General features: G+C 47.1%; 4 protein-coding genes and 1 pseudogene across 4 annotated transcripts; 3 read left to right on the forward strand and 2 right to left on the reverse strand.

Annotated features, from left to right (window-relative positions):
* The window catches only part of LOC108348740 (60S acidic ribosomal protein P0 pseudogene), a 1,446-nt pseudogene extending 452 nt beyond the window's left edge, over positions 1-994 (forward strand).
* A 1,809-nt stretch (positions 995-2,803) lies between these two features.
* Positions 2,804-12,405, reverse strand: Rbfa (ribosome binding factor A). Its single transcript, NM_001398654.1, is given in 6 exon segments — positions 2,804-3,552; positions 3,925-3,992; positions 5,978-6,062; positions 8,684-8,796; positions 9,301-9,520; positions 12,134-12,405. Coding segments are annotated over 6 exon segments (1,038 nt in total). The 5' UTR covers positions 12,298-12,405; the 3' UTR covers positions 2,804-3,164.
* Positions 12,406-22,576: 10,171 nt separating this feature from the next.
* Positions 22,577-38,237, forward strand: Txnl4a (thioredoxin-like 4A). Its single transcript, NM_001309168.1, is given in 4 exon segments — positions 22,577-22,664; positions 22,943-23,132; positions 34,842-34,945; positions 37,888-38,237. Coding segments are annotated over 3 exon segments (429 nt in total). The 5' UTR covers positions 22,577-22,664; positions 22,943-22,979; the 3' UTR covers positions 38,060-38,237.
* On the forward strand, positions 22,607-29,012 carry Naa12 (N(alpha)-acetyltransferase 12, NatA catalytic subunit). Its single transcript, NM_001077676.1, is given in 4 exon segments — positions 22,607-22,664; positions 22,943-23,132; positions 25,936-26,004; positions 27,661-29,012. A coding segment is annotated over 1 exon segment (663 nt). The 5' UTR covers positions 22,607-22,664; positions 22,943-23,132; positions 25,936-26,004; positions 27,661-27,739; the 3' UTR covers positions 28,403-29,012.
* Positions 38,238-45,632: 7,395 nt separating the features above from the next.
* Hsbp1l1 (heat shock factor binding protein 1-like 1) lies at positions 45,633-52,153 on the reverse strand. Its single transcript, NM_001136183.1, has 4 exons — positions 52,009-52,153; positions 50,737-50,803; positions 48,109-48,203; positions 45,633-45,723 (listed from the first exon to the last, which is right to left on the reverse strand). Exons 1-4 carry the CDS (start codon positions 52,057-52,059, stop codon positions 45,718-45,720), a joined length of 219 nt encoding a protein of 72 aa, NP_001129655.1. The 5' UTR covers positions 52,060-52,153; the 3' UTR covers positions 45,633-45,717.
* Positions 52,154-55,280: the final 3,127 nt, after the last annotated feature.

Consider the following 55,280-nt stretch of genomic DNA (forward strand, 5'->3'; position numbering starts at 1 on the left):
ACCTCTTTCTTCCAAGCTTTGGGCATCACCACTAAAATCTCCAGGAATTCTGAGTGTTGTGCAGCTGATAAAGACTGGAGACAAGGTAGGAGTCGGTGAAGCCACACTGCTGAACATCTCCCCCTCCTCCGTTAGGCTGATCATCCAGCAGGTGTTCGACAACGGCAACATTTATGACCCTGAGGTGCTGGGCATCACGGAGCAGGCCCCGCACTCTCGCTCAGGGTATAGTCTTGAGGCTGCATGTAACAATTTAAACCGTGCTACAGTGTATAACTAGAGTCTAGGTGAGAGTGTTATGGGTGGGCCTGACAGGTACACACCTCCTCACAGCCTGAAGCTTTCCTGTTGTCTTTGTTTTGTTTTTGAGATAGTTTTGCTGTCAACCCAGGCTGTCAACTCAATTCTCCTGCCTTTGCCTCCCACACACTAAGACCATGGGTCTGTGTTACCATGGCTGGCTTGGAGCTGTTTTAAACAAGAAAACTACTACTACTAGCTGTGCCAAGATGTGACTGAGGTAAAAGTCCGTGAAAAGGACACTTATTTGAGGGTTAGCGGCAGACGGATACAGAATGTTCTCTTACTCCATTTCAGCTGGAGTCCACGTTGAGTTATGAGTCAAATTCTCTGTGTGGGTCTCGGAACAGCTGAAGGTGTAATGACAAGCAGCTGACTTCCTGCGCACAGAATCCGGAGGTAACAAGGAGCCATTGTTTTGCCATCAACCTAAGAGATGTTTACAGATGCTGACTTGATAAAAACTTGAAAAAGACATTTGTTCTGGAAGACAGACAGCAGCCTGCCAGCTCTGACTGCTGGTGGCTGAATGTCGCTGGCTGTCATTGGGAGTGAGCAGAGGTCACTGTGGCACCTGGAGCTATCTGAACGAAAGCAGAGGGAGGGATCCAAGTCCCACTCAACAGCGCCCCATGCACACAGTCTGTAATCTTGTTTCAGCTCACTGGGAATTAATGATCTTTCTGCAGTCCAAGTACCATGGTTTTCACGTTTTTCATGCTGTTGAGCCTTTTGTCTCGGCTCTGCTGTTTAAAACAAACCAGAGGGGGGCTGGGGATTTAGCTCAGTGGTAGAGCGCTTACCTAGGAAGCGCAAGGCCCTGGGTTCGGTCCCCAGCTCCGAAAAAAAGAACCAAAACAAAACAAAACAAAACAAAAACCAGAGGATAATTTACAAGATGCAGCATCAACAAGTAGTGAATTGAGCCTCTGCCTTGGAGCTCATACAAACGACTCAGCGAGACGAGAGCAGTGCGTAGCTTGTGACCAAGAGCCACAGACTCCCTAGGTGGCGAAGAGCAGGTCAGCTGGCACGGGACGCATTTTAGAAAATACACGAGGAAGAGGGGGTCAGAAGCACAGAGCTCTGTCACTGTAGAGTAATCATATCTGGGTAACTTGGGCAGCCCTTCGCCCTGTGATTCACTCTGCTCCGTTACAGTCTCCACACAAAGCTGTTTTTCCTGCTTTTGGGACCCTATTCTTCCTGTTGGGTTGCCTCATCCAGCCTCAATGCGGGTGGGGCCGCCATTCCCTAGTCGTATTACAACTCGATGTGCCATAGCTGTTTGACATCCTGGTAGGCCTGCCCTTTTCTGAAGGGAAACATAGGAGGTATGGATTTTGGGAGAGGAGATATGTGGGGGAGGGACTGGGAGGAGAGGAGGGAAGAAATACCGCTGTTGGGGTGTATTATATGAGAATTAAAAAAAGAAAAAAAAAAGCCTTCAGGTTGTTGGTCAAGGGGGCCTCTGGAGACACTTCCCCACAGAAACACTCCCTTAACTATTCAACAAATTTTGATGGTAACACCCTATTGCTGGTCACAGGACATGGGTATTCAAGTGGGTGTGGGACCTGGATACTTTGTCCCTGCTGGCTGGCTAGCTTTGATAGTACTAGATGCTGGGCAGGCTGCCGAAAGGGGGAAGTCATCAGACACCTTACCTAGCTGTGGACCTGTGAACCATATAACGATGGCCACCCTGGTAAGATATCCAGAGAGGCATGAGCGTTATGGCAGTAAGCAGGTAGTTCCTGATGGGATTTAAGGTCCGCTTACAGACGGGAACTCGTGCCTGGTACTGTAACCTTGGTCAAGAACCCAAAGCCGGGGGGGGGGGGGGTCACAGGCCCTGGAGAACTTGCTTCTATCACTGTGCTAGATGGACATAGAATCGAACTGCCTTCTAGACACTTCTCTTTCTACCCACAGATTAGTGTAGTCAGATTCTCCATCAGAGAAGCAGGTGGCGGGGCTCAGAGACACATGACTGGTCAAAGCGCCTGGAGTCCAGGAGTCACTGTAGCCCTCAATGGGGTCTATCTACATCACACCCTCTCTCCCTCAAACCTCCCGGAGTGATTTTCAGGAGAGGGAGAGGTCAGGAAGCAGGGTTGCCCAGCAGTCTCCTGGACATGACAGTTCACTGCGGCTCTGAGCTGAGAGCAGCTGGCTGCCTGCACAGGATCAAGCCAGTCACTATTTCAGCGAGGGCTGAAGTGGGCTCAGATGCCTCAGCTCCAGGTTAGGACCTACTGGCAGCTGGTGGCTGCTGGGGGAGGAAGAGTCTGTTTTCTTTGGGGGCCGCAGAGGTGTAAGCCCCTCCTGGGTGGTCTGTGCTCCAGTGACAGCCCCGTTCCCATGTTACAAACGGGTAGCACGGGTTAGATTGAGTGACGCGTGCAGCTGGGAGGGAGACTTAGGGAACGGGAACCCGACAATAGTTAAAAGGGAGAGAAGCGAATATGTTAAAAATACATTGTGCATATACACAAAATTCTCCAAGAGTAAAGAGAAAATAGTTTATTTGAAGAGAAGTCATCAGGAACCAGGGTCTTCACTGTGGAGATCTGCAGATGCAGTCCTATGGGGTCTGTGCTCAGCCTCTGTGAGTGACTGAGAGTCACTCCGTGACGAGATTCCGTTTTAGTTATGCATGAACGCTGGAGGAAAACCAGTGAGTCCAGACAGGTGATGGGGTGTACCGACGGCTGGAAAGATGACTGACAAACAGCAGGACGGCCTGCACCAGGAGCTCCGCCTCCATCTCCTGACCCGGAAGTAAACTCTCCCCTCTGCTCAAAGGCTCTGTCCCCAGTCTGACCCACTGGCAGGGGCGGGCAGCTCTGAGGCCCCACCCCTTACCCCTGCTCTCTTTTGCCACCGAGCCCCTGCTGGACGCCCTCACCTCCACCCTCTGCTTCCCACTCGTCCTCAGCCTCCTGGGCGTGGCATTCCCACTCTGTGCTGCTGTCCTCATCCTCATCCTCCTCACCCAAAAGGAAGCTTCTGGGGGAAGCATCCTGGTGCTGGCGGGATCGGGCCTTCTTTCTCTTTCGGAGCAAATGAGCGGGATCAGGCGCCTGCTCCTGCCCTGATGGTGGCGCCAGGCTCACACACTGGAGCCCTCGCTCCTTCTTGCGTTTGTACTCCATTATTTGCTTATTCAGTGCCTCGTGGTCAATCCCACACAGATTTGGGTGTGTGGTTGGTTCTGGGGAGTCATGTGGTGCCTGGGCATCGGGGCTCCTGTGGGGAGAGAGAAGCCTTCACACAGAGTCCAGACCGAGCTCCAAAGCACGAAGCAAAGCATCTGCATAGGACCCGGGCTACATCCTCCCACTTCCGACCTTGTCTGAGGGTGACCGGGATGTAGAAAAGCAATCCTGGTCTAGGTTCTTCAGAGTCAGAGACAGTGGCTTGTTTGGACCATGTGTGCATCCCCAGGTTTCCTCATCTGAGCTGGGAGGTATACAGGCAGCCACCCAGAACTATGCAGACCTGTGCTGGGTCCAGGGGCAGGTGCCAGGGGACAATGTGGGCGAGCAGAGGCACAGACTGAGCGGCTGCCGTGGCTTAAGCATGGGCCACAGGTAACAGGAAGATGTTTGCATGCCTTACCTCAAACCATCCAAGTCATCCCTTTCATCTGGGGGTCCAAAGTCAGCCACAGCCAGTAACCGATCTACCTGAAAGGAAGGTATGGGATGGTCGGCCACAGGTCCAGGGTCCAGCAGCCCTGCACACTGCCCAGCACAAGTCTGCTGGCTTCAGTTAACACCAGTGCAGGTGCCTTCTCAATGCAGAGATTCACACCCTCGCTGTCCCATTAATTTGTCCCAAGTTCCCTGACAACAACTGAGGCTCCCTGCATTTGTAACATTAGGCAAGTCTAGGAGGAAAAGAAACACTGGTTGAATTACATAACTAAAGTTTACTGATTTCTAAGGTGCTTTTGCAAAATAACTCCACTTGGCAACAGAATTTTGAGTGTTTACGGACAGGAAGCCCTAGCACAGCAAGAACAGATGTGAGATCACCACAGTCTCAGCCAAAGGAGCCCATTGTGGAGTCAAGAGGCCTGAGACAAAAGTAGCAGCACTTGGGAGTCAGAGGCAGGGGGATCTCTGTGAGTTCAAGGAATGTCTGGTCTACATAGCAAGTTCTAGGCCAGCCAGGGCTATACATTGAGACTCTCAAAAATAAAGGAAAGTAAACCAACAAAACATGAAAATTTACCCAGTGAAGCTCAATGAGTATAGAAAAGTATAAAAGTAAAGTATAAAAAGCTAATTATTTGGGCAAAGGAGATGGTTCAGTGCGAAGGCCCTTGTAGCCAAGCCTGGTGACCTTGAGAGGTCCAAAAACCTTGGGAATAAAAAATTCAATCCAGGGAAGCATACTGGGCTCCTGGGAGCCACTGACAATGGGTCACTGATGGGTGATGGCCCCAGGTCGTTAATCAGTGATGGCCGTGGCCCTAGGTCATTGATCAGTGATGACCCTGGCCCCAGGTCATTGATCAGTGTCTGGGGCTGAGTCAGCTCCTGGGACACCTAGCTGGAGGAGACAAGGCTAGAAGTGAGCTGGTCTCTGATACTCTCCAAGGTCTCCCAAATACAATGGAACTAACATAGTGACCAATCAAAATTGTACTAATGCTGCTGCTGTTCTTCTAGCCAATTGTATTAGAGGTTTTCTAACACTTCTGGAAAATTCCCCCAGCCCTACATAAAAGGGGACCTGCGAGCTACTCTGGTGGTCATCATTTTGAGGAATGGTTGACCCCTGAATGCTGGTAATTTCTGCAGAATAACCACTCTGCCTTTGCATACTATTTGAGATTCGGGTCTCCCTTCAGCGATTCTCTGGCCCTAACAACCTGGGCAGGGTCTTCAGAACAGACATGGTAGAATGGTGTCCTCTGACCTCAACACCCACTGTGCTGACTAGTCTTATACCAATCTGACATAAGCTAGAGACACCTGGGAAGAAGAAACTTCAACTGAGAAAATGTCCCTGTGGCCTGGACACCTTCTGGCCTATGGGCAAGCATGTAGAGCATTTCCTTAAGTAGGAAATTGATGTGGGGACGCCTAGCCCATTGTGGTAGCACTACCCCTGGGTTGGTGGCCCTCAGGTGTATAAGGGAGCTAGCTATGAGGAAGAAGGTGACAAGCAAACTCCTACATGAGCCCTGCCTCCAGGTTACTGTCCTGTTCCTACCCTGACTTCCCTCAGCGAGGGACTGTGATATACAACTAAGCTGAGATAAGCTCTTCCCTCCCCGGTTACTTATAGTCATAGTGTTTTACCATAGCCATAGAAACCCTAACTAAGACACACATGCGCGCACACACACGCGCACACACACACAGGTGAACACACACAGGAATGGAGTGAAGACTTGGTGGTTTGGAACACTGGCTGCTCTTCCAGAGGATCTGGGTTCAATTCCCAGCACCCACACACTGGTTCCTGGGATCAAGTGCCCTTTTCTGGCCTCGGAGGGCAATATATGCATGTGGTACAGACAGACAGACATGCAGGTAAAACACCCATATTCATAAAGTTTCTAAACTAATAAGTCAGCAGATAAACACACACATAAATAAAAGCTCATTCTGGTGTACGCGAGATTTTTTTAAAAGGGCCAATTATTGTAAAAGCTCACCTCAGCCAGGACTATGTCTCTCTTGTCTTGAACAAACACTATGGGTGGAACATTTCTCAGGGTTTGCTGAGATATCAGAAGATGCCTGAGGAATGAGAACATGGCATTTAGTGAAGAGGAGCCAAACCCAAACTACATCAAACTCACAAATTTACCAGGAATAAGGGAGACGTGCTCATTATGGAGCAGGGGGCGGAGCAAAGGAGGGCGGGGCAGAGCTTAGGCGAAACCTTTTCTATACTGCCTCATCATACAGGATGCACTATACCACCGCTGGTCTTCACTCTTCCGAGGCGACGGAGGCCTAATGAACAAGTTGTTTGGACTGGACTCACTGCATCCTGTACTCACTGGTCCTCCCTGCGAGGACTCCAACCTGACATCCCTGCATGCTAGACATGAAGGGTTTTGGTACAGCTCGGTAATGTGATACAGACCGGACAGTGAGACCAGACACTGAGGTCTAGGCCCTGCAATCCGTTCAAGCTCTGACACCAAGTTTTGGGCAATCACAATAGTCTAAAGATGTGCTCTGCTAACTTTCTTCTGATCCTTCTTTGATGGTTGCAGACACTCGCTATGGAAGTGGATGCCCAGCGACCCTCATACGGAACATGAGACAAACAGTACACAGCCGGACAAACAGGCATGCTAGACGAATCCCACACATGGGTTCCCAATACAGTCTTCTTCCTGGAGTCTGTGGGAGGCATCTGGCTCTGAGATGGTAAGATGCATGACCAGCTGGATTTCTGCCTTTATGTATGAATGTATGAATATATGTATGTATGTATGAATATATGTATGTATGTATGAATGTATGAATATATGTATGTATGAATGTATGTATGAATGAGTGTATGAATGAATGTATGTATGTATGAATGTATGAATATATGTATGTATGTATGAATGTATGTATGTATGTATGAATATATGTATGAATGTATGTATGTATGAATGTATGTATGTATTTTCAACTGAATAAACTGAGTGTACTGGCTGGCTTTGTGTCAACATTGACACAATGTAGAGTCATCAAAGAGGAAGGAGCCTCAGTTTATGAAATGCCTCCATGAGGTCCAGCTGTAGGGCATTTTCTCAATTAGTGGTCAGTGGGAGAGGGCCCAGCCCACTGTGGGTGGGGCCATCCTGGGCTGAGTCCTGGTTCTATAAGAAAGCAGGTTGAGCAAGCCATGTGGAGCTAGCCCGCAAGCAGCACCCTCCATGGCCTCTGCATCACCTCCTGCCCCCAGGTTCCTGCCCTGCTTGAGTTCCTGCCCTGACTCCTTCCATGATGAACAGCGATGTGGAAGTGTAATTCCTCCCCACTTGATTTTTGGTCATGAGTTTCACCCAGCAACAGAACCCTGGCTAAGATGCTGGGTAGCTTCACTATGTCCGAGCAGCTCATCCCCTCCCAACATCTGGGTCTCAGGACCTTCACGACTGCAACAGCCACCGAGAGTGACAACAACTTTGTTTACGTTGTTCTGTGGATGTCACTCCACTGGAAATTAAATCTGAGAAACTTAAAAGTGACATTTTAAAAGTCATTAAAACAGTAAGCCTACTAAGTGCGGACACACATACTTTTCATGGAAAACTGACTTTTTAAAGAGGGGCTGAGAGCAGTGGCCTTGTCTGTGTTCGCACTGGAGGGACAGCCAGCCAGTGCTTCACTTGGCACCTCCTGTCGCTATTCTTGCAGATACGCACGAAACTGTGGCCTTACACAGATAAGGAACCGAGGGAGGGGAAACGTATGAACCGTCCTTTGGAAAGGATGGGTCGTTTTTTTTGAGCCTCTGTGCAACGCAACGCAATCCAGTATCACATTAGGATGCACCAGGGTCTGTCAGGTTGGCCAACCTTCTCCCCGTGTGTGGTCTTATAACCTTGTATGTCGGTCAAGTGGTGGACATTAGGTCGAAACCCTGCACAGTACTGTGTGGCACTTGTGAAGTTATGATCCCACGAGAACCGACTTAAAGCTCTTCAGGTTATCAAGTTCACACATATCAAGCCTAACTCGAATTCTGCGAGGGTAAATTTTGCTGCTAGCATTGGGCATGACCAGCTGTCTGCTCCGTAGTGGTTCACTTGTCTGTTCTTCAGAGATGTCTGCCAAAACCCTACACCTGAGCAGCTGCAGGCACTCTCTCACCTCGGGGTGCCCTGGGGGAGCCTCAGCAGCCATTAGAGACCTGCCTGTGCTTCCTGCCATGCACCGACATTTACAGTGGTGTGTGTTTACTCTTTTCTTTGGTCATCCGGGATGCTTTCGGGAAAATGAGGCCCTGTGTGTCTCAGTAAGCTTGGGCAGCAGTGGAACAAAGAGACAACTTTAAAGCAGCCAAAATAGGGGATGGGGATTTAGCTCAGTGGTAGAGCGCTTGCCTAGCAAGCGCAAGGCCCTGGGTTCGGTCCCCAGCCCGGGGGTGGGGGGGTGGGGGAGCAGCCAAAATAGTTCTTGCCTCACAGACCTGAAAGGACCTGTGGAGCCCCACAAAACCTGTGAGAAATCTGACTAGATTAGGTCTTATAGGAAAATGCAATCTATACTCTAAGAATCAAGGAGATGCTTCTGAGATTTTCCTTAAAAGCAAAAAATCTTCAATGAGAAATTGTCAAGTTTACCTACAAACGGCCAAGGCACTTAGGGTTCGGGGAGAAGGCGTTACTCGGGGAAGCAAACTCCATCACCTCATGTAGGCAGCGCTCCTCTGCAGGACGGCCTCCGTGTGCCTGTTCTGCTCTGCAGAGACACCTGTCTTCCAGTACACTCGGCAGGCTGAGAAGTCTGGAGTCACAGAGACCTGAAATGCCCCCCAGCTGCACGTCACTGAGGGTTCAGACTGCACAGCTCACACAGTATGTGAGGTAACAGCCTCAGCTTCCTCCGCCTCTAGCAACCTATTCTGGTGATGCCAGCCAGAGAGCACAGCACTCACAGAGGGTAAGTAGGGTCACAGACACCCAAGTTCACATCCCTTCTCTCGGCTCAGCCCCATGTACCTCACAGCACGGCTCACAGCCCCTTCCAGGAAAGATGAGGGCCCCTCACTATCTTTATAAAGACAACGGCCGTGTGGAAACCCCACGACATTCCTAAGTACTTCTAATGCTTCATCTCATCCCCTGGCTGACAAGGGGTTGTCACAGGTCCCTCACCTGGGTACAGAAAAGCTCTACCTGTGCACCTTGACCCCCTATTTAAACCAGATTTGACACCTGCAGCCCCAAGCCAAGACCGAAGGTTCCAGGGCTTCAGGCAAAACTAAGCTTGTGCCCTCCTGCCCCAAACCCTGACCTCTGCTCACCTTGGAGAGCTCGACATTCAGGTCATACACCTCTTGGCTCACTTCAGGAGTGCACAGCAGCTCTGTCAATGACTTGTGGAGAAGGCCGTTCAGGACCCTTAGGCGTATAGTGTCCTCCTTCCTAGTCTTCTTTAACGTGTTCTTCGTGAGGAACTCATACTTGGATGGCTTGTGAGTCAAGTGAGACCCCAGGGATGGAGCTTCATACCAAAACTTCTTTCTGTGTCAAGCAAACAGAAATTAGGTTGGGAGGGGGAGGCTGGAGAAACAGCTCAGGAGTTAACGACACTAGTTAGTCTTTCAGGGGACCTGGGTTCAGTTCCAGCATTTGCATGGTGTCTCACAATGTTCCAGGGAATCTGAAAGATGCTTCAGACCTCCACAGATACCAGGCTTGCACACAATGCATGTAACATACATGCAGGCAAAATACTCACATAACATACATGCAGGCAAAATACTCACAGAAATAGATCCTTTTCTGTTTGTTTGTTTTTCTGGCCTTGAATTCAAGAGATGTTGCCTTTGCCTCCGAGTGTTTGGGTTAAAGACATGCGCCACCACCACTCAGGTACGAGGTCGAGTGTTGGCATTGGACACCTTTAAATCCAGCACCCAAGATGGAGAGCCAAGTGGATCTCTGTGAGTCAGAGGCCAGCCTGGTCTACAGAGTAAGTCCCAAGACAGTCAGAGCTGCCTGTTACACAGAGAAACTGTCTTGAAAAACCACACACACACACACACACACACACACACACACACACACACACACAGAGAGAGAGAGAGAGAGAGAGAGAGAGAGAGAGAGAGAGAAACGCATATGCATAAAAAACATCCTTAAAAAGAGATGGGGGCTCCTTTTTAAATAAATTACATGAGATAGCTATGACAAGTTAAAAGAAGTTTTGCATAAACTACATCAAAAGGCTGTGACGCTTCAAGTATAGGTGCTTTCATTGGACACAGGGGTGTGTTAATGGGACCCTAACAACTACTGAAGTTTAGTAGACAACAACATGGCTATGGGGGATGGGACAGAAGACACTTTGCCCTGTAATTTTGACTTGTGTCTATCTACAGGGGAAGGACAGACAGACAGGCCGTTAAGATTTTATCTCCAAACTTCACGAAAGCGCTGTGCCTCGTTGGTCATTCATGAAGATGAAGATTGATGGTTCTGGTGTGCTGCACTGAACCCTTAGGGAATTGAGGGAAGCCTCACTTCTCACTACTAGAACAGGAGCGAGTTCCAGGAGAGTAGGGAAAGGGGGCAAATGCCCAGACAAGTACAAAATGCTGGTAAGTAGAGGGACCAAAGGCCAGATGTAACAGTAAAAGTGAGCGTACCGCTCCCAGACCATGTTTTCCAGAACCTTCCAGTAGCCTGGGCTCCTCATAAGAATGGCGGACTCTCAGGGTTGAAGAGGGCATACGTAAGGAGAGCTTAAGACATCTTGAAGTGCCAGAAAGCAATGGCTCTACACATGGGGTGTGCCAAGAGAACAAAGGGGTTGAGGGGCTGCTGATGCCCAAAGATGGAGCGCTTGCAGCAAAATAAAACAATGGCTGCTAACCGCAAGTCCACACTGATAGACGGATTAATAAATGAAGGAGGAATCCCCCACAAAGAACCCCAAAGAAGCCATGACGATAATTCTTCACCTCTTAAGATCAGGGGCTACACTCAGCAACTTCCTCCCAAAAGTGACAAACGGGACAGCTGATCCCCAGAACAGTAGAGAGCACACTGGCTATGGACATCACTGGATAAGACAGGATAAAATGGGGCTGGACAGATGGCTCAGTGGTTAGAGCACTAACCGCTCTTCCTAGAGGTCCTGAGTTCAAATCCCAGCCATCCCATGGTGGCTCACAACCATCTGTAATGGGATCTGATGCCCTCTTCTGCTGTGTCTGAAGACAGCGACAGTGTACTCACTCACAAACATTAAATAAATAAATCTTTTTTTAAAAAAGAAAAGACAGGATAAAATGGTAAGAAGCTCACAGCTGTATACACCTATAAGATGGATAAAATGGTGCTTTTCCTGTGTTACTTTTCCCCCAAGTCCACAACCCACATATAACCATGAAGAAAATACCGAATTCCAGCAGTGTGCAACCACACGACCTGGATTCTCCAGAACTGTTACAGCTGTCAAACATGGAAAGACTGACCACAAGCTACTGTGTCTGGATAGGACATAGTAAGACATTAAGAATAGCACATTAAGTTCTGATAGAGTGTCTGAGACCAGACTCAGAACTCTGCACTTCTTCATAAGCCGAAAACCACCTGTAAAATCATTTGTTAAAACAAACCCCCCAAAATATAACTGGCCTAACACACTTGGTAGTTCTAAGATGCTGTGGAAATTTAAAAAACAAGCATAAACAAAACCCTTTTTCTTGTTTTTGGAGACACAGCTTCTCTGCTTAGTCCTGACTACCCTGAAACTCATACTATAGACCAGGCTGGCCTTGAACTCAGATCAGAGATCCGCCTATCTCTGCCTCCCAAGTGCCACTGCCCAGCCAAATCAAAGTGTCTTATATCTTTATTATTAAAAATATCTAATTAAGACAAATTTTCCGCACTGTGAGGTTTCAGGAGGCTTAACCCTGTACAAAAATAAACTTAAAGTGTGAAGGGAACGTGTAAATTGTCAAGGGTCAAACTGCAGGTGATCTGCCAATAATAATAACATGAACCGATACCTGTCCCCATGGTCCCGGCTCAACCCCTCAAAGACATCGGTTCACTGTAGAAACTGCCTCCATCCAACCGTGCACCAGGCGACCAGGCCCGCAGAGGACCCTGATCGGTGCATACCTGGTTTTCGAAGCAAATTTCTTGAGCAAGTTCTTGCTTCCGCAGGAGGTGACCGAGGTGTGCAGGGCCAGCGAGCTGCTGGGAAGAAGCGCGGCCCTGTAGCTGCCCCGCAGAGCCTGCAGCCCCGCGCAGGAGCCTCTCAGCCCCGCGACGCTGGCCCACATGCCTGGGAGCGCGGGGCCCGCAAGCTCGATTATGCACTGGACAGACGGGAGAGTAAGCCCTAGATGACCAAAGACGAGACCCGGCAGCAGGAAGCCCCGGCCATGTGTGGGCGGGGCTAACCAGACATGTGGGCGGGGCCGCGGCGCGAAGTTATGACTGTTGTGGGCGGGGCGCCCACTGTGCGAAATGGTCAGGGCCCCAAACCACCTAGATCTTTTTTTTTTTTTTAATTTTATTTTTAGCCGTACAGTTCTTTTATTATTTACTTATATAAATGCGTCCGTGACACATCGGCACGTAAATGCAGGTGCCTCCGGAAGCCAGCTGAGAGCGTGCATCCCCTGGAGCCGGAATTAGAGAACTGCCTGATGGATTGCTGGAAACGCAGCACCCCTCGGGAAGAGCAGCCAAGTGCTCTTAATAGTTTAGACGCCTCTTCAGCCCCACCCAGCTTATTTTAAAGCAGGGCCGTGTTGCCCATACTGCAGTGTGCATTTCAAAAAGCTTGAAGGGTTTTTTGATCGTCTCACCACTAAAGAGGGAACAAATGTTTGAGGAGACAGTTGATCTTAACCTGACTGAAACATGCAACGCACCGGGTATGTAAACGGTGTATAGTGGTACTGTCTCTGGTTTAATGTTTTAGTTTTAAGATTATTTAAAAGTGAAAAACCAGAGTAAAACGCTGACAAAGAAGGCTGTGCATCCAAGCACTTTGGGTGAGGAGACCGAGGGGAGATGGGCCTAACTCCACTGCCTGCAATGACGCTGTTGTCTTCATTACTGTTGTTAGTTTTCCTAATCTACCTTTTTCCCTATTTCCTCACCTCAACTCATCAGCCGTCCCCTCACTGGGGAGAACATTTAGTAGAGGGACGTACATATCAGATTTTTAACAAGATGAACGATGACATGGTCCACCAGGAAATCAGATCTGGCCCAGAGTGTTCATCCACATTCAAACTGAAAACTAAGCATAGTGTTTTCATTTAAAGCTGCTGTCTGCGGGCTGAGCTTTTGTAGTTGGTTGTTAAGGGCGATTACCTATTCTTTCAGCTGTTTCTCTGGGTCATTCTGTTCTAGGTAACAAGGGGGTCATGCTATAAGTCAGTTCAAGCAGTGCTCTGAGTGAATTACAAAAAAAAAAAAAAAAAAGCAATGAACCAGAATCTAACGATCTAATAATTGGTCTTTTCTTCTTTATTCTATTTTAGTAGGATGTTACATTCAGAATAACACTCTTTCCTCATATTAGCCAAAGGGCCTGTCGCATGGCAGCACATTGAAAAACAACCACTTTACAAGCCAGAGAACAGAGTAACTGGCTTTGTCCCGACTGTGGCATTTGAATCCACTGGGAAAGACCAAAGACAGACTCAATCCAAATTTTGATTAAGTAATTTTATTCTTGCCAAGCAGCAAGTGGGTTTAAGGTGGGGTTTTAAAGACGGACCTCAGAAAGGTCTCCTTTACAGTCAGACATGGCATCCACAGCTGGGCAGGAAAACTCTTTTGCTTTTCTCGGTTGGTTTTTCCCTCTGCTATAGAGTAATAAACCTACCATGTCGCTGTGTGGTGATGGTGCATGTCTTTAACCCCAGCACTCCGGAGGCAGAGGCAGGTGGATCTCTGAGTTTGAAGCCAGCCTTGTCTATAGTGTGAGTTCCAGGACAGCCAGGGCTACACAGAGAAACCCTGTCTCCAAACAAGCAAACAACAGAGACCATTCCATACCTTCCCCACAGCACTAAGCAGGTCTTACAGAGGCAAAGGCAGCTGTTATGTCTCACAGCTCACTGTCCTGTTCCTACCTCTTGTGCTGCCCTCTAGGAGCTCCCAGGCATTTCAGAGCAAAAGGTCTTAAGGGAGGCTTGGCTCCATATTCAATGTCTTTAGCCTTAACAGGGAACCTTTGTAAATTACAGTCAGGTCTGAGCACTCTAACAACCAAGATGGAGAACTTCATTTCTGGCCAGGCAAAAACACAGTGCCATCTTTAAGGGCTGGCTGTCACATCCCCACAGTTCAAACTAACTTGGAATATCCGCACCCCCCCAAAAAAAATCATAGCCAGCTGTATCAACAGTTGTGCACAGTAACGTATGGTAATAGATAAATGAGTGTTAGCTCTGTGGGAGAGTCATAGAACATGCCTCTGACCATTTGAGCTGGCTCATTGGTGCAATCCCAATAGTTGAAAGACAGAGGTAAGAGGGTTTCTTCAAGGGCCACCCTGAGCTACAGACTTAAGATCGTGAAATAAATAGGAAAAAAAGAAAATCTTTTACAAATCTTAATAGCTTACTCTGTGATGAAACTAAATTGTATTGTGGGCATGTTGGTATGTTATAACTCTTCCATATAAATATGCCACATGACAGACCAGCTAGGCATGACTATATATAATTCCATTTTTTGAAATGTATAAAATAGACCCAAATCCCATGGGGGACAGAGCTGAACGCCCAGATGTTCGGACAATCCTGAGACCGCAAGACAGTCCATCACTTCTGTCCACCTCTCCCACATCCCTGGCCCAAGAGAAAACTGCATAGTGCCTCTGGATTCAGTACTATAAGGGCAGTCAGCAGCAGGAACGCCTGCAACTGAACTGAACCGCTCACACAGCTCTCTGAACACAAATCCCATGATGGGAGAGAGCTGGACCCTCAGAAGTGCGGACACTCCTGAGAAATCAGAGGAGACTACTCTCGGCCCACATTCCGGACCCAAGAGGAAATCGCCTAGTGCCATCTGTTCCCCCCAGGCACAGGGACCTAGGAGCAGTCAGGGGCAGGACCATTTGGTTTTCTGCCTGCACCAAGAATTAAAAGCCAGTCATCAGGAGTGCCTACACACCTGAGAGCAGAGCTCTCTGTTCCCATATCCTGCTGGGAAAAAAAAAAGTCTACAGGAGTGCTGACACACAGGCCTATAGGAGGGTCAAGCAACTGTCCAAGACAGCAAGACAAGCTAACACCAGAGGCAACCTAATGGCAAGAGGCAAGTACAGGAACCTAAGCAACAAAAACCAAGACTACTTGGCAACATCAGAGTCCAGCTCTCCCCCCAAAGCAAATACTGGATAACCAAAAACACTAGGAAAGCAAGATTTAGAAATAAAATCACATTTTATGATGATGATGATGCAGGACTTTTAGAAAGACATAAATAACTCCCTTAAAGAAATGCAGGAGAACACAAGTAAACAAATAGAAGCCCTTAGAGAGGAAACACAAAAATCCCTTAAAGACTTACAGGGAAACACAACCAAACAGGTGAAGGAATTGAACAAAACCATCCAGGATCTAAACATGGAAATAGAAACAATAAAGAAAACACAAAGGGAGACAACCCTGGAGATAGAAAACCTAGGGAAGAGATCAGGAGTCATAGATGCAAGCATCATAAACAGAATACAAGAGATAGAAGAGAGAATCTCAGGGGGCAGAAGATACCATAGAAAATATTGGCACAACAATCAAAGAAAAAGCAAAATGCAAAAAGATTCAGGAAATCCCAAAACATTCAGGAAATCCAGGACACAATGAGAAGACCAAACCTAAGGATAATAAGTATAGAAGAGAGCAAAGACTCCTAACTTAAAGGGCCAGTAAATATCTTCGACAAAATCATAGAAGAAAACTTCCCCAACCTAAAGAAAGAGGTGCCCATAAACATACAAGAAGCCTACAGAACTCCAAATAGATTGGACCAGAAGAGAATTTCCTCCTGTCACATAATAGTCAAAACACCAAATGCACAAAACAAAGAAAGAATATTAAAAGCAGTAAGGGAAAAAATTCAAGTAACATATAAAGGCAGACCTATAAGAATTACACCAGACTTCTCACCAGAGACCATGAAAGCCAGAAGATCCTGGACAGATATCATGCAGACCCTAAGAGAACACAAATGCCAGCCCGGGCTACTATATCCAGCAAAACTCTCAGTTAACAGAGATGGAGAAACCAAGTTATTCCATAACAAAACCAAATTTACACAATGTCTTTCTACAAATCCAGCCCTACAAAGGATAAGAGATGGAAAGCTGCAACACAAGGAGGGAAACTACACCCTAGAAAAAAGCAAGAAAGTGGGGTTGGGGATTTAGCTCAGTGGTAGAGCGCTTGCCTAGCAAGTGCAAGGCCCTGGGTTCGGTCCCCAGCTCCGAAAAAAAGAAAAAAAAAGCAAGAAAGTAATCACCTTGCAACAAAACAAAAAGAAGAGAGACACACAAACATAATTCCACCTCCAAATATGAAAATGACAAGAAGCAACAATCACTCTTCCTTAATACCTCTTAACATCAATGGACTCAATTCCCCAATAAAAAGACATAGACTAACAGACTAGATACCTAAACAGGATCCAGCATTTTGCTGCATGCAGGAAACACACCTCAGAGACAAAGACAGACACTACCTCAGAGTGAAAGGCTGGAAAACAATTTTCCAAGCAAATGGCCCGAAGAAACAAGCTGGAGTAGCCATTCTAATATCGAATAAAATCGACTTTCAACCAAAAGTCATCAAAAAAGGTAAGGAAGGACACTTCATATTCATCAAAGAAAAAAGCCACCAAGATGAACTTTATGCTCCAAATGCAAGGGCACCTACATTCATAAAAGAAACTTTTATGCAATCACACATTGCACCTCACACAATAATAGTAGGAGATTTCAACACCCCACTCTTATCATTGGACAGGTCATGGAAACAGAAATCAAACAGAGACATAGAGAAACTAACAGAAGTTATGACCCAAAGGAACTTAACAGATATTTATATATATTTATAACATTTCATCCTAAAACAAAAAAATGCACCTTCTTCTCAGCACCTCATGGTACCTTCTCCAAAACTGACCATATAATCAGTCACAAAACAGGCCTCAACAGATACAGGAAGATAGAAATAATCCCATGCATCCTATCAGATCACCACGGAATAAGGCTGGTTTTGAATATCAACAAAAATGACAGAAAGCTCACATATACGTGGAAGTTGAACAATGCTCTACTCAATGATAATTTGGTCAAGGAAGAAATAAAGAAAGAAATTAAAGACTTCTTAGAATTTAATGAAAATGAAGGCACAACATATCCAAACTTACGGGATACAATGAAGGCATTGCTAAGAGGGAAACTCCTAGCTCTAAGTGCCTGCAGAAAGAAACAGGAGAGAGCATATGTCAGCAGCTTGACAGCACACCTAAAAGCTCTAGAACAAAAAGAAGCAAATATGCTCAAGAGGAGTAGAAGGCAGGAGATAATCAAACTCAGGGCTGAAATCAACCAAGTAGAAACAAAAAGGACCATACAAAGAATCAACAGAACCAAAAGTTGGTTCTTTGAGAAAATCAACAAGATAGATAAATCCTTATTGAGACTAACCAGAGGGCACAGAGAGTGTGTCCAAATTAACAAAATCAGAAATGAAAATCGAAATGAAAAGGGAGACATAACAACAGAATCTGAGGAAATTAAAAAAATCATCAGATCCTATTACAAAAGCCTACTTTCAACAAAACTGGAAAATCTTGAGGAAATAGACATTTTTCTAGACAAATACCAGGTACCAAAGTTAAATCAGGAACAGATAAACCATTTAAGCAACCCCATAACTCCTAAAGAAATAGAAGCAATTATTATAAGTCTCCTAAACAAAAAGAACCCAGGACCAGATAGGTTCAGTGCAGAATTCTATGAGGTCATAGAAGACCTCATACCAATACTATCCAAACTATTCCACAAAATAGAAACAGATGGAGCGCTACCGAATTCCTTCTATGAAGCCACAATTATGCTTATACCTAAACCACACAAAGACCCAAAAAAGAAAGAGAACTTCAGACCAATTTCCTTTATGAATATCAACGCAAAAATACTCAATAAAATTCTCACAAACCAAATCCAAGTACACATCAAAATGATCATCCATCATGATCAAGTAGACTTCATCCCAGGGATTAGGGGGAAGGTTCAATATATGGAAATCCATCAATGTAATCCACTATATAAACAAACTCAAAGATAAAAACCACATGATTATTTCATTAGATGCTGAGAAAGCCTTGACAAAATTCAACACTCCTTCATGATAAAAGTCCTGGAAAGATCAGGAATTCAAGGCCCATACCTAAATATAGTAAAAGCTATATAGGCAACCCAGTAGGTAATATCAAACTAACTGGAGAGAAACTTGAAGCAATCCCACTAAAATCAGGGACTAGACAAGGCTGCCAACTCTCTCCCTACTTATAGTACTTGAAATCCTAGCCAGAGCAATCAGACAACAAAAGGAGGTCAAAAGGATACAAATTGGGAAGGGAGAAGTCAAAATATCACTACTTGCAGATGATATGATAGTATATTTAAGTGACCCCAAAAGTTCCACCAGAGCATTACTAAGCCTGATAAACAACTTCAGCAAAGTGGCTGAATATAAAATTAACTCAAACAAAGCCTTTCTCTACTCAAAGGATAAATAGGCTGGGAAAGAAATTAGGAAAATGACACTCTTCACAATAGTCCCAAATAATATAAAATACCTCGGTGTGACTTTAACCAAGCAAGTTAAAGATCCGTATGACAAGAACTTCAAGTCTCTGAAGAAAGAAATTGAAGATCTCAGAATATGGAAAGAACTCCCATGCTCATGGATTGGCAGGATTAATATAGTAAAACTGGCCATTTTGCCAAAAGCAATCTACAGATTCAATGCAATCCCCATCAAAATCCCAACTTAATTCTTCATAGAGTTAGAAAGAGCAATTTGCAAATTCATTTGGAATAACAAAAAACCCAGGATATCGAAAACTATACTCAACTTCTGGGGGAATCATCATCCCTGACCTTAAGCTGTATTACAGAGCAATAGTGATAAAAACTGCATGGTATTGATACAGATAGACCAGTGGAATAGAATTGAAGACCCGGAAATGAACACACACACACACCTATGGTCTCTTGACCTTTACAAAGGAGCTAAAATCATCCAGTGGAAAAAAGACAGCATTTTCAACAAATGATGCTGGTTCCACTAGAGGTCAGCATGTAGATGAAAGCAAATTGATCCATTTTTATCGCCTGGTACAAAGCTTAAGTCTAAGTGGATCTTGGAGCTTCACATCAAACTAGATACACTCAAACTAATAGAAGAAAAAGTGGGGAAGAGTCTTGAACACATGGGCACTGGGGAAATTTTTCTGAACAAAACACCAATGGCTTATGCTCTAAGATCAAGAATGGACAAGTGGGACCTCATAAAACCTCAAAGCTTCTGTAAGGCAAAGGACACTGTCATTAGGACAAAATGGAAACCAACATATTGAGAAAAGATCTTTACCAATATATCCTACATCTGATAGAGGGCTAATATCCAAAATGTACAAAGAACTCAAGAAGTTAGACTCCAGAGAACCCAATAACCCTATTAAAATTGGGTAGAGAGCTAAACAAAGAATTCTCAGCTGAGGAATATCAAATGGCTGAGAAGTACCTAAAGAAATGTTCAACATCCTTTGTCATCAGGGAAATGCAAATCAAAACAACCCTGAGATTTCACCTCACACCAGTGAGAATGGCTAAGATCAAAAACTCAGATGACAACAGCTGCTGGCGAGGATGTGGAGAAAGAGGAACACTCTTCCATTGTTGGTGGGATTGTAGACTGGTACAACCATTCTGGAAATCAGTCTGGAGGTTCCTCAGAAAATTGGACATTCCACTACCTGAGGACCTAGCTATACCTCTCCTGGGCATATACCCAAAAGATGCTCCAACATACAACAAAGACACATGCTCCACTATGTTCATAGCAGCCTTATTTATAATAGCCAGAAGCTGGAAAGAACCCAGATGCCCTTCAACAGAGGAATGGACACAGAAAATGTGGTACATCTACACCATGGAGTACTATTCAGCTATTAAAAACAATGACTTCATGAAATTCATAGGTAAATGGCTTGAAACTAGAAAGTATCATCCTGAGTGAGGTAACCCAATCACAGAAAAACACACATGGTATGAACTCACTGATAAGTGGATATTAGCCCAAAAGCTCGAATCACCCAAGATCTAATACACAGACCACATGAAGCTCAAGAAGAAGGATGACCAAAGTGCGGATACTTCAGTCCTTCTTAAAAGGGGGAACAAAAATATTCATAGGAGGGGATATAGAAGCAGAGTTTGGGACAGTGACTGAAGGAACAGCCAGTCAGAGCCTGCCCGACTTGTGCCCCATATATATTTAGTCACCAAGACTAGATAAGATTGATGCAGTTAAGAAGTGCATGCTGACAGGAACAGGATATAGCTGTCTCCTGAGAGACACAGCCAGAGCATGTCCAATACAGAGATGAATGCTAGCAGCAAACAACTGAACTGAGACGGGACCCCTGTTGGAGGAATTAGAGAAAGGCTTGAAAGAGATGAAGGGGTTTGCAACCCCATAAGAACAACAATGCCAACCAACCAGAGCTCCCAGGGACTGAACCACTACCCAAAGACTATACATGGCCTGACCCATGGCTCCAGTTGCATATGTAACAGAGGAAGGCCTTGTTGGGCACCAATGGAAGAAGAAGCCCTTGGTCCTGCCAAGTTTGGACCTCCCCACCCCCTGTGTAGGGAAATGTTGGGGTGGCTGGTAAGGGGGGGTGGGTGAGGAGAGGAATACCCTTATAGAAGATGGGTAGGGGGATGGGATAAGGGGTTTATGTCCGGGAAACCCGGAAAAGTAATAACATTTGAAATTCAAATAAAAAAATCTAATAGAAAACAAAACAAAACAAACTAAAGAAACGTATAAAATAGGTCAATCTACAAGCAGAATATAGATTGGTAGTTGCCATAAGCTGCAGGGTCAAGGAAATGGAAAACAATTACTTTTTCTTCTCAAAGTTACCTTTTCACTAAAATTTGTTCGTAGTCTCAGTTCCTGCTCTCTGTGCCTACCTGGGTGATATTTTAGACTACATGTACAGTATATATCAATAAATATTATTTTTATTAAAAACATCTTTTATTTTTACTTTTGAGACAGCATCTTATATATCTCCGAGTAGTCTCAACCATACTGTATTACACAAGGATGAAGTTGAACTTAAGAAAAAAAGATTTATTTCATGTGTATGAATGTTTTGCCTGCACATATGTGTATGTGCACCTTGTGCCTGAAAAGAGCAGAAGAGGGTGCTGAATTCTCGGCAACTGGAGTTACGGACGTTTGTTGCTGACATATAGGTGCTGGAAATTGAATCTGGGTCTTGTTTTATTTTGTGCGCATTGGTGTTTTCCCCGCATGCATGTCTGTGTAGGGTGCCAGATCTTGGAATTACAGACAACAGTGAGCCACCATGTGGGTGCTGGGAATTGAACCAAGGTCTTCTGGAACTGCTGAGCCAATTCTCTTGCCCCAGAACCTAGGTCTTCTTGAAGAGCCACAAATGCTTTTTACTTTGGAGTCATCTCTCTGGCCGCTGCTTTTTAATTAATTAATTTAATTTTTATCAGGGGATGAATAGTGGTGATGGTTGTACAATACATATACTTAATGCCAGTAAATGGTTAAAGTGGCAGACTTACACACGCGCGCACACATGTACATAGATACAGTAAAGGAAACCATAGCTTAAGATGATGGAGTGTTGTAGGAACACTACAACATGGTCTTGTAGGAAGGAAAATGTGTTCAGCCACTGACTGTGGAACATTATGGTAGAAGAGGGATGGATCTGTGAAAGAGAAATTAGGAAGATGATAATGGCTGAAGCCAAGGACATCTGATCTCTGGGGTAAGTTACAGGTCCAAAAACTTGATCATATCCAGGAGTGTCTGGAGACGCTGAAAGATATTTTACAGAAGAATGCCTTGATAGACCTATGGGAAAGATCAGGAGCATGGCTGAAGTTTGGCCAAAGACTTGTCGTATTTCTCAGCACAATAAGAAATAATAAAAGATAGAGGCAGACCACCACTCTCCACCACTAGACGCGTTACGAGTGGGGACGCTTGGGTCTTGACCATGCTTTGAAGCACTTGCTAACGAGGCTCGGCCTGAGATTAGACTCTGGCATCCCTTGGCAGAGGCATCGGGCCGCCAAGAATGCGAGTACGATGCACTATGGGACTGCTCGCTCGCTCGCTCGCTCGCTCGATCCGGTGCAGAAAGTTCAAGCACAGATCGCTTGGCGGCGACCAGAACAGGAGGTGGAGCGCGTCCTCCCCCCGCATGCGCGTGACGCAGGCGTGCGCCTGCGCAGTAACGCTGAAAAGCGTCAGCGCGTGAGGGCGCGGGAGGCGCTGGCGCTGGTGCTGGGTGGAGGACCCGGCGGTCGGGCCGCGTGGGCTCACACGAGGTTAGAGGTCGTCTAATGTGGCCCAGTGGGGCAGGGGCCGCTGGAGTATGGTTCCAGAGGGGCTGGAGATGCGGGGGTGTGGTTCCGGTGCGAGCCGAGGCCCTGTATGGCCTTCGGGCCCCGGGCGGGCACTGGAGGTCTGGGATGGCGGTGGCCTGCGGGTTTGCAATGGAGCCCCAGGCAGAGAGTCTGGGGTGGCCCTAGGCAGAGAATCTGGGGTGCAGGCCGGGTTCTTGGGGTCTGGATGGGGTCGCGACCTCAGCTCTTTACACCCATAGGTAGTTCGCGGCGTCCGGCCGCGCAAGCGCGTTCAAGATGTCGTACATGCTTCCGCATCTGCACAATGGCTGGCAGGTAGACCAGGCCATTCTTTCGGAGGAGGACCGCGTGGTCGTCATTCGCTTCGGACACGACTGGGACCCCACTTGCATGAAGATGGACGAGGTTCTGTACAGCATTGCCGAAAAGGTAACGCCTGTGCAGTGTTCGCCCTGTTGGGCCCGGCAGGGTGGTTTGGACACGAGATTCAAGCCTGAATCTGCCAGAGCTCCAGGCAGACCATTGACCCACAAAGAGAGAGACGGGGGTTCATGTATTCGTACTGGAAAGGTTCGTGCCAGAAATGGTTAGAATCTCTCAGATTTTGAAGAAATTTATGATCTTCCTCCTAAAATAAGTGACTCGTTGTGATGATAAATTTTGTTTTTGTGATTACGGAAGGGGATTGTCCTGGGATGGGTCTTTTATATGATTAGACAGACCTTGAACACCATACCTCAGTCTCTTAGAGTTCTGGGGTTACGGGGCACCGCTTTGGACCGTGTTTTTAAAAGGGTTTACCAGGGCCAGGAGCGGTGGCATATGCATTTAATCCAGCACTCTAGAAGCTGAGGCAAGAGTTCTGGGTCAGTCAGGACTGTATAAGACCGACTCTCAAAAACAAACAAAAATTGTTACTGTATTGCGTGCGTGTGTAGTGAACAGAATGATTTTGCAACCTTCGTTGGGCCTGTTGGAGCTTAGTTTAACAGTATTGCCTTTTTCTTGATACCTTACAAATTTATTGTACTTTTGAAGCAGAACTTCTAGGTTATTTCCATGGTAAACTTTTGCCCCCTTTCTCCCCAGAGGGAGAAAGGGAAGACAGACTCAGAACATTCTTTCATTCTCCCTACCTCCTCACAAGTCCTGGGATATGATCGGCATGAACCTCCAAGCGCTTTGCCAGTTACTCGATTTGTAGCTGGCAGTTACTCAGATACAGAAAGTGTTAGGAGAAAGTAGGGCTGTGTTTGGGTAGAACTGGTGTTCTTAACTTTTCATCTTTTAAGCTGGGTGGCAGTATTTATTCCCTGACAGTAGAAGTGCAGTTGTCAGGTACCGTTCACGATTAGGAGGTTCATTCTCCTCCTGTGAATTCCTCTTCACAGTTTTAGGATGACTTAGTGTTTTTTATGATTGTATCAACAGGGCGAATGGCAAAGACGGTAATATTTAATATTATTCCATAAGTAATTTGAATAGTCATTTATTTTCTTACTTATTTGTTTGAGACAGGACCTCCCCCACGTAGCCCTGGAATGTATGTAGTCTTTAGACATCACAGCCAAATCTACCTGCCTCTGCCTCCACCTTCCAGTGCTGGTATTAAAGGCATTTGCCAGCATGCCTAGCCTGAAAGTTTGTGTTAGAGAAGAGTTAACGCTGATAGAAATGCTGAAACTGTTTTCCCTCTCACGGATGCTAACGTACGTTGGCTTAAAGCAGTTCTTATCTTTCAAATGACTTCACTCACAGGATTGTTACCGTATTTACTTGAGCTGTACGTGAAGTCAGGGTCTTGGGAATTTTAGTCGGGTGCTCTGCCTCTGAGCTACAGTCACCATACTAAAGGCATTCTCTGGAGTAACACAGGAAGACGTCTGTGCAGGAAAAGCAACGTTATCTGGCTTTCTGTTGCCTGGTGGTCTGCTTTCCAGTTTAGGAGAGAACATCGGAGGGCAGTTCTGACATCCGGTTACCACAGGTGCCTTTGGGATTGCTTCTGAAGTGAGTCTCAGGAACACTCACTTGGTCTGGGCTGAGGCCCAGAAGTCCTTATTACTGAGGTGAATTCAGGAGCTCCTCAGTGGAGATTAGCCTCTGGGTAGCAGTACTTCTCAGCCAGCCTTGCCCTGTTCCTCTCGGACTCCAGGACAGTGAAGGCCTGAGAGTGTGGCTGGGGGATAAGGAGGGCATCACTTCTCTTATGCAGGCTCTCCTGCCGGTCAGGCTAGAGTACGAATGAGGCGGTGGGGTCCCTCAGACAAAGGCAAACTGAGATTCACTGAAGCCCCACTACAGGCAAGTTCCCTGTTGGGTTGGAGACAGCTGTCCTTTAACTATTTTGACCTGAAGGTGGTGTGAGCAGTGTCAGGTTGGGTCCGTTAGGATGGCTGTGTCTGAGGCCCTTAGCTTTTCCCAGCTGAACAGAATTTAAGATTTCTCTGTGCTGCTTCTCTTGTGCATCTGGTGCGGACAGCATCTGCCATCATCCCATTCAACAGACATATAGGTTCTATGTGGTGTTGGGTTCCTTAGTCTCCTTTGAAAAATATTTCCTTTTGTCTTTTAAGATGCCTTTTCTTTCGTCCAAAAAAAAAGTGTGATTGCATTCTTTTTTTTTTTTCTTTTTTTTTTTTTGGAGCTGGGGACTCGAGCTTGCTAGGCAAGCGCTCTACCACTGAGCTAAATCCCCAACCCCGTGATTGCATTCTTAATGAGCTACCCTCTGGCCCCTCTTAATAACTCTGTTGTGCTGGCGTGCTGGGCAGGTGCCCTGTGGCAGTCCTCCTCAGTCACTCTCCACTCGTTATTCACCGAGGCAGGGTCTTTCCTTAACACTAGAGCTTGCCAGTAAGGCTCGCCTTGCTAGCCAGCTTGCTCTAGGGATCCCCTGTCTTCCATCTTCTAGGACTAGAATTAAGGTAGGCCATCATGTTTTGGTATTTATGAAGGTTTCTGGGGGTCTGAACTTGAGTCCTGCAAGCTCTTTAACCACTGAGTAATCTCTTCCATATCTTTAATAAACTTTTAATACTATGTTTTAGTATAGTTTTAAGATGTAAGCTTGAAATACATTAAAATCATTATTATTGTTCTACTTCCTCAGTATGATGGCAAATAAACATTCATAATTTTGGAAACTCCAGGAAGCATTCAACATAAGTTTTTGAAATTTAAGATTTTAGTATAAAGAACAGTATAACTATTTAAAAATCTCCCTCCGCAGAAATGGAAGATAGTGGGAGATCTTCCTCATCTTGTGTGAGTCCTGTTTGGATATCCCAGCTGTCTTAAAGTGAGTAAAAGCTGTGTGTGTTCAGGCTGGACTTGAGTGTCCCTGTTCTCCTGAGATACGCATTAGACAGCGAGCTGCTTCCTCTTGCTGTTGCATCTCCATGTGATGCTGGAGTACTGAGTTAAAGGTGGTAGGGAGCTCAGCTGCAGATCTAGAGTTTACTGAGTAAACTTCTCTGTAAAGTGGCTTCATGCAATTTTTGAAGAAAGACTTTCATGTACCTGTGATCTCGTTTCCCAGGGGTAGGAATATACTTTGTCACAAGTGTTTTTAGAGATGAGTATTCCCTTGATACTGTGACAGGCAGGAATGGAGAGACCGTTTTTATATACTAAAAAGCCCATACAAATGGCATCTAAAATATCTTTAATATATAAAATATATTGAAATGTGACCGTGTGTTCTGAAAGACACTGTGGCTGGTGAGACAACAGTGGAGGCCTTGCCACAGAATCCACCTCAAAGTCCAGGAAAGAACCAATTCCCTTGTTTGTTCTCTGACCTCCACACGTGTGTTATGATGGCATATATGTTCCACATATACACACCTTATGCATACAAAACCATAGAATTTTAGAAAACTATACAAGACAAATAATGCTTACAGAGCTTTTAAAGAATAATGGGTCATGAGGGTAAAGATTGTGTTTGATCTGTGGCAGTCAGTGCTCGCCTAAGTGAGGAATCTCAGATAGGCCTGTGGGTTAGAATGGTCCCGTAGCTGACAGTAAGGAGTGGACCATGCAGGATCTGCCAGGCCCTTCCACAAGTTAGTTAAGCAACTTCTAGCTTGTGCCTGTTATGAAAGGGTACATAAAGCTGGGCATAAAGGGGAGACAAGGCAAGTTAGTGCAGAGGTCTCTACAAGTCATAAAAGTGAGACACAAGTGAGCCGCATGGTAGCACATGCCATCAATCCAACACTTGGGAGGCAGGGGCAGATGGTCTCTCTGAGTTTGAGGCCAGCAAGGGCTACACAGAGAAACCCTGTCTCACAAAAACAGAAAAGCGTAACAGACATGTGAAAGGTTCCTCTGGCTCAGATGTGTGCTTGTTAGGAAGCACATACACATACATGTTGTCCATGCTTTCTAAAGTTCCATAGCTGTGGGAAATAAATCCTCTGCTGGGCATATGCAAAGCAGTATTCATTTTATTTTAGATTTTCAAAATGATATTGGAGGGGAAAAGTAGTGGACATTTACTTTAATCTCAGTTTTAGATAAAACAGGTGGAAATTATAGTGAACTGGAAATTGATAAATGGATGGACAGTGACGGGAGAAACCGTGCTGCTGGTTTATCTCTTACCTCCATGGAAGCCAGACTGAGTTCAGGCAGCCCCTCTTGGAGATTTTTGCACACTCAGCTGGTGCACATAGAATCCTAGAAGGCTCACAGGTTAGCAGGGCGCTAGGGACGTCTGCCGCTGCCTCCCGCCTGCACCGTGTGTGCCGCAGCCTCACTGTCGAAGGATGCAGTCTTTGCCAAGACAGCAGAGTCCTGTTGGATAGGAGCATCTCGAAGCATGAGTATAATTAAGGTCATGTAGTTGCCTTAGGGACGATCTGATCACCCATACTCGTCAGAGATGCATTTGTAGTGACATACTGTGTTTCTTGAGTTTTGAAATACACCTTTGTGTCAATTCCTCGAGGCAAACGGTGCTGGTGTCGCTTGTGCTCTGTGGCATCCTCTCTGACTCTCGGGGTCTGACAGGCCTTCCTGCCGCCAGTATGAACATCCGCCGGGCTCGGCCGGACGACCTGATGAACATGCAGCACTGCAACCTGCTGTGCCTGCCCGAGAACTACCAGATGAAGTACTACTTCTACCACGGCCTCTCGTGGCCTCAGCTCTCCTACATCGCCGAGGACGAGGACGGCAAGATCGTGGGCTACGTCCTGGCCAAGATGGAGGAGGACCCCGATGATGTCCCTCATGGACACATCACCTCACTGGCCGTGAAACGCTCCCACCGGCGCCTTGGCCTGGCCCAGAAGCTGATGGACCAGGCCTCCCGGGCCATGATCGAGAACTTCAGTGCTAAGTACGTGTCCCTGCATGTCAGGAAGAGCAACCGAGCAGCCTTGCACCTCTATTCCAACACCCTGAACTTCCAGGTCAGTGAGGTGGAGCCCAAGTACTATGCAGATGGCGAAGATGCGTATGCTATGAAGCGAGATCTCTCGCAGATGGCGGATGAGCTGAGAAGGCAGCTGGTGCTGAAGAAAGGCAGATACGTGGTTCTGGGTTCCAAGGAGAATCAGGGGAGCACACTTCCTGGTTCTGAAGAGGCCTGTCAGCAGGAGAACCTGGCTGTAGGCGACAGTGGCAGTGATGGCAAAGACAGCACTGATGTCCAAGACAGCTTGCAGACCTTGGGGTCCGCCTCTTAGAGCCTGCCTGAGCACTACAGGTCCTTGTAGTTTAGCCTTATATTGTTCTTGGGAACCTTGCCCTGCAGTCCCTGCTCTGTGACCCGAATGGCTCTCCTTTCGCTGCTTAGCAACCTTCTGCATAACCTGTGTGATCATGGAGGCACACCTAGACAGAACTGTTGTGCGGGAGTCAAGGAGGCCTGAGGACTGCCGTGCAGCCTTTCTTGGCTTCTTCATGCTGCCGTCAGATTCTGTTCGGTGCTGTACTGTTTGTGTGTATCCCGCAGGTTTCCAAAGCCTGGAATGCCAAACAGGAAGTGGGGACAACTTGAGAATACCCCAGTGTTCTGCCTTTGCCAGTGTTTTCTGGGTTTTCCTTGGAGTGGAACCATCAAGTTAGTCCTCATGCCCTCTGCCCCGTGGGGAGTTACCCACTCTTGCTTTCTGTGGGGAACTGCCTGGCCCTGCCCTCCCTCCTTTTGAAGAAGAATGTTCCCTTTCCTGGTCAGAGATGGTAATGGGTTCTGGACTGATACAGGAGCAGAATTTGTAGATCTTAAGGAAAGGACAAGCAGAAATTAAATTGCAATCTCTAACCTGAACAAATAAAAATATATAAGAAGGAGAACACGTTTATTGTGGGAATTGATTGGTTAATCCTTCTAGTGCTTCGAGTTTAGTCCCAAGGGCACCTCTGTGGAGGTAACACATTCCACCCTATAGGGCGTCGGGTTGAGCTGAAGAGTTATAAAACAGCCGAGGTTTTCATTTTTGAGAGGACATGATTCCTCTTACCAATTTCTATATTTGGGGGGCTGGGGAGTCTGGCTGTAAATAATCAAAATAATCCCCATTCTTAACTTTGGTGGCATTGATTGGTAGTTAATTTTGAGGAAGGCAGGTTAGTCTTCCCGTTAATTTTTTTTTTTTAATTTTAGCTTTGTTGTAATGTGTATGAAATGAGTATTTCTGCTTTATGACATTTAAGATGTTGGCAGGCCATTACAAGAGGGCAGAGTAAGCCAGTGGTAAGGCTCCCTCTGGCAGGCATATCTTGAGTTCTAAGCCTGTCCAATCTACTTAGCAAGTCCTAGGCCTGCTGGGACTACAGGGTAAGATCTTGTCTTAGCAAAACTACCAGGAAACTGGGTTTTGGTTTGTGATGATTCCACCTTAGCCCCTCACCTCACTGCCTGCTAGGAAGAACATCTGGTCCATGTCTTCATCATAGCGTGAAGGCCGCCTGACACTTTCCTTCCCTACCCACCTAATTGTCTCTTCCTGTCTTGCCAGGAACTTCCTCACCTTAGTGTTTTCCATGGTTACCCTCCCTCAGCTTCATAAGCAGTTTCTCCCGTCTTGCCCAGGAGTCAGTCACAGCTTTTTAGTTCTGTCTGACTTCAGTTCTCAGGGACCTCAGTACAGGTGCCTCCTTGTTGATTGGGCTGGTGTCTGAGATTGCAGTGCGGGCCTTACACATGTTAAGTACATTGGCTGTGTCACTGGGGGGGTTCCTCCTAGCCCTCATGCTTTCTCCTGTAAAGGGTTCTACGCTAACACTGAAGTCCCAGCATCAACACCTGAGGTGCTCGGGGCTGGTCAGAAGCAAATGGTGGCCATGAGGTAGTCTCTCCCAGCCCAACCTCAAGTTGTACCAAGCAGTACTTAAAAGCCATCGTCAGGTTCCTTTCTTGGCACCTACAGAGCCTGGCCTGTGTCTAGGACCTTGTGAATAGGCGCTCCAAGAAGAGATTCCTAATTCTGCTTTCTCATCCAGAAGCTAGACAATGAGGTTCGACTGCTGTCTTGTGTCTGTCTTTTTCTTTCTCTTTTATTGTGTTTTGAGACGGTTTCTTTGCATAGCTGACCTTGGAACTTACTTTGGAGACCAACTTAGGCCTCCCAACTCAAGAGATCTGCCTGCCTCTGCCTCCCAGTGCTCGGATTAGAGGTGGTGCCACTGCCCAGCTCTTTCTGTCTTTATAGGTGGAGTTCTCTTTACTGAATGACGCCCGCCCTCCACAGTTCTGCCTCCACCTCTTCAGGCAGAACAGTTTCTTCATGACTCAGCTCAGGAATTCTCATCCAGGGGCATCTGGGGCAGACCTGGGTGCAGTTTCAGCTCTTTTTCCCCTGGGGCTTTGAACCTTAAATTCTTGGCATGTGAAACACTGACATGGTCTCAGACTGTTGAAAGAATTAGAATTCATGATCAAGAAGCTCCTTGTCTGTGGCAGGTTCTCAGACACTGAGCCAATCTGCCCTGAAATGTTTATGTAAGTCCTTAGAGTATGTGTGTTTGACATGGAGTCTTTGTCTGATGATGATGGGCCGGACTAAGCTTGAAGACAGGAGAAACGTGTGTCTTCAAGCAGGTTGGTGTTTATAGAGTTGCTCTCCCTGGTAGCTGAATGTCCCCATATTTAAACGGTTTTGTGGTTGGTACGTAAACTGGATGATCTTGGACAAGTTGAACAGAAAATGGAACACAGCCTCCTGATCTGATGATTCTATGGCCTCATCTTCTATGGTGAGCAATTTTATTTTTAAATAATACCAGGATGGAATGTGTTTACTATGGAAGCTGGGAGCTGGTGACCTGGCTGATGATTTCAACATGGATGCTGTGGGAAAGCAGTTTTCAGTGAACTGAGATCTAACTAAGGCGTGCACGAGGTGAGGGAGTGGAGTTCATGGTTTCTAGTGATTAATATAAACACATCCCTTGCGCCCCATGATGTGCAGATGGTAACGCACACACGTCCTTCATGCACCATGATGTGTACACGGCACGTACACTTCATGTGCCAGACGTGCACAGTGTATCATGTACCAACTTGTTAAGTATAAACTGTCACTTTATGATTTAATTTCCTTGCTGACTTTTGGAATATTGCCAGCAATAGAGTGCAGCCAATGCCTGTTACACTGTCAGGGTGGCAGTCTTGAACTCACCTTTGTGCTGTACCACTGGAAGCAGATCCCAGGCGACAGACAGGTTACTCCCCATAAACTAAGTTACCAAACTGGATTTCTGGGTGGGGTTTGTAGTTTTTGATGTTCTGGAAACCCAGTCCAGGGCATTGCGTATACTAGGCAAGTGCTCTACCACTGGCCTACATATAAGGCGAGAGTTTGTTTTTTGCAGGTAGCTTGGTGGGGGAACACACTGGGTATTGAACCAAAGACTTTGCACATGTAGCAGACACTAAGTTCTGTGTCCAGCCTAGCTGGTAGGTTTTAGGATTATTAGCCATGAAGAGATAAAGGAAATGGGTGTAATGGCGGGTGCCTGCCATTTCAGAACTTGGGGAACTGGAGCAAGAAGACCACAAGTCCAGGGCATGACTGGGCTATAACATGACTTAAAGGCCAGTCAGGGAAATTTAGTGAGACCCTATTTCAAAATAAAAGAAGACAGGTTAAGTTCTGTGGTAATACGCTCACCTAGTAGGCATGAGGCCCTGGGTTCAATCCTGTGCCCCAAAAGGGAGAACACTAAGTAAGGTATTCATAGTCAGGCGAGGTTGGTCCACACGTAATCCCCGTACTCAGAAGCAGAGGATCACGTCAGGATCCCCTTGGACTACAGAGCAGGTGTGAGGTCATCCTGGGCTATATGAATAAGAAGATCCCATCTCAGACAAACCCAAGTGAACAGCCTGTGTGTGTGTGTGTGTGTGTGTGTGTGTGTGTGTGTGTGTATGTGTGTGTGTGTGTACACAGGCACCATAGTCGACTCCCTTCGTCATGCAGCTTTGTCCTGAGTACTGAGGCCTAAGTGTTGTGCAGTCTTTAGTCCTCACCAGCCTGTGTGTGTGTGTGTGTGTGTGTGTGTGTGTGTGTGTGTGTGTGTGTGTGTGTGTGTGTGTGTGTGTGTACACAGGCACCATAGTCGACTCCCTTCGTCATGCAGCTTTGTCCTGAGTACTGAGGCCTAAGTGTTGTGCAGTCTTTAGTCCTCACCAGTACTGACACCTCAGGGATAGCAAAGCTACTCGAGAGAACATGGAGCCAAACCTGGAGATACTTGTGGTGTGACCTTGTGCCAGCTGGTGCCTCACTGTCTCTAAGGGCAGCATGCTAAGGCTCCTCTGAATATAAAATGAGATAATATGTCCAGGAATAAGGAGGCTGGGTGTACAGCAAGGCAGCAAAAGTATTTGCACATAAGCCTAATAACCTGAAGTCAGTCCTTGGAACATCTCCGTGGTGAAAGAAAACTCTCCTGATGTTGCCCTCCTGGCGCATGCTGGACATACCCCGCACCCACTGTACCCATGGTAATCCTCTCGAATGCTGGGCATACCTCGCACCCACATGTACCCATGGTAATCCTGGTGCATGCTGGGCATACCCCGCACCTACACATACCCATGGTAATCCTGGCACATGCTGGGCATACCCCACACCTACACATACCCATGGTAATCCTGGTGCATGCTGGGCATACCCCGCACCCACACGTACCCATGGTAATCCTGGTGCATGCTGGGCATACCCCGCACCTACACGTACCCGTGGTAATCCTGGCGCATGCTGGGCATACCCCGCACCTACACGTACCCATGGTAATCCTGGCACATGCTGGACATACCCTGCACCCACACGTACCCATGGTAATCCTGGCGCATGCTGGGCATACCCCGCACCTACACGTACCCATGGTAATCCTGGCACATGCTGGACATACCCTGCACCCACACGTACCCATGGTAATCCTGGTGCATGCTGGGCATACCCCGCACCTACACATACCCATGGTAATCCTGGCACATGCTGGGCATACCCCACACCTACACGTACCCATGGTAATCCTGGTGCATGCTGGGCATACCCCGCACCCACACGTACCCATGGTAATCCTGGTGCATGCTGGGCATACCCCGCACCTACACGTACCCGTGGTAATCCTGGCGCATGCTGGGCATACCCTGCACCTACACATACCCATGGTAATCTTGGCACATGCTGGACATACCCTGCACCCACTGTACCCATGGTAATCCTGGCACATGCTGGACATACCCTGCACCCACATGTACCCATGGTAATCCTGGTGCATGCTGGACATACCCTGCACCTACACGTACCCATGGTAATCCTGGCGCATGCTGGGCATACCCTGCACCCACATGTACCCATGGTAATCCTGGTGCATGCTGGACATACCCTGCACCTACACGTACCCATGGTAATCCTGGCGCATGCTGGGCATACCCTGCACCTACACGTACCCATGGTAATCCTGGCACATGCTGGGCATACCCCGCACCTACACGTACCCATGGTAATCCTGGCGCATGCTGGGCATACCCTGCACCCACATGTACCCATGGTAATCCGTTTCATCTTTCTTAAAGGAAGATGGGAAGTGGGGAATCCCTGGGTTGGTTTGTTGGTTGGTGGCTCCTGGTGCTGGCTTCAGCTTGTGTGCACATCTCTGGTGCCCATGTTCCCAGTAGCTGTCATGTGGTTTGTCCCTATAAATAGAGCAGTGGCGGAGTGGGGGATCCACCTCCTAGCCTAACCTCATGACCAGCTTCATCCATAGTGACCCTCCTAGAGTCACTTCTCAGTTCGGGGGTTAGGAATCGAGACTTGGGGCAAGTGGCATGTCTATGACATGTCTAGGTTGTGCCTTTATATAGTGCACAGAGCATATTTAAGGAACGCATCACTCTGTGTCTAAGGCTGCTTTAAGGTTTATCCTTAGGAAGTGTATACATAAATTTAAAGTCAATATGCATAGTAGAATTATTGATGCTCTTCGGAACTCAGCAAAGAAATAAGCAAAGAGTGTTCCAGCCGGCAGCTAAAGAGCGTCTTTGGTGGACAAGGATGCCTTTGGTGGAAGCAGAATACAGTATGGCCATCTTGTCAAAGTGCTAGAGTTTTAGAATGAATCTAGGAAGAGGTAGGGAGAACTTAGCAAAAACGTTAACAGCAATGGGATTTAGGGTGCTTTCAGTCTTTTTAAAAATTTTTATTAAACTGATACATTTGCACTAGAAAATTGTAATAAATTGTAGAAAATTTAACATGTGGAATAATAACTAGTAGTGTTTGCAAGCATTGAAATGAGCAATTAGGGGAGAGTGGATGGTTGAGTTTGATAACATGGAATGAGTATTTGTAAGTACAAACTTACAAAAACTTAGAAAACGGCTCGTTAGTAGGCAAGTGAGAGGGCTGTGGGCATTTCCTGCAACACTGTTAACTTGATCATGAGACAAGTTGAGTTCTTAAGTGACTTGGAGCTGGCAGAGAGCTGTGAGTAGCATTGGTCAGAACCTGGCAGGACCATGTGGTTTTTCTTCATCAGCTCTGTGGGACAAATATTTAGTAACTGGTTTGAAAAAATGCCCAGTTACACAGTCTTGTTTTTTGTTTTAATTTACTTTTATACAATGAAAACCAATTTTATCTTATTTTGGTTTTTAAAATCTCTTTCCAGGTTAAAAATTTTGCAGTTATTTATCTTGTGGATATTACAGAAGTACCTGACTTCAACAAGATGTATGAGCTCTATGACCCATGCACTGTCATGTTCTTCTTCAGGTAGGCTGTCTGAAACTGCTGCTTAAATAGAGCTCTGTTGGGCTGGAAGTTTGATGGGACAGACAGATCCCTTTGCTCAGAAGGAAGTCAGTTGTGCAGTTTGAGTCTTTTAAATAGTTGTAAAGTACCAATTCCAATTTTAACATCCACTCAAACAACAAATAACTCTTGAAATACTTTCCAGAAATGGTTGTGAAGTGTAATTAAATAGACATTCTTTCAGGCATTTAAAATACCTTCAGATAAAATCTGCTGATGAAGAAACCTTTTAGAATACAGCTTCACTCGCTAGATATTGGCACTGACTTTATGTGGTGTCCATTGACAAAATCCAAGAAGGAAACCTGAGCTGCTTCGCTCCATGCACGCCCAGGTTGTTTTGTGAGCTTCAACACTCCGGTAGGAATTTGGGAAGACCTCTTCATTTGACTGGTTCTACTCATCAAAAGTTTTTCTTGTAATTACTAAAGAAGTTGGTCTATAGTCATAGACCTCCAAAGGCGGTGTCCAGATAGAAAGCGGAGTTGTGTGTTTGATCTCATGCACAGGCTTAGCGTAAACTGGCTCTCGTTTGTGAGTTAACAGCTCTGAGGCTGAGGTAAGCAGGGTCTCAGGCGTGACCTGTGGGCTGAGTGATTGCAGGTGTCTGAGGCTTTTCTTCTTGCTGCTGTTGGTGGGAGCCACTCTGCTCTTTAAGGCTCCTCTGTCTGAGTAAGACAGCATCCATTGTCTGTCACAGTGAGCTTTTCGCACAATCCTCTCCTTCTTAGAGGGGGGTTAGACTAGTGCGAGTTGGGTAATCACAGTGATCTCCTTTTAGAGCCAGCTACTGAGGAGCTTGGCCCGTGTCCGGAATGTCCTGTGCAGTGTCACAGCAGAGGTCCCAGGGACGGGCGGTATTTTAGGATTTTGTCTATTATCCTTGAGACTGTCCTTCCCTTAAAGCAAGCCAGGACCCTCTCCCAGGTCTCCAAGGACCCTAGAGACCCCACTCCTGGGACCAGCAGGTCACAGTCCTCATTGTCCAGATCACCCAGTCAGTTGCTCTGAGGTCTACAGCGTGACCCCTGCCCTGTGAAGTTGTTCCAGCTCAGAGGGATTGGGCAGAAACAGGGAGCCTCTTCCCCTTCCACCTCCAACACCCCACACCTGCACACACAGCACACAGGGCCAGACAAACTTTAATAAGGCTCAGTATTACACTCCTAGCTGCGTGCTCCCCCTGGGAAGGGATCTAACCAAGTCTCCTTCATGACTGATGCTTGCAGCTGAGCAGGTTGACCAGCTCTTTCAGCCACAGTGGGGGCCATTCTCTTCTTTCCACAGTCTTCTCTTCCTCCACAGTTGCTGCCTGCGAATGTTCTGGCCTTCAGCACTGTGCTATCTGAAGAAGCTGCGAGTTTAATTTTCTCACTAACAGTCCTGAGCCCACTCATCTCTGTCCTTTACGGACAGAAAGAAAACAGGCAGCATTTCCTTGTTTGGAAATCTCTTCTGCTAAAAAACAAGTTCAGTTAACAAGTTCTGCTTTCCATACAACTATAGGACACAGTAGTTCCTTCCCAGTGTGCAACCAAAGTCCCTTCCTCTTTGTGAGAAACAAGGCGCTCACTTCACATGGGAGAGAGGGACTAGCTTAGAGAGACAGCGACAGGCATGGGAGGAGGTTGGAGGAAGCAGTGTTGGTGTGTGGGTAGGGACAGCCGGTGTCTTTGAGGTCATTAGGACAGATAGTGGACTCAGAAAAGAAGACAAATTTCCTCCTTCTGTGACCCAAAGTTCTAGAACAAGAGTCAAGAGTGGTCAGTTTATATCCCAGTGTACCTACCAGGTACACTGAGTACCTACCAGGTTTTACTCTTAGGACTGGGACAGAGTAAGAGAAGCCAGGCTCCTCTTTACAAAAACCCTTTGCAGAGATAAAACTGACTGAAGCCTGTCAGAATCACACAGGGTTCCCGGGTATACAAAGTACTAGTCATGTCCAGTGTGCTTACAGAGAGACTAAGCCATAGAGCCCAGTAGGGCTGCTGTGCATGTGGGTAGGAGGAGGTGTGGGTGTCCACCCCCTTCCTGGGCTAACTGAGGACATGGAATGCTCCCTGGGAGTGAATATTTGACATATGTCATGTCAAACTGACCTTTTCACTGCTCTCAGAACCAGTGGGGCGTGGTCATGGGCTATAATGGAAGCCAGTGTGTGATTCCATAGAAGTGATCCCATAGTGTTAGACTAATAGAAACAGATCTTTAGAAACTTGAAAAAATTCATGCAAATTCAGTAGGGATTAATATCTTTATTCAGAAAGTACAAATGCAGGTTCCTAAGTGAGGGAAAGGCCTGTCCTCTGAAGGGTGAGTGGCTAAGGACTGTTTGCTTCTCAGTCACAGCATACCAGGTGGGCAAAGCCATCATTCTCAACCCACGGTTACAAAGCGTTTGGTGAATCTGTACCAAGTCCCTGTGCACAAAGCATGAGAAGGTCACAGGCTTTTTCAGGAAAATTAGAGCACCTCGGGAAAACTGCTTGTCTTTCAGAACGATACAGCTGTCTTTGACCTTTACAGTCCAAGATACGGATGCACAATTGCAGGGCACAGCGGTGCATGCCCTCAGTCTAACACTCGGGAGCAGGGGCAATGGGGTCTCTGAGTTTGAGGCCAGCCCTATCTACAAAGTGAGTTCCAGGACAATCAGAGATATGTAGAGACCCTGTCTCAAAAGAACTAAATTATATATGTAAACAAATGCACAGAAAATCCAAGAAGAGTGCAGAGTTTTTCTATAGAAAATTATATTTAGTGTTTGTCTTTATTTTGTCTTGAACTGTGGACTCTCTGAGTGGTCTGTGCTCTTAAATGGCATTACAGGTGCTTAGGCCGCAGAGAGACCAGACGTGCGTGGGGCTCTCTGTGAGCATCGCTCTTCTCTTCTCTTTCAGAAACAAACACATCATGATTGATTTGGGCACTGGTAACAATAACAAGATCAACTGGGCCATGGAAGACAAGCAGGAAATGGTTGACATCATAGAGACCGTGTACCGTGGCGCCCGCAAAGGCCGAGGCCTGGTGGTGTCGCCCAAGGACTATTCCACAAAGTACAGATACTGAGCACTGACTCAGGCTGTGCACAGGACACTGGGAGCCTCTTCTGGCTAGACAGACTCTGCTCTCATAGCCTCGGGAAAGGGCCTGCAGCAGAACATGGCCTTAGGGCTGGAGGAGCCTTGAGATGAGTTACAGGGGCCTTAACTACCTGAAGCAAATAAACGTGAAGGAACAGTAGGAATCTGCCGTGTGCTTTACTGACTGTAAATGTCTTCACTCTCAGTGAAAGCGTTGTCTGTCCCATGAGGCTGTCAGGTTTTGCATCTTCAAGTGGTCGCTAGAGCTGTCAAGCAAATACCACAGATGGGGTGGCTTCCACAGACATTTCAGCTGTACGGTTTTCCAGGTCTGCACCTGAGGTGGCTGTGTTCTGGGTTCCATTTGAGGCGTGGGCTATCCATAGTAACCCCTTAGCTCTGGAGGTTATTAGCCGTCCTTGGTGAACCTTGGATTGAGAGTACATTATCCCAGTGTTTGCCATTTTCCTTACGAGTTGTGTATGTCATGTGTACGCATGTATATGCCAATCTCAAAATATTCATAGTTATAAGAATACCAGTCACATTGTCTGAGGGGCCCACCTCACTCTGACAACCTCATCTTAACCAATTACATATGATAATCACTTCAAATAAGGTCGTGGTCTGAGATTCTGAGCTTAAAACATCAATATATTGATTTGGGGTGACAACCCTTAAGAGGACCCAGTCTTACTCTTACTCAGCGTATAAAATAGCCCTGGAATCCAGGTATGATGCACCCCCGCTTCCCGCCGAGGCCAGACTGCTGCGCTCAAGACAACTGCAAAAATAGCAATTGTCTGGGGCTTCCCTTCCGCGAGTTGTCCTCGACTCTTCCCCCATTTGTCTGTGTCATACTTCCTAAGGAGGCAGGGTCCTCATTTCACTCAGTACAAGTCCCCTTATCTATTCAGTTTTCTCTTGTTTCTTCCTGGCAATGTGGAGGGACCTGGGTCTACCCTCTCACCTCTCTGAACACAAACTCAGAAGAGAAAGGTCAGCATCCGAGGAGCTGACATTGGACAAGCTCCTCACTGACTCGGGCAGGCCTCTGTACCTGTCTCATCCGTCTCCATAGTACGCAGTGGTGGCCACTCACTGGACACCTCATGGGCTCTTCATAAGTTGGCCCGCTGTGAAAACTCAGGAGTGAAGCAGACATCTTACCTACAATTAAACGCACTTGTCAAATGGACTAAGCCATGAGTCTAGGGCTGGGATGCTGCTTGGTGGTAGAGTAGTAGTCCTAGCTTGCAAAAAGTCAGTCACAAGCCCATCTGCAGTGGGATGTCTAGCACTAATGTGCCCATTAAGGAAAGTAGTAGCTGGGCATGGTGGTGCACACCTTTAACCCTAGCACTTGGGAGGCAGAAGTAGACATTTCTGGTCAAAAAGCCAGTCTGGTCATCTGGTTTACATACTGAGACCCTGTAAGGTGGGGCGGTTGGGGACAGGGAGTTTAGCTTCCCTCACTGGCCATGGATGGCCCCAATCATTGTTCTTGATTCCCTACATAAAGGGAAACTCCGTATGGCGCCCTCAAGAATGTCCTTAAATTCGATGTGACAGGAAAACGCTTAGGTGGTACAGCCTTGCTCTCCACATGTAGATGCAGAGCGCTCGCACACATGTGCACTTGCACATCTACTGAAGGAAAAGTAATGCTGTGTACAGCACAAATGTGAGCGGGCCTGGGTGTCTTAGGGTTTCATTGCTGTGAAGAGACACCATGACCAAGGCAACTCTTATATTAAAAAATAAAGATAACATTTACTTGGGGCTGGCTTACAATTTCAGAGGTTCAGTCCATTATCAGGGTGACCGCATACTCAAAGACATGGTGCTAGAGGAGGAGCTAAGACTTCTACATCTAGATCAAAAGTCGAGCAAGACCGGACTTGGCTCTGCAGGAATCCAGGAGGAAGGTCTCATCTGCACTGGGCAAAGCCTGAGCATAGGAGCCTCAAAGCCCACCCCCACAGTGACGCACTTCCTCCAGCAAGGCCACACCCACCCCAACAAGGCCACGCCCACTGTAACAAGGCCACACTTACTAACTGTGCCACTTCCCATGGGCCACGCATATTCAAACCACCACATGGGAAACGCCTTAGAACCGAGTCAGCTTTAAGTCGCTGCTGGTATAACTGTAGCCTATGCTGAGGTTTGCGCTGCCATTGAACAACTTCACTCCTGGGACCTTCGCTAACTAGATCCAAGGAGCTTTCCAGGGACCTTTGGTGATGGATACCAGGGCTGACCGCCACCCTCTTCCCAGAGGTGTTTCCTGTCAACCTGCCTACCAATGCTCTAGGTAACAGATTCTCCTCTGCACTATGTAGACAGTGCCATTTTCGTTCGAGCTCCCTCGATGGGTCTACTGACTGTGGGCCGGTGAGCAACGTGGGAAGCCGTGCCTGATGTCTGCAGAGATCCAGAAGAGAAGGGAGAAGAAAAAGAAGCTGCCACTGAGAAGGCTGTGACCAAGGAGGAATTTCAGGATGAATGGCCTGTGCTAGTGCCTGAGTTTGCTGCTGCTCAGGAGAGGGTGACAGACCGGTCTGAGTGTTCAGGTGCCCTTCCTGCCTGTCTGGCAGAGCCTCACTGAAGACTGGAGTGCCAGCCGCTTAGGGCTGGACTGCAGCTCCCACTGGTCAGCCACTGAATGGAGTCCAACAGCTACCAAGTGCTCACAGAAAGGTCAGCAACTGTACAGTCTTTACTTTTACCAGGGGTAAACCCCTGCAGAGTGGAGTCTCTGTGAGACTCAGAGTCCACAGTGCTTGGAAAGTTACAGTCCAGAAAGGCAGGGCCCCACACAGAGGGTGAAGAGTTCCCCTTTTTAGCCACAGTTGACCATTGCTAGGGGTTAGAGCAGTGGCTCTCAACCTTCCTAATGCTGTGACCCTTTAATACAGTTCTTCTTCAAGATGTGGGGACACCCAGCCATAAAATTAGTTCATTACTAACTCATTGGATTAGCGCATCATTAAAAAGATATCAGGTTATCAATATACATCTTTCCTGGCTGACCATTACTGGGGTCCCCCAGGGCAGGGCAGTCAAGAATCTAGAGAGACAAGTTGATTTACTTCTAGAAACCAAATTACCATAGTTAGCCATAGCTGTTCTCCAGACACTTCAAAGTGGAAAGGTGGATGGGGAACGGTTTCTAACTAAACATAAATCATATAAAACACAGTAGAAACTTGGGCATCGTGGCACATAGGTGTGATCATGGCCCTCAAGAGATAGAGGCAGGGGCAACTGGAGCCCACGGCTCTCAGAAAAGCTAAAAGTAAATAAAATGGCATCCTAGTGGTATAAGATCTAGTGTTTTGTTTTAAATCTGCGCCCCTGAGCACCTGGCACATAACAGACATTGAGAATATTCTTGAATACTTCAAAGATGGGAAAATGGCCAGAAAACAGAAATACTCAACACCACCATTCAGGAGGGAGAGCCACAGCTCGATTCTACTTCTCCTCCACTGGAGCGATGGCTTCACAAGTCGGGCAATACCAAGTGTTTGTGAATATGGGGAGGAATTGGAGTCCTCATCAACTGCTGGTGAGACCATCTCGCCAAGTCCAATGTGATATTATAGCTGCCACTCCTAGGTTTAGACTGAAGAAAACAGAACAAACATCCACACAGAAACTTGTGTACAGTACCGTTATCCACAGCAGCAAAAACGCGGAAGCCCAGGTGTCCATCGCTGGGTGAAGACTGGCAGACAGGGAAGTCCCCGTGGACAGAAAGTGGGTTAGTGGCTGCGTAGGACGTGGGCATGAGGTAGGAAGCTGCAGGGTGTCTTTGAGATGATGAACGTGTTTTAAAATCACAACACACAACGTGTGTTAATCACAACGTGTTTTAAATTGCACAACAAATTAAGGCCATGCCATTGTTTACTGTGTGGGGTAAATGGTATGAAGGTATTACAGATAGTAGCCTTCCGACGTTAGGAGAGAAGAAGGGTGGAAACCTGTCCGTTCCACATTCCTTGTTGATTGTATCCCTCCTGCTCATGGCCTGCTTAGACTCTCATAACAGAGTGAACAGACTAAACAACAGAAATGTATTTTCTCAGTTCTGGAAGAACAAGTTCGCGGTTCTGAGACAGTTGAGCTTCAGGATACTGGCTTGTGGAGGACAGTCTTCTCACCGTGCCCTCATGGGCTCTCCTTACTGTGCACACTGAGAAAGAGCCAACTTCTGTCTCTTATGAGGACACCAGACCTACTGGATGGCGGGGACTGCCCTTGTAACCTCATTTACCCTTGGTTACTTCCTTAGAAACCTTTCCAAACACAGCTGCACTGGGGTCAGTGTATAAACACACCAGTTGGGGTATATAAATATTGAGACTGTCACAGATACAGAAGTTATGGTCACCCAGTGACCCTCCTCCCTGGTGCCCCGGGCTGCAGAGCAGTTGACTTGATCACCCATTCGAGCTGCAGCTGAAGGCAGCCGTGGCAACCTGGAGATTCATCCCCAAACTTCCCAGGATGCCCTGTAGGCAAAGCCTGGGGACTGCTCAAGATGAGGAGTAGGCTTTTGAGTAAACCCAGAGGGGTCAGAAGGAGGATCCCATCAAGACTGCAGAGATAAACAGAGTGGCCAGTGTGTACAAGGAGAGAGGCAGCCAATTGCAGCACTGTTGGGAAGCCGCACCAGACACAGGCGAGAAAACAGACAGTGGCTGTTGCATAGCACTGAGTAGTCGGTCCAGAGGCTCACGTACCCAACCGGTGAGCCCCGTACAGCGAACAGCAGGATGCAGAAGGCTGTATGTAGGCTGCCTGTGCATACAGATCAAGACGAAGACATAACATGTTGTGTTTGCCCGTGCAGTCTTAGAGCATTCAAGACAAAGACCTGACGCATGAACACGTGTGCATGCTGTCCATTTCAGAGCCCTGAGGGTGGGCACCCCTGACTGTTCTGGACCCACAGAGAAGGCATGACAGACATAACACAGCACACAGCACAGCTGAAGGTTACAGCATGGGGGATCCCTTGGTTGGGGGTGGGTAATCCCATTTCAATTAAATTTTCAACTGATTGAAAACATAAAAATTATATTTTTGTGTATGTATGTATGTATGTATGTATGTATGTATGTAGTATTGCTTTGGACACAGAGTCTAACCGTGTAGTCCTGGATGGCTTAGAATTCACTGTGTAGACCAGACCACGCGAATTCACAGAGACCTGCCTCTCTCTCCTGAGTGCTAGGATTAAAGGCAACGCCCACAGGCCTTTAATTATTAAATTAAACCCAAAGGCAGGGCTCAGAAAGTAAGCTGGACAGACGTGCAGGGGCTCGTGGGAGGCCGATGAGAGCCCAGCTCTGTGATGTTAGGGATATAAAGTCAGTCTGTGAGCGGTTCGCCTGTTCCTCTTTGTTTGCTCTTGGTTTTGAGACAGGAATCTGTTACAGTGCCAGGGCTAGCCTCAAACTCATGATCTCCCTGCCTCTGCTTCCCAGGCGCTGGGATTGCCTGGTCTTTGTGGTTCTGATGAGCCTCAGATCTGTTCGACTCACTTCAACTATCTACTGCGAGCCTGCTAAAATCACAGTTATGACTAAGATACTTTGACATTTGGCACCCAGTCAGATGTCGCTGCCTTTATTTCAAACCACCAAGACCATCAGACTTGAGCCATCCAATTTAAGGGACACAGTTTAAGATCAAGAGATGCCCACCATCGTCAGGAGCATTGGGTGGGGCCTCTTTCTTCTGTGTTTGGCTGAATGCTGTGGATTTCCTGAAACTTCTGGCTTGCTGAGGGATGTTGGGTAATCTCTCACAATGCCGTTATTAGTAATGTCTTGAAATCAATTAATGATCACAATATCCAAGAACTAACAAACCTTTAGTTGCCTAGGTGATCGTTGCCATACAGTGGAATATTAGGCAGCACTTGGGGGTAACGTGTGAAATTTTCACAAGGGACAATGTTACAGGTAACGAGAATAGGCTGTTAAGCTATAGGGAACACGGCTGAATGTCTTAATATTCAATATCTTAATATCTTAATAGGACAAGTGCCATCAGGCCAATTAAAGGTAGGACTGGGGGTGATTTTAAGTTTATATTATGCAGGGGATACCTTTTTATAAACCAGAGACCCTTTAGATGACAACACCCATTTTGCACTGGTTTGAGTAGCTATTCCAAAGGCTGAGTAGCCATCAGATTATCTTGGCCTGGTTCTGTCCCACAGTGATTCCTTGGTGGGGTGAGGCTCATTCTGAGGCACAGGAAAGCTCTCGAGGTGGGGGGGGGGGAGGTGAGAGAAGTAGCAGTCTGGTTGCTATGGGACAGCTTGCTTTTCTAGTTCTTTCCAGTTCCTATGTGCCGAGTTGGCTCAGCTCTGAGGCCTTCTGTTGGAGGAACAGTTGGCCTTGGGTTTTCTTAGCCTGGCTATGTGAGATTGAGAATTGGAGGCAGGAGTGACTGGCAGGAGGGGCTACAATAGTTACTGAAAACCGGATGATGCACACTGGGACCACAGAGGTGACTCTGTTCTTCCTGAGGGCCTGGATTAGATTCCCAGCAGTCACGTGGTAACTAATAACCAACGTTTACTCCGGTTTCATGAGACCCAACACCCTCTTCTGGCCTCTTGAAGACACGGCACACATGCGATGCACAGGGATGTATGCAAACAAAACCACCATACACATAGGTATTTTTAAAATAAAAAAAATATTATCAGGCTCATATGCTCGGAAGAGCATATCGGCCAGGTGGTGGGGGGCACACACCTTTAATCCCAGCACTCAGGAAGCAGAGGCACGCAGATCTCTGAGTTTGAGGCTAGCCTTGTCTACAGAGCTAGTCCCAGGACAGCCAGGACTACACAGAGAACCTCTTCTGGAAAAATGTGGAAAAAATGAAGACATAAAACTGGAGAGTGGGAGAGTGGGGAGGGAAGGATATGAGAGGAGTGGGGGAAGGGCGAGACTATGATAAAATACATTGTGTGAAAAATACAAAATACACAAATATAAATAACCAAAAGCACCTACATCAGAAGACTATGATTTTTCCTAAAGTCAAGTAGAAATTTAATTTGGAGTACAAGTACATGTGAACTAATAGAGTGCATGCTTTCCTTCCATGATTTACGACAAATACACACTGAAAATTCATCCGTCCTTTGTCACAAGTCTCATTTCGGTAAATAGTTACCTTGTGGATTACATTATTATCTTATTGCTTTTGATTTCATTTTGTTTGTGTGTTTGTTTTTGTTTGGTTTGCTAGAAAGGGCATCTCTGTGTCGCCCTGGCTGTTCTGGAACTCGCCCTGTGGAGCAGGCTGGCTGCATGCCTCTGCCCCCCAAGCGCTGAGGTTAAAGGTGTGTGACCCAGATTTGCTTTGCTCTTTGTTAAAACGAATTTTAGTTTTCAGTGGATTAGGGGGTAGCTCGGAGGTAGCCACTTGCTTATACGTTAGGCCCTGGGTTTGATTTCAAGTGTCCAAAAAACAAAAAAACAAAAAAAAACCACCCAAATTAAAATAAAAAACGAACATCGAAATTCATACCGCACAAGATTATAATTACTCAAACATAAAGGGTAATTTTCATTCTAGCAATTTCACATGACTCGTTTAACATCTTCAGGTCTGAAAGAGAATTTTGGAAGAGATTAGTTTATTTACACAACTCACATACCGATTAATTAATGTTCAGTTAAATAAATTCAATTGTAGTTTGCAATAAAACTCCACAATTACCAGTGATTGTTAAACATTTACCTATAGGCAAAACCCAATAGAGAGAAATTCTTTTTTTTTTTTTTTTTCTTTTTTTCGGAGCTGGGGACCGAACCCAGGGCCTTGCTAGGGCCTTGCTCTTGCTAGGCAAGCGCTCTACCACTGAGCTAAATCCCCAACCCCAAGAGAGAGATTCTTAAGTGACAGATTCTCCGTTTCTTCAGGTAAGTCTTTGTGCATCCAGAGGTGGGATTGCATGAGCAGCATGCACTTTGCAGGCAGTGAGTGGAGCAGCAGCGTGGACCCAGTGTCTGCCACTATGACTGACTACCCTCAACTCACTGTCCTCTGGTGTGTAGGTGGCAGGCACTTTCCAGGCAACATTCTGCATTTACTGCATGTAGAAAAGATTGCACAGTTTAGAAGCGCAGAGAAAACACTACTCCATCTAATACAAGGGTTTTTAGTCAGGGTATGAGATGTCTTCTCAACAGTTGCCAAATTTTAATGTGAAGCCCCCCACACCCAGCCAAGAGGGAGCACAAGTTGGTGCAGGTATTCTAATTATGTAAGTCTTTAATCTGAATTATTATTTTTTTTAAGATTTATTCATCTATTATATATAAGTACACTGTAGCTGTCTTCAGATACACTAGAAGAGGGCATCAGATCTCTTTACAGATGGTTGTGAGCCACCATGTGGTTGCTGGGAATTGAACTCAGGACCTCTGAAAGACCAGTCGGGGCTCTTAACCATCCCTCCAGCCCAATCTGAATTATTTTTAACAGCATTTAAATAAACTTTAAATAAGGTCTAAGCCAAGCTGCCTTTGGTGAGTGTGTATGGAGGAAGCAAATGTTTGACGATTACTTAACCACTCAGTTTGACATCTAAGCCTACTCTAGTCCCTTTCTTTGTAAATCAACCGGACACAGAAGCCAGAGCTTGGGGAGTTCACCCTGCTGGGCGACTGCCAGAGTAGCACTCAAGCCATCATCCACCACCGAGAGCAGGCCTGACTGCTTCTGCTGTCACCCTATTGCCCTGGTCTTGAACAATGAGAATTTGACAGGGGTAACCGGTGGGTGTGGAAGGTTTGGAGTCCACAGTGCCTAGAGACACCTGGGTGAGTGGGACATGTCTGACAGAACTTTTGTAAGTAATGCTGCCTGTTTTCCCTAATGTCAGAATTTTTACTTTTATTTTGTCATTTTGAGATTTGGGAATGAGATCTCCCTGTGTCGTCTGTGCTTCTTTCTCCAGTGGTTTGAAGATCGTAATTTGGATATCCATACATCATTAATAGGTGACCCTGCTCTGACTTAACTAAGGGTAATTTGCCACAAATTGATTTTGAGAGAAGTAGGCAAAGATATTTAAACTGTTCAGTGCCCACGAGAGGGTGTGGGAAGCAACAGTTGGAAGTTAGGGGGTAGGGGTGAGGTGAACAGAGAAACTAGAATGTCACGTGTGTATATCAGTGCCGTAATGTGGCCAGCGAGATGGCTCGGGGGGTAAAGGCACTTGCCAACCAGCCTAAAGACCTGAGTTGGCTTCCTAGTGCCATTGGTAGAGGAGAAGCAGCTTCCACAAGTTGTCTGTCCTCTGACATGGCACACGTGTGCTCACAGACACGCATGTACACATACATACACACACACACATGTTGGAACTAAAGGAATAAAATGCCACAATGCTAACGTATGCTAGTATAAAAATGTCCATCGAGACCCCGTACATAGTCAGAAGAGTGTGTCCTAACATGCCTAAGTATTTTATAAACCCTGTCCCCATGTTTGACACAGGAGCATATAATGTGCACAGACTAAGCCTGAAATGCCATTTATTTGCTCCCTAAGACTGAAATTCCTTAGGCTGAAATTCCATAGAAAGGGAATGGTCCCAGGCAGATGCCGAGAGTCTTCCTCTGGGCTGCTCGTGGGATAGAATAGGGTTCCGTATGCTATGATCAAACAACATATGTCATTATTTAAGTGATCAAACAAATACCTTAGACAGGAATGACCAGCCATCGTCCCAGCCTTTTGTTCGTTATAATTTATAGCATGGCTAAAAACTGACTTAAGGAGCAACGGTGGAAAATACTTTACTAAAGTCTGATTTTTAGATGAGAGTTTTCATTTGTAATATGTGCCTTTCAGGAACCATGACCGTGTTTTAGCTGTAAAGAAAGCATTGCACTTGGGAGCATCTCCCATTGGTACTAATCAGGGGATTCAGTAGGGGTAACAAGTGGAAACGCTCGAAAGGCACTGCCTCAGTGACCGCCTTACCGTTGCTTCTTTAATAGAATTTTCGATCCCAGCTTGAGCCATTAGGTCATCCACATTTCTCTGTAAGTCCTCGATGCGATTTCCCATTTCTTCCAGTGCGATGTCAAGGAGAATGCCTGTGTGATCCAACTAGCCCAGCTCATGGACGAACCCTGCTTCAACCTGCGCCTGCTTTGAATGGGCTCTTGAGCCTGCTCTGCACGGGCTCCTAGACCTGCGCCTGCTCTGCACGGGCTCCTAGACCTGCTCTGCACGGGCTCCTAGACCTGCTCTGCACGGGCTCCTAGACCTGCTCTGCACGGGCTCCTAGACCTGCTCTGCACGGGCTCCTAGACCTGCTCTGCACGGGCTCCTAGACCTGCTCTGCACGGGCTCCTAGACCTGCTCTGCACGGGCTCCTAGACCTGCGCCTGCTCTGCACGGGCTCCTAGACCTGCTCTGCACGGGCTCCTAGACCTGCTCTGCACGGGCTCCTAGACCTGCTCTGCACGGGCTCCTAGACCTGCTCTGCACGGGCTCCTAGACCTGCTCTGCACGGGCTCCTAGACCTGCGCCTGCTCTGCACGGGCTCCTAGACCTGCTCTGCACGGGCTCCTAGACCTGCTCTGCACGGGCTCCTAGACCTGCTCTGCACGGGCTCCTAGACCTGCTCTGCACGGGCTCCTAGACCTGCTCTGCACGGGCTCCTAGACCTGCTCTGCACGGGCTCCTAGACCTGCTCTGCACGGGCTCCTAGACCTGCTCTGCACGGGCTCCTAGACCTGCTCTGCACGGGCTCCTAGACCTGCGCCTGCTCTGCACGGGCTCCTAGACCTGCTCTGCACGGGCTCCTAGACCTGCTCTGCACGGGCTCCTAGACCTGCTCTGCACGGGCTCCTAGACCTGCTCTGCACGGGCTCCTAGACCTGCTCTGCACGGGCTCCTAGACCTGCTCTGCACGGGCTCCTAGACCTGCGCCTGCTCTGCACGGGCTCCTAGACCTGCTCTGCACGGGCTCCTAGACCTGCGCCTGCTCTGCACGGGCTCCTAGACCTGCGCCTGCTCTGCACGGGCTCCTAGACCTGCTCTGCACGGGCTCCTAGACCTGCTCTGCACGGGCTCCTAGACCTGCTCTGCACGGGCTCCTAGACCTGCGCCTGCTCTGCACCGGCTCCTAGACCTGTGGCAAACAGAGCAGCCTTCACAGTGAGGGGTCAGGCTGTGCTGAGTCAGTGTATGACCTTCCCCCAGCTTTTCTTAGCTTGTCATCCTTAACCTTCAGCTGCGGATCAAGCTTTGAAAACATCTCTCCTTGTACATAAGCTTTTTTTTTTTAACTAAACCCTGAGTTGAAATACAGTGGTGTAAGCTCTTTTTAAGACCAACTTTCTCGGGATGGGGATTTAGCTCAGTGGTAGGGCGCTCCCTGGGTTCGGTCCCCAGCTCCGAAAAAAAGAAAAAAGACCAACTTTCTCATGGCTTAATATTTAAAAAAAATATATGTATATATATATATATATATATATATATATATATATATATATATATTGTGTGTGTGTGTGTGTGTGTGTGTATGCGCGCGCGCGCACGCGCGTTTCTGTGTGTGTACAAAATGACCCAGGTTTAAGGTCAGGTGACAACCTTCTGGAGGCCGTTCTCTCCCTTCAGGATGGGTCCCATGAACTAAGCCTTGGCCGCAATCACCCTTACAGAATAAGCCATCTCCACAGCCCACTTCACTTGCTTTATTATTTAAGATTTATTTTACATGTATAAGTGTTTTGCCCGGATGTACTTATATTCATGACAAACATGCCTGGTGCCTGAGGGGAGACCGGAGAGGGTATGGGATCCCTTGAAACTGCAGTTACAGATGGTTATGAGCCACTGTGTGCATTCTGGGAACCAAACCTGGGCTCTCTGCAGCGGCAGCAAACGCTCTTAACTGCGGGCATCTCCTCAGCTGCTTCCTATGGTTTTTCTGAAAAGTGAATTTAATCACGTAAAAAAACAAAAAAACAAAAAAAACAAAAACAAAACAAAAAAAAAACCGCTCACTGTTGGGGCAATTTAACCTAGACTTACACAAACTGTAAAATCTATTTTATTTTAAAATTTTTATAAAATAACTGTATTCTAATGAACTCTCAAGTAAAGCCATCACACAGTCACTGCCCAGTCCCAACTGGCCATTCTGAATTTACACATGACGTGCAGAGTTTGGAGCTGAACATTATATTCTTAATTGTTTGATTTCATTTTTCTGAGACCAAACACCAAATCACTTGTTCTTGTCAAAATGAAGATAGGGAGGACCATGCCCTTCCTGGCTGGAGACCCTTAGCTCTGCTCTCTAAGGTTCCTGGTGGCTGGTGGAGTTTGTGCTGCAAACCAGACTGGTTCAATTAGGCTTTCAGGGCAGCCTCTCAGCCTGTGTGGGGAGCTGTGTACGCCACTCAGACGCCCTGTACTGCCAGTCAAGCAGGAAGCAAAACCAATGAGATTTAATGCATCCAGATGCCACACAGAAGCACCAATGTAAACACCCGAGACCACACGTGAACAGTCGTACACCAACAGCAGAGAACAAGAAGCTGCCCCACAGCATCCGACAACCATCGGCTTCAGGGTGTTAGCAAGAAAGGATATTTCTGAGGTTTAATGTTGCAGTCAGAGCTTGGAAATGTTCTTCAACCTCCTGAAGTAGGTTCTCGGCCTGCAAAATAAATCTTAGGTAACTAAATAAAGTATTTACAAGTAGTGCAGGAGGTGGTAAATACCATGGAACAACGTAAACAAACACACCCATTAACTTCGTTGTTGTTTATTGAGACAGGGCCTCCCTATGTAGCTCTGACTGGGCTGGAACGCACTGGCCTCCCACTTACAATGATTTCCTTTTGCCTCGCAGTGTTGGAAATATAAATATAAATATTGCCCACAGCGTTGCAGGGCACCTGTTTTTTGTTTTTGTTTTGTTTTGTTTGTTTTTGTTTCTTTGTTTGTTTTGAAGCAGCGTCTGCTTGTGTACCTCTGGCTGGCTGACCTGGAACTCAGATCTGCCTGCCTCTGCCCTGGAGCCCTTGGAATTACAGGCAGTTACATCCCTAGGAACAAATTGTCCACCTGTGATGGACATATCTAAAGCATGAGCAGAGCTGTAAACTCCACCATCAAAGCAGGAAACAGTCACCCTGTCGCTGCAGTCCACGGCGAATCAAAGGCCCACGGGCCCTTTGTATGCTTTGGCCGATTTAATAGCGCACGGCACAAACCATACAGAATGCCATTGCGGTGACTGCGAGGCTTCGGGTCGAAACTCTGAAATCTACACATCTTGCGTGACTCTATCCTGTGTAATCTTTGTCCCAACACCTGCAGTACCCGTAGAGAAGGAAGTGCAAGTCCTCGAACTCGGACCCCGCGCTCCTCTGTGCAGGTTCCCTGTGGCAAGCGGCCTTTCAGAAGAAGGTAGATGACGTGGACTCTAACTGACTTCTTTAAACGTAAAGATCTGCTATGGTGACAGACTTACAGAGAAAACACCAGGCAGGGAAGGAATGGGGCGGCGCTTGGGCTTGAGGCGGAGCCTTTAGGGGGAAAAGGAGGTGTGGGCGGGATCTGGGACATGGGGCGGGCCTTGGAGGAAGGGAAAGACGCTCTCAGATGGACACCTGGCTAGGGACCTGGGAAGGACTGAAGGGTGGGGAGGAGGGCAAGCGGATGAGCCAGGTATGGGACAAGGATCCGGGCTCTATAGGAATAAGTTGCATCTCCAGCCGCCCAGCGTCCGCCATCACTCCTTTGGCTCAGGACTTCAGTTCCCTAGCATCCCCACTGCTGCAGCCGCGAGCCCTTCGAATACCCTAAAGCCAAGCCGGCGACCTTGGTCCTCGGAGCCCTAGGGCACGCGTCACTCACCGCGTTCTGCAGCAAGTCCCCACAGGGAACTTCCGGCGTCCGGGCGTCCATCCACACCAGCCTAACAGTTTGGGGTCCTGGGTCTTAAGTGGACCAGGCAGATGTCGCGCTTTGGGCTGGCCACGGCTAAAACCGGAGAGCGAGCGAGCGCGGGGGCAGGTGCGGACCAGACCAGCAGCCGGCCAATCCGGCTTAGCTGGGTGTTTTCATCCTTCAGAGTAGGTGACCTGGGAGGAACCCTATCGGCAGTTATTCATTCTTGGGCTGTGGCACAATAAACACGACTGGATAGTGAGCACCCCGGACACTTCTGAATGCACAGAGCAAATGCGTAAAGCACACCCACCCTGTCCCTCCGTCGCTAGAGCTTCTGCCTCACACAAACAGTCAAGTGCCCATCAAATAGTAAGCGACTCTCCTGTCTTGCTCTTTGGACCCCCCACCCTTCTAGCTTTTGTCTAGGGACAAACTTTCATGTGATGGGTCTCCTCTTACCCACAGCTGCCAGCAGCCGACGGCACACCACACTCGGCAACTGAATCTGTTACAGTAAAGTTGTCATTTCTCAAGATCTAAGGATGTCAGCTTCAGAATTGAGCTGCTCAGTGCTCAGACCTCCCTTCAAGACTGGTTTCACAAGTTCTCAGGACCCCTTTCCTCGTTAGATCGGAGTTGTGGCTCATAGGTCACCTTGTGGTGGGTTTCCCAGGACCGCACTTTTATCAGTTAGCTTCTTGTTTACACATCTGCGCTCCTTGGGCTGAAGGCTGAAGACCGTGTCTATTTAGGTCACTGCAGTACCTCGAGAGCCTGGTTCAGAGATAGCGTGCTGATGCCAAGTGTGCTTACTGCAGGTGTCTTTAAATAGGTGGGGGCAGGGCAGCTGAAGAGATGGTTCTTTGGTCCTCGCCGCTTTGGCAGAGGACTAGGGTTTGGTTCCCAGAACACCACATAGCTCCTCAGTAAGTCAGGTTCCAGGAGATCTGACGCCTTCTTCCGGCCTCCACAGGCACTGCATGTACACAGTGCACTTGCAAGCATGAAAATATTCCCACGCATGAAAAAAAAAACTAAAAAACAGATCAAGGTCTTAAACAGAACAGGCAAAGGCACCCAACACCACTGCTCACGAGTACCCATGATAAACCCCTGCTTCACACCCCTGGGGGTGCCGGAGGAATGACAACCATGCCCTCCCTTTGGAAAATACAGGTAAACAGTGTTCGACACATGACTACATTCCACATCTAGGTGTGAGCAGCAGACACCCACACAGAAATGTGCACACCCTTTACAGCAGTACTCAGCCATCACAGCAGTCAAGGAGGAAACAACCTGGTGGACGGACAGACAGACAGAAGAGGTATATGTGCATATGATTGCTTGTGCAACAACAGGAGTGTACACTGGTATGTACACCATGAGTGAACTTCAAAAATATCATAGAAAGGTGTCTTAGTTAGGGTTTCATTGCCGTGAAGAGACACAACTCTTACAAAGTCAAACATTTAAATGGCTTACAGTTTCAGAGGTCCAGTCCATTCTCATCATGGCAGCATGCAGGCAGACACGGTACAGGAGGAGCCAAGAGTTCTACATCTTGATCCAAAGGCAGCTACGAGGAGACTCTTCTCTGCCCCAAGCTTGAGCATAGGACCTCAAAGCCACAGTGATGTACTTTCTCCAAGGCCACACCTCCTAATAGCACCACTTCCCATGGGCCAAGCATATTCAAACCACCACAGAAGGCCACCTATTGAAGGACTCCATTATAGGAAACAATTTCGACAAAGACAATACCTAAGTGGCTATTACAGTATACAAAGGGAAGGGGGAGCTGTTTCAGAGGTAAGGGGTTCCTTCTCGAGGAACAAGTTCCCTGACATTAGACTGCTACCATGGCTGCACAACCTGTATATATACTAAAAACCATTGAATTACTTTCAGTGAATTTTATAGTATGAGAATTATGTTATCAATGGATTTAAATGATACATTTTGAATTTTGCCTTTTGCGTCTGTGGCGGTTTGAATAAGAATGACCTCCATAGGTTCATATATTGATTTGAATGCTTGGTTACCAGGAGTAGAACTCTTTAAAAGGATTAGAAAGATTAGGGGGTGTGGTCTTGATGGAGGAAGTGTTTTACTGGGAGTGAACTTTGAGGTTTTAAAAGGCCGTGTCATCAGCCTCCCCCACCTCTCTCTCTCTCTCTCTCTCTCTCTCTCTCTCTCTCTCTCTCTCTTTCTCTCTCTCTCTCCTCCCTGCCCCTTCCCCCCTCCCCTCCCCCATCAGATCAGGATGTTCTTCTTAGCTACTTCTCCAGAGCCACATGTGCCACCATGGGGGTGGGGGACGACACCATGATAATGGACCAACCCTCTGAAATTGTACGCAAGCCCCATTTAAATGCTGAAGAGATCATGGTGCCTCTCCACAGCGGTGGGACAGTGACTAAGACACGATCCTTTAATATGCCTTCCTCTGCTTTTCTTTGAGAAGGACTGAGGCAGAAACGGTTGTGACTAGTACTGACTGACCTCTCAGGGTAGGCAGGGGTATGAGGGCTGGCCCTGCATGGCCCCCAGTCGGCCTCTGTGGTCAGCCTGTGCATAGCATCTGATTTCTTGCAGACAGCTGTGAGGAGATTAGGGGAGAAAAGGCTGTGGCCTCCCACGGGAGACTGTGGACCTAGAGTCTAATCCAGGGGATCCTATCAGAAGCAGACCTCAGCTTCAAAGCCCCGGACTCACTAGAGTCAGTTTAAGGAGGAAAGGGAAATATTTCTGGAGAGATAAGACCAAGGCTTTGGCAGGCCTGACTTTAGTCTATCACAACCCAGATTAGACACATGGTCTTCTAGTTGCCTAAAACACACAAGGCTGTTTCACAATGATGTCGTCTCTCACTTGAGCCTTATCAAGTCACAGAACGGTGTTTCTGACATCCATTGCCAGCACGGTCAGCCTCAAGAAGGGCATCAGGGAGCTGGTAGACACCATGAGACAGACTCCGTTCAATCCAAGCAGGGACAGGGCCTTGGTGTGTCTCAAGCTGATGGCTAGATACATCCTTCACGCATTTGCTTTGCAAGTCGAGGACAGCGTAAGCCGGGTGAGCGGTGAGCAGAGCCTGGACCACAGAAGACTAGGACTAGAAATTAAGACTAGCAGAGTCTCTCCTCACCAGCAAGGTCTCTCAGGAGGCTCCCATGTGTGACTCAGCCAGACCAGTCAGAGCAGAGCCAAGTGATATCTAGATAGATAAAGCA

The sequence above is a fragment of the Rattus norvegicus genome, chromosome 18 (genome assembly GCF_021556685.1).
Source record: "Rattus norvegicus strain SHRSP/BbbUtx chromosome 18, alternate assembly SHRSP_T2T, whole genome shotgun sequence".
Taxonomy (NCBI): domain Eukaryota; kingdom Metazoa; phylum Chordata; class Mammalia; order Rodentia; family Muridae; genus Rattus; species Rattus norvegicus.

Excerpts from the sequence above, each read along its gene's own strand:
- Hsbp1l1 (NM_001136183.1), bottom strand. The coding sequence starts at position 52,059 with ATGGACGCCCGGACGCCGGAAGTTCCCTGTGGGGACTTGCTGCAGAAC. Across the intron at positions 50,804-52,008 it reads GGGACTTGCTGCAGAACGCG|GCCGAGAACCTACTTCAGGA; the intron begins GTGAGTGACGCG and ends TTTATTTTGCAG. Across the intron at positions 48,204-50,736 it reads TGCAACATTAAACCTCAGAA|TGGAAGAAATGGGAAATCGC; the intron begins ATATCCTTTCTT and ends TTGACATCGCAC.